At 36.3% G+C, this 72089-nt stretch overlaps 3 protein-coding genes and 1 pseudogene across 8 annotated transcripts; 2 read left to right on the top strand and 2 right to left on the bottom strand.

Annotated features, from left to right (window-relative positions):
* The first annotated feature begins 14830 nt into the window (after window positions 1–14830).
* On the top strand, window positions 14831–22433 carry LOC113099555 (pituitary homeobox 2-like). Of its 2 annotated transcripts, XM_026264419.1 has the most exons (4): window positions 14831–15055; window positions 17083–17150; window positions 20751–20950; window positions 21660–22433. In XM_026264419.1, the coding sequence occupies exons 2-4, from the start codon at window positions 17105–17107 to the stop codon at window positions 22221–22223; spliced, it is 810 nt and encodes a 269-aa protein (XP_026120204.1). In that variant the 5' UTR covers window positions 14831–15055; window positions 17083–17104; the 3' UTR covers window positions 22224–22433. The 2 variants fall into 2 exon arrangements, with proteins under 2 accessions (XP_026120204.1, XP_026120203.1); XM_026264418.1 differs by lacking the exons at window positions 14831–15055; window positions 17083–17150 and adding an exon at window positions 19780–20108.
* Window positions 22434–23673: 1240 nt separating this feature from the next.
* LOC113099548 (elongation of very long chain fatty acids protein 6-like) lies at window positions 23674–45588 on the top strand. 5 transcript variants are annotated; one of them, XM_026264409.1, is made up of 5 exons: window positions 23674–24335; window positions 41688–41819; window positions 42212–42291; window positions 42731–42882; window positions 44694–45588. In XM_026264409.1, exons 2-5 carry the CDS (start codon window positions 41793–41795, stop codon window positions 45125–45127), a joined length of 693 nt encoding a protein of 230 aa, XP_026120194.1. In that variant the 5' UTR covers window positions 23674–24335; window positions 41688–41792; the 3' UTR covers window positions 45128–45588. The 5 variants fall into 5 exon arrangements, with proteins under 5 accessions (XP_026120194.1, XP_026120196.1, XP_026120195.1 ...); XM_026264410.1 differs by lacking the exon at window positions 23674–24335 and adding an exon at window positions 33146–33300 and having other exon boundaries at window positions 42215–42291; XM_026264408.1 differs by lacking the exon at window positions 23674–24335 and adding an exon at window positions 33146–33300.
* A 7787-nt stretch (window positions 45589–53375) lies between these two features.
* On the bottom strand, window positions 53376–62324 carry LOC113099537 (pro-epidermal growth factor-like; annotated as a pseudogene).
* Window positions 62325–64387: 2063 nt separating this feature from the next.
* LOC113099547 (leucine-rich repeat, immunoglobulin-like domain and transmembrane domain-containing protein 3) lies at window positions 64388–70946 on the bottom strand. The gene is made up of 4 exons (XM_026264406.1): window positions 70802–70946; window positions 68322–68788; window positions 65956–66261; window positions 64388–65685 (listed from the first exon to the last, which is right to left on the bottom strand). Exons 1-4 carry the CDS (start codon window positions 70915–70917, stop codon window positions 64643–64645), a joined length of 1932 nt encoding a protein of 643 aa, XP_026120191.1. The 5' UTR covers window positions 70918–70946; the 3' UTR covers window positions 64388–64642.
* Between the last annotated feature and the right edge of the window lie 1143 nt (window positions 70947–72089).

Genomic DNA, 72089 nt, shown 5'->3' with positions numbered 1-72089 from the left:
ACGCACTATTTACGCGTGGCTGGGAGCAGGTGTAGATTTCTTTCGTACCAACTAACATTTGGAAAATACGAACGTTTTAATGAATCTGAAAATTTATGCCAAAACCACTTTACACGCGATTTACACAAAAATTCGTTCTGCTCGTGTTTCATGAATGAGACCCAATGTGTCTATGTATACACATATTTATGTGTGTAAAACACCCATTTTTTATATTATTAATGTTTATAAAACTTTAATTCAGTAACACTTAAACATCTTACAGTGTTACAAAGCACGTGAATATTTTTGTCCTGCTCACTCTTCCCATTTGTTGAAAAGTCTCTTTGACATTGATTCGTTTTTATGGGACACTGTGACACTGAAACCCTAAACGGGTCATCGGCAGACCCCTGTAGTGAGGTGAGTCATCCCTCTATCGCTGGTGATTGGAGGGAATGGGAACACATGACAGGCGAGCTTGGGCCGCACTTGACTCTCTTTATGTTTGGTGATGTGACGGTCCGCTTTTGGAACAATAGCAGGATTACAACGGGTGACTATTAAAAGACCGAAGCATCCATACCAAACAATATAGGGGTTGACTCAATCACACTGGAATGACCATGATCTCCACCATCTGCCAAGAATGCCTCTAGGGCTCTCTTCTCACTAAATGAACAAATAAGTATTGGCAAAAGTATTTAAGTAAAATCAAGGTCCAGAGTCAAAATTTGTGTGTGTGTGTGTCTGTATTTGTAGACTATTGATTTAATTCTCTGGTTGATTTCTTGATTGTCTTTGATGTTTTCCTTTTTTAACATTTGCATCTATAAGTATGCATGTGCGAGCTGGAGTCGAGGCGGAAACCTGAGATGCATATAAATGAATCGCAAAAAAACACTGGCAAATATTCAAACGAAAAGCTGCCTTATTTATTACGACAGTGAGATTGACCCATTAGGAGAGTCATAACTTCAGCATGTCATGGCACTGGCATGTTTTTAATGGCGCAGGGACTACCTCTCTCCAAGTGTCATGACAAGTATTGATGGCTGAATGAAACCTCGTCCAGACAACAAGCAAATAGGAGCCACTTGTGCTGCATTGTTTCAAAGTTATCCATGACAATTATTTTTAGCGGCTTATACAAACTATTCCGTGGGTCCTCAAATGGTCATTCTTGCAAGCTCCCATTTCATCGGGCCAGATTAGGAAACCAAACCATTTGTTTCCACTCATCTCTGTAGTTTTGCTTCCTCTTCTCTTTCCCCTTTTTCCCCTCTCTACAAATGAACTGAAATCCTAAAATAAATAAATATATAAATAAAGGCTCTGATATTGCATCATCTCATAAAAATATGCTAAAAGATATTATGAAAATCAAATTAAAAAAATCCTCTGGATCCTACTCTCTGTAATGCTATTGATGTTTTGACTATATAAACTTAATCTTCCACACACAAAATATTAAACCGCTTGTCATAATTTCTGACAGTAGTTGATGGAGTGGGGCATTCAATGAATCATACAAGACGGAATATTACTTCAAATCCATCCACTGATTCTGCTTATAGAAACAAGGTGTTGTGTGGGTGTTGAGTCTGACTCTGAAAACTACACAGCATTAGGAGGTATCACTTACAGTGGCTCAAAACGAAACATCTGGACACGCATGACTCCAAAGAACACAAACCCTGCTGAGACTGGAGGAATACTGGAGACCTGGCAACCCACACAATTAAACTCCACCTCTTATTACATGTACATAAACACACAAAATATAAAGCTTTCTGTAGTGCTGATTTTCTTTATCTTCCGAATTCGCTAGGATTACTACTCAGTAGGTGCGCGTTTTAGATTAATAACTAATAAACCTGAAATATTACATGATTTGAGATCGTATAAAATACATCTGTTTTGCATTTGATTCTGGAGATATGTCAAAAGGGTGCAGCTAATATAAAGCCCATGTTCAAGAGGCAGATATATTTTAGCTACCAAAGCACAAAGAAAAAAAAACCTTAAGAAATGGAAATAATATGAGAAACTTTAAGCTAATATCTGCCATTGGGACTGGCAGATATTTAGATAACTATATTGATTAACAATCATGTATTTTATATCATTGAAAAAGTGTTGCTAGTTGATAATGAATAAGGAACGGTAAATGTTTAGCCACCAGATTGCTAACAACCCTTTATTGAGAGGCAGAATTACTAGTTCTCATAAACACCCTCTTATTCTGGCTGTTAGCCCTCTGCTCTTGTTCTGCACACCACCTTCCTCAGAAAGAATCTTCCTCTCCAACACTCATAAAACTTACTTGGGACAGAGCGTGTGACCACAAAGCAATGTTGTGACTGTCGAGCCAAATTGTCATTTGCATTAAGACAGACAAAGAGTGTGTGGTTACTGTGTAGATATGAGGGTTTAGGAAGGGAGTGTTAGACCAGAAACAGCATTTGCACAACAAGCTGTAGTTCCTTGAAAGCAAAGTGTTAATGCATGGGGTCAGTGTCACTATGTTTGACACTGATGAGGACAAAGGGAAAGCTTATGTAATGCAAAGTTTACACATAGGGGTTTTCCCCTCAGCCTGACCTGATTCCGCTGAAAATAGACCAAGTACGAGAGACTTACAAAAGAACAGCTAAGACCAATAGAGAGAGGAATCACTCAGGAGGGGGAAAACAGCAGGATTCTTGAAACAGTTTCTACAACTCTGACACGTCAGGTTGTTGATTGACCACAGAACTCTGCCCTCGAACCGCCATTGGCTATTACTGTCGCATGGATTTAAAAAAAAAAAAATTTAGACTTTCGACTGCAGTCGTTTACTGCAACATCAGCATTTTCCCCAAAATGACATCTGAGGGCAGTCCTTATACATACCGAACTTCCAAAGCTGCACTGGAAACTACTTTGTGGGAGCAATGCTAGATTTTACTGCTATAAAACTGAAAGTGACTCACTCAGCAGTCAATGAAAGCCCATGTGAGGCATTTTTACCCATAGGGTCTATGAAAAAAACAAGGCATAAATAGAAACCGTGGAACTTAGAAATCTGATCACTTCATCACAACTTGCTTTCAGTAAAATAATATTATAAATTCACACATTACTTATCACAGAGAATGATGAAAATATGTACATCTCTCAGTCAAAGAAAGCTCATTTGTAGCTGTCAAACATAATCTCACTGCAGTGCTTACAGTGACACTGACGACACATTTAACTTCTAAATCAGGTGTCATTTAAAAATCTCAAACAAGAACAACTATAACTATGTACAAGCAGGTCTTCATAAGAAAACTAAAATTTTTCCTGGCGAGACACGAAGGCTTATTTCAAATGACTACAACTTCTGGTCTGCAGAGCACAGGCTGTGGGCTAAGATTACAGACATCTCAAGTTTAAAAATGCCACCGCACTTTCTCGCTCAGCCGACAAACTGCATCCCACTGCACTTTTGCAGATGCTTCACGAATTAATTGCGTATGAGCATTTCTGATTGAGCCATTTCTGGCAAATTCTTTGTCCGCTAACAGATTGAGAAACAATTTGTAGAAAGCTGGCATCTTCCAGAAGCAAATTTATGAGTTAAATTTTCTGCTCTTTTTATGTTTTACAAGCTCAATTTTTACCAGTTTATTTTGGCAACACTTAGCGAGGAACATGACTGAACATGATGTCGCTTGTAAATGACGAAATGGTCTTTTTAACCTACATTTAGCAATATCAAGGAGAGCAGTATTTCATACTGATAAAGGTTCTTTGCACCGATGCGATTGGAAGACCACATTAAAATACTCTGACAGTTTTCTGCGAACAACAAACATCGAGTAACAAACAACTCGATCGGTTACATTTTAATGAATCAAGAATATAGAGCGCAACTAGTGTATCCCAATCCCCAAACGAGTAACTTTTATGAATAGCTTATTTTAATGAAACACATACAACATAAAACTAACTAGCTAAGCCATCGGTGTAACAAGAAACAAGAAGCATCAAATTATTTGTTTTTTTTTAATGCGCTGCTGGCTTAACAAACAAAAGCAAAAACATCAAACAGCCACTCCGGTTTCTTATTAAAACTGTTGGTGTCTGGGATATAAAGGTTGAGCAGCAGCATCTGAGGTTGTGATCTCAGATATGGAAAATAATATAAAGCAGACACTAAAATATTCCCTTGGCTAAGATGTTCAGCCACAGCATCACTCATCACTTTTCCCTTTCTGCACAATCAACACTTTTTATAACTTCCCTAAAACTGTCAGACTACCTGAGAGCAGCGAGGAGCACTCAAGAGTGGAGATGAGGAGGGGAAGGAGAGAATGATCATCAGCTACTGCAGCTTAAAAAGAGAGAGAAGAGGGAGGAGAGGAGTCGAGAGTCTGTCGGTGCCTCTCTGACCTTCACAGTTTGATTTGGCAGAGATGGCAGATAATAGGTCAACATCAAGCATGAAGAAGAGGGTCAGAGCGAGGCAGGAAGAATCAAGCAAAATGGAGATGAGATAAAGTCTGAAGATGGAACGAAATGAGGCATTCAGATAAAGAGAGGGGGTACGGTGTCCCTCTAGTGTCTTCTGGCACCCAGCCCTGCTTGTGTCTTCTCCACAGTATAGGATCTCTCCTTCACACCATAGACAGCTGGAGGTGTCAACACTTAACAGGGCCTAAAGCTCTTCTACCCACAAGCCCAGCCTCTGTTTATGCTTACAAAGCAGCCGCCTGTCACAATACACACACACCCCTCTGATGCAAAGCCTTGTGTATCTTGGTGTAACTCTGTGGGTCTGTAGGCCCCTCCCTGGCATGAAGTATCATTTACTTCCCAAGCAATTTCAAGACTGTAGCTTTCAGCGTCTTTGTCAGAAAAGCACAGAGATCCCTGTAATATGATTGGATAAACGCATGAGTTGATAAATTTCATGGAGATTGCTCAACAGATATTCTTTTGTTGCAGAAGACTACAGTGGTCCTAAACGTCTGACTGTAGCATCTGTAGAGGTTTGTTTTTTTTATGTGCAAGCCATACATTTCAAAGCTACAGAGAGTAAGGCTATCACCATGAGGAGGCATGAAACAGTTTGGTGATGCCAAAGACAATAACATTAACATGTTTCAGTCCAAGCAATCGCTTTCCTGTCTTGATACTAGTTAGGGGTCAAAGTTTCTACTACAAATCACAGTGTGGGAACACACTTAATATACTTTCTTAATAGGTTCCAGAGAAGCACATGTCTGGCAATTAAATGTGTTTCCTTGTCAGGATGCGTCCCATGTACCTTTTAGTGCAGACCAGTGAGGAGAATAAACAGGAGAATAACTAAAACAACAGATAAGAGGGGGTTATAACCATTCGCATTTTAATTTAATAAAAAAAAATGAATGTTTGAACTTAAAAAAAAAAAAAAAAAAATCTGTGTTGTCTTGCCACAGAGTAAAAGAAGATATTGAGAAGAAAAAAAGTGGAGGACGGCACATTCCTGTGGAATGAGTTGGTCTGGCTGGCAGAGATGTCCCAGAAAAGCTGAGAGTGATGAATACCATAGGCCTGGGAAGTGGAAAAAGACAGAAGGAATCCTTATGACACGTCACCAAAACCATTATACCAGTGTAAAAAAAATAAAATACACACACACACACAAAAAATTACATAAAATATAATAAAAACAAATAACTATGAACTCACACTACAGATGCTCTAAACTGGCTGAATGTTGGACCAACTGCATCCCAGATGAGCAAATCTCCAAAACCACAAGGGTTAGTTTCCAAATTACTATTAGATCTAAATCGCATAGAAGCCTCTAAAGCTAGAAGTCAAAAAACAAACTGCACTGTTGTCTCTTCAGGTGGATACATAAGTTCAAAATTACAAAAATGGTTTCCAAAAAGTTTACATTTTTGTCATTATTTTCTCTCCCTTATGTCATTCCAAACCTGTATATCTTATTTTTTCTGATATATATATATATATATATATATATATATATATATATATATATATATATATATATATATATATATATATATATATATAAATATGTTACAAAATATGTTTTTCCATTCAATGGAAGTAACAGTGTCCAAATCTGTGTGGTAATCAATATTCTTCAAAATGTCATACAGGTTTGGAATGACATGAGAGTGAGACATTTGCGTGAATTATCCCTTTAAGTAGCAGATTTGAAACCGTATTTGCCAGTCCAGCCTTCCCAAAAGCATGGCAATTCCCAGACAATGGCAAAGCTTAGTTACATTAGTGAAAGTAGCATTGGAAAAACATATAACTCAAAGATACCGCTATGATAAGATTTCATCTTCACCATCATCTCTGCAAATGTTGGGTGAGAAACAGAAATATGAAAGGGATGTTATTATTATTTTGTTTTCCTATTGTAATTTTTTTTTTTTAAATCAAGGTACATAAGCAGATATCTTTTCAAAACCTTATAATTCTACTTGAGCGAGCCTGACAAGATTTGAATCTTCTTGTGATACACTTCCATTTCCAACATTCTATAATAATAAATGAACCTGAAATTTCTGACGGAATTCTCATTTGCTGTACGGACCATTTTTCACCACTAAGGATTACTGTTCATTTCATGCCGTCGCCATTTCAAAAGTATCTGCTTGTCGACAAGCACACAGATCTCTTACAATCACCAACCACGGCACAAATTAAACCAAACACACAAGCCTTCAACACTTTTTTTAGATTCAGGGTCAGATTTTCTTAGATATGATTTTTGATGAAAGTTTCCAAAGTGTTGGAAGTAAAGCCACTTTCTATGGATCACTCCCGCTCAGATGCTCAGATTCATTTTCATTAGGTATTCCCACCCTTCTGAAAGACTGGGGTCACAGACTCTTTGCCAACTCCTCCTTGAGATACATATTTTGGTACTGCAGACATGATAAAGCACCAACAATTTCCAATCAAGATTTTCAGTCTAACTAATAGTCCAAGACAAGAGCTTATAGGAAAATAACCACACGTCAGTTTACATTCCTTCAAGCAAGCACTCGTCTTTTTACTCTCTAGCACACTGTTACATAATTTGCTACAATCGAGAAAAAACAGCTTTCATCATGCCATTCTAGTCCTCAAGGTGCCATAGGCTGGACGGCAGGGTGTTGGGAGCAGCAGGGGTGACAATGATTGATGACTACAGCTGGCTGACCGTTCATCTCAGATTCCAGTTGTTGTGGTTCAGGCTCTTTGCACCTTGTAAAGTGCTTTGAGAGGAGTGTGTTGAACGAGAGAGCAAGTAAAATGGAAGAAGGTATTGGGTCCAACAGGTGCCAGTCTAGCCCCCCAAGTCATCAGCATGTTGCCATGGAGCCATTACTGCCCGGCCTGTTCAATGGGTCAGTTGGGAGACCCACTGTAGGCAAATATAAACTGAGAAACTTCAGGAAGAAAAAAAAAAAACACCATGGGTCTCAAAGCAGACAATCATGAAATGTAAGGTTTGTTTTACACTTTTTCACATAATCACAGTATTAGCCATCAACCAACTTCACTTGCTTGGCTGGAGGACAATGATCTCTTTCAGTGATCTCTACATGTTATAATGAGGGACAGTGAACATTGGATCGATTAGCCTCATCTCTCGCTGGGATTGTGCTGAGGTAGCTGGTTCAGGGCTCCAATGTGACCCTGCTGGTATCAAAACTAGCCTCCATCCTTCAGTTTGACTGCATTTGGTACATACCAGGGGTTACTTGCCATGCGGGAGAGCGAGGTGCCATCTCAAGACCTCTTGAAAACGTTTTAATTTTTAAGCAAAATTTATGAGGGCAGCTTCCATCAAAGTAAATTATGACAATGCTTAAGCTCGGCCCATTAGGAATTTATGCAGAACTATGTAGCACTCAACAAATCACAGACAGTCAGAATGGAATTTATGATATGATGCCCGTCGCCCTTCATGCATTACAGCAATAAACTTTCAATGCAATTAAATTACACTGCTGTGACTTCAGCCTTTTTTTATACAAGTATGGTCATCTATATATCCCTTATCCTTAAACAACACAATCTAGATTTAAAGTTTGTATGAATTTAAGAGCAATTCATAATCATAAGAGAGCAAAGTATAATCGTGGCACCCTGCTTATGTGCCAAGAGAATCTTCTGTATTATCACTACTATCAAACCATAAACTACAACTTTTGCCTCAATAAACTCCTAATTTACTGCTTATTAAAAGTATTATAGCAAGGTAGTTGTTAAGTTTAGGTATTGGATAGGATTAGGGATGTAGAATATGGTCATGTAGAATAAATGCTTTATAAGAACTAATAAACAGCCAATATGTTAATAGTATGCTAATAAGCAAAAAAGTAATAGTGAGAATTGGTCCCTATACTAAAGTGTTACCAAAACTTCCATGCTGGTCGCAGTGCAGTTATCTATATGCTGATAAAGACGAAGAGATCATAAGGTAAAGTTGCAGAGATTTTTCTGTTTTGCTCATCTGTTGTACCTAGTATTGGTAATAACACTAGCAAAATAGTTATGGTTAAAATATGCAAACACATAACCACTGTTATTGAAACATACTTCCACCATTAAGCAAAGTCAAAATCAATTCAACTATCAGCACATAAGTGAGTCAGATACTTCAAATGCATTGCGGTGATGCTTGTGAGTGAAACATCATACCAACAATGAACAGGCTCAGAGGAGCAGGGAATGCCAGATTAAAGTCTGAATGATGCTTAACCCTGGCCTCTGCTGAAATGAACAGGACTTTACCTCTCTCTCTCTCACACACACACACACACACACACACACACACACTCACTCACACACGCATACACAAACAAAAAGGCTTTGATCCACATGAAGTGGCTTTGATGGCTGAGGAACAGGAGCCTTGTGGAATCATCACAACCTTATCTAATCTTAGCGACCAGTGCTTATTTTTACTAAGCATCTAAGAGTTACAGTGTCTTTAACTGAGATGCTTCATACATATGTGTCCTTGTCCAAAGATAATAAATTTGGGTTTGGTTAGTAACATGTATATTATTAAAAGAATATGCGATGTGTTCTACACTGTGCATATGTTTATGTGCTGTTTAAGCTATTTGTGTATTATTGTATGTGTGTCACAAATATTCTCATTTTCCTATCACAAATGAGATAAAGCTAAAGACTTCAGATATACCACAAATAAAATGTTTTAAATACATTTTGATACATTGTCATCACTTTGCAGCATCATTACTCCAGTCTCCAGTGTTTCATGATCCTTTAGGAAACCATTCTAATATGCTGATATTGTGCTGAAGAACATATATATATATATATATATATATATATATCGTTCCATTATTACATGATGACACACACATCAACACAGGCTATTATACCTCGTGTCTTATGACAGTATATGAAACAGAATCATCAAACTTCATTAGGGAAAGAACTGTATATTTTGTTACATCAAAAAGTAAGATTAAAATAAACTATTGAACGATATCTAATGAACGTCACACCAGCCACTTTACTCATTTATTAAAACTGTTATGATTCTGACATAAAAATATGTAAAAAGATGAATAAAAAATAAAAAGGGGGCAGTCATGGCCTAATTGTTAGAGAGTCAGAATTGTAACCCAAAGGCTGTGGGTTCAAGTCTCAGGTCCAGTTGTCGGTATGGGGACTGAATAACCACACTCTTCGAATTTCTTTTTACAAAAACTGTCACTGCACCTTTACAAAAGATACACATTTGTACCGTTTGGGTACTAATATGTACATTTACCTTTTTTCGGGGAATGCAGCAATCTCTTCCAACTTCACACAGCTGAGATGAGACCCTTGAGCAAGAACCCCAAACTGCTCCCCCAGGCGCCACAGCACATGGCTCCTCACTGCTCTAGGTGTGTACGGTGTGTGTTCACTGCTGTGTATGAGCACTTGGATGGGTTAAATGCAGAGCACAAATTCCTAATATGGGTCACCATACTAGACCAAACTTCACTTTCACTTCAATTTTTCAAAACATCTTAGGGAAATTATATAAATTGCAAATGCATCATCATTTCACAGTAAACATTGATCCATCTGAGTGTGTGTGCGTGTGCGTGTGTGTGTGTGCGCGTGTGTGTGTGTGTGTGTTCTTCACATCAGGGCAGGGCATGTCTCCCTGTCTCCAGTAATGGGTAGCAATGAGAAGCTTGAGTAAACACAATCAATAAGAAAGAGTACAGCACACACAGGCAAGATACACACCCAGACAAACATAAACACACATATGAACACACACCCCACTCCTGGCACCCACTGCACCATCCACAGCCACTTCCACTGTCCTATTGCAGTTATCCATCTGGAAAAACTATTGTAGTAGTAAATTATGGTAGTCTCTATCGTCGATTTAGAGGTATACTTAAAATAAAAACTGCACCGCCTGTGAGCAACTGTCCCCATCTCACACTTTCTGATGATTTCAGATTACAATCTCTTCATCAATTATTGATGAAGTTAAAGTAGTTGCATGCTGAATGTGTTGCATAGGAGATTTGGGGCTAATCCAGAAAACAGGAACAGGCACGTAATGAAGAAAAAGGCACAGATGTCAACAGTTTCACATGGGGACTGGATTAAACAGCCCCCCACAAAGAGACGGTCTACCCTTCATACACAAACACTCACACTATGTCTCACCCGAGGATTAACGCACAACCAAATAGTAAACTTGAGCTGATTTGTGTGTCCCAAAGTACCTCTGGAGGCACAAGGATGAACATAACAAAATATTCTCAGCGTCAAGGTAAAGGTACAAAAGATGTTTGCTTTGTCAATATTGATAATATGACCTTTCCTTTTCACTTTATGTCTCTCTCAGTCTGTCTCTCTCAGCCACAGTGGACTAATTAAACACTAAGCTGACTCTAGTGGAGGTTTGTGGTGCACCTGAGCAGTTGTTGTCAATGGTTCAGTAACCATCTGATCTCTTTTTCTGATGACCGGGTGCTGGCGTCCATCAATTTTGTCTCATTACCTCCATTCCATTATTGGACAATTTTCCCTCTGGCAACCCAGGGGCATCACCGCAGCTAACCACTCTCACTCCAGCTGTTTATTGGTCCCCCTGCATCGTAATTAAGACTGTGCTCACATTTATATTTTCATTTCATATTTCAAAAAAAGGTTCATAAGCAACTTGTTATATATATAGTCGTATAAAATTTTGAAATTTAGATTTTCTTTATATAATTTCAGATCCAACACACAAACACACACACACACACACACACACACACACACACACATATATATAGATGTGGATGTGTAGATAGATTGCTTACATAGTTTATAGTTTAAACTCAAGTAATGCTGCCTTATTCACTGCACTGAACTAAAAGATATTAAATCATTTAACATTCAAAACTGGATTACATCAGTGAACTTTTTTTGCCACCATGGTAAATGTGATGTTAATAGCATATCTGCCCAAGACAAACATTTGGGTGTTTTATTTATTTATATTTTTTGTATATATATGAAGGTTGGAGCAAGCATCATATGTGTTCCAGAGTATTCTCACAGCCTGGATGCTAGTTTTGAAACCTTTGTTATCTATTGCAAGAATTGTCTGTAAAACAGTCATAAAGCTAATGAAGGGCTCTTGAGCATATTAGCTAATCTTACAAATCAACCAAACAAATGGAAAAAAAAAAAAATCCCCTATAGAGATTATTTATTTCCCTCATCAGGCACTTTTCCTATCGCTACCCTCCAGAGATATTTTCCTAACAAAAAGTAGTCATGGTAAAGAAATTAAACACAATAAATTCTAATTTATTGGTAATACTACTAGGCTAACATATAAGGAGTTCATAAATAGATTTGTTTCATGGTTTGTGGCTTTCTGTGCACTACTTTGATAAGCAACTGTGTAAGTATCATAAAAACACTGTGTGAAGACAACAGTGTGTGACAGCCACTCTTTACAGCAATTGAATAATCTATGAAGCAGCATTGTGATTATAATCTGAGTTATATCAATAATCTGTCAAACTATATCTGGTTGAGCAAACAGAGCTTCTTGTGTGCTGAATGTCATCATAATGAAACATACAATTATTTCTTGTGCCCAAACTAAGTTATATTTAATTGATTCCTTTTGTGAAACTCAGTTCACCCTTAATGAATCCAAACTGAACAAAAGCAAAAATTATGTCATCGTGAAGCAATTACCCAGTGTCATGGGGATCTAAACTGTGATAAAAAAAAAAAAAAAAAAAAAAAAATATATATATATATATATATATATATATATATATATATATATATATATATATATATATATATATATATATATATATATATATATATATTTGTATTGTTCTCTTCAATTCATTGCACTTCTACCAGGAAATGTGCTGAAATGTGACAATACATTTTCATTTTAGCAATTGTTTGTAATTGTTTTACAGTATGTGTATGAGAAATAATCTGTCAGCCATTTTGCATAATAAACAATAACTGACACAAATTACTGTGATCTCTCATATGACAAACCATGTAAACCGATCCTAAAAACAAAAGTTGAAAACAGTTTTCTGTTTACATTTCACCTTTACATACACCTTGATATCAATATATATTTTTATGCATTTCATCATATTTATTTATCATTGAAAATGAGCATGTACACAGCACATCACTTCTTATTATGGAGAGGTTTATGTGGTTGTACAATCTTTGAACAGAGTTTTGTTGGGGCCATTTCAGTCCACACATCAAAGTCCTATACGATATTATTTTTCAAGTGTCCTTCTACGACGCCAAAGACGACTTCAGCGAATCGATAGAGAGGCAGAAATGAAAAGAAGCCTCCGGTCGGCCCCCGAGGCATGAAGATCTTCGAGCGACCCCTTTTTCTGAACTTCAGGCATTCCTTTGCAGGCTTTTTCAGCGTGAGAAAGCAAAGACTCCAGCTGCAGCCAGATGAAGGTAAGAACGATGCAAGGACAGAACCGCTGTTCGGATGAGACGGATGAGATTAACATTGGAAAAAAGAAAAAAGAAAAGCAAAAGAAGCTGCTTCTTCAATGTTTTTTTTTTTTTTTTTTTTTTTTTTTTTAATGCACCCTAGGTTTAGATAAGAATCGTACCTTTTAGTTTGGCTATTGGCTATATAGTTCTTCGTCGATTGAAAAATTATTGATCTAGACATTTTTCTATAATTTTATGGATTAGTAAAATCAGTGTTTTTCTGATGTCTTTAAAATTATAACATAGATGGTTTTATAAAGAAGATAATAAATACTAAAAATATTCAGATTTATGTAAACGAAGACTGTGATTGATAAATTAATCTGTAGGCTTTTAAACAATTAAAGAAAAAGAAAAAAGATTGGGAAAAGAAACGCTGTATTTTGAAGCGCAAATTTCAATACACTTCGCACACGGAGGATGGAGGATGGAGGATGAGGTATGTAGCTACTGGATACATCTATTTTATTTGCAACAACAAAGAGATGCTCAATGAGTTCGTTTTAGTTTGATTTGTATCGGGTAATTGCAGTAGATAATAACACCAGTCAGCGTGCAGAATTACAGATAAACATGCTTGTCATTTTAGGCTCCCAGGCCTATTAAAGCTGTGACTGAGAGAGTGGGGTATTCCAGCACAGACTTGGGAATTCCCCCATGGCCGAGCGCATTAATTACTTGCTTAACGGATGTATGACCCACAATGTAAAAAACGGATTAGGCGCGTGTCCGGTCTGCTTCGCTCGCGTGAGATGCGGATGGAAATCAGTCCGATGCACGCGGATCTTTAAAGATTATTTGCATCCAAGCCAGCTGTTCACTTCGTTAAGCACACACACTTTTCAGCAGAAGTTAGCCTAGTATTTGAAACTACAGCAATGTTTTTAGTAAAAATAAATAAATAAATAAATAAATAAAAATTACTGTTATACAAATAAAATAAAAATTAAATTAATAAATCAAAATAATTTGTTGGTTTCAGCCAATAAGTTTTATCACATTTGTAAATATACCTTCCCAGTTTTGGATAAGACTATTTGTGTTATCGAAATATATCATGGACTACATACGATAATTCAAAATACCTCAATAATGGGCCTATAAACATTTCTGCTCCATTTTGGTGGTCATAGTTTTAAATAGAATTCAATATGAACAACACAATTATATATATATATATATATATATATATATATATATATATATATATATATATATATATATATATATATATATATATATATATCCAATACAATAATGGAATAGCAATTATATTATAATAATTTAATAAATAAATAAATACATAAATAAAGCTTTAAACTGTTTAACCTACATGTTCATGTAAACTTTCATTTTCTGATTTCTTATATTAGCCGGTATCTCTGTTTCTTAACATACGAATAAATTAATGTATACAACGTTTTTACACAATTGTCCGTTTGCCGTTAAAGAAAAAAAAAACTTGATTTGATTAGTATTACTAATCCGCGTTCGTCGGGTTAAAATTGCTGGTTGAATTAACGTGTTTTAATGGCTAATTTGCTGTCTAATTTAGCCTACCGTTTCGCATCACAAAGTTCACCCCTCTACGTGTTGGTTGTGCATACAAACACACCCACCGTGGCACGCATGCACGCGCTTATACACACAAACTCTCATTCACGCCCACGCGATGTCAGTCAAAGCTCGTGAGAGGGGAAAAATGCACCACTCTGCGTCTTTCTGGGGAAAAAGTTCCAGTCGTGGAGGCTCTGCAGAAAATATGAGTTACTAAAGCAACTTATCAGTTACACTCTGGGTTGAAGGTAATATAGCTTATGTATGTTTTCGCGTTCTTTGAGAAAACCCAGATATATTCCTAATCGATCTCATTGGAAAAGAAGAGGTTACGCTCCTTTCGGACCTGGTAGCAACAGTTTATGTACCCGGACAACATCAAGGGCAAAGATAAACTTGTTCAGAGGTGTGGAATTTATATATTTTTTAAAGAAAATCAAGACTGGCACGGCTGCAAAGCGCCGCTTTTATCCAACCAGTGGTAAGTGCATTTGACACCCTATCTTGAATGTGAGATAATGCAAGTGAAGGAATTCGTTCCACCTCAGGGTTGCCAGCCACGGGTGAACTTCAGCTTTAGCGTAGTTTGATGGAGAGACATGATAAGTGATGCTTTGGCAGGTCTCGCCTTGACTTTGCAGTTTATAATATATCGGTAACATTGTGAGACAAACGGGACAAGGACAATTTTATAGTTATAGCGTGTAATTTACATGAACACGTGTATTACTGGTTAGCACAAGCACAAATATATCATGCCAACGAAATCTGCTTTCAAAAATGGCAAACCACCAAATACAAAGTTTCAAATAATTTAAAATACTTTATACTTAATACTTTAAATCCTTTTTAAATTCTCGTTGCAACATTCCTAAAATTGGTATTTTTGAATTATCTGCGATTAAATTAACAATTTCAATTAAAAGACACATTTAAAAGAATAATATATGACCTAAGGATACTTTTAAGCAAATACCAGTTATCGAAATACATTACCATTTCGCTAATACAGTGGTATCAAATTCTTAATTTATACACCAGTAAACAAGGATTAATTAAGCTTAGTTAAAAATAAATAATAATAACAATAATAGCTAATAATTCACACAAGCAAAGCTAAATTAAACCACTTTATTAATACATCTTTACAGGCGCGCAAGACTCTGAGACTATCATGGTGCTATCTCTGTTAAGTGAAAACAATAGGCTATTACATTAAAAAAAAAACGATTCTCCCAAAATAATTATTGAATCAAAATTAGCAAAGAATACTTTTTTTTATTATTATCAGTAGTAACCTTATGCTCTGCTGTTGTTATTGTTTACACTACATTTTATTTAGGCCTACAGTAATAAATATATATATATATATAATTACATATTACACACACACACAACAGAAATTTGCATCGATGTAGGCTCCCCCAAGGTAAAACCTTATGTATACTTAGTTCATGTCGTTTTCCCGTTTGAAAATCACCTTGTTAGAACCATTTTTTAACATGACATTTGTATTCAATTTGCGTAAAACAACAACAAAAAACTACAAATCTACAAATAAAAAAATAAATGCAGTTCAGTCAATCCGTTCATAAAGTTAACGAAATAAGTATCCTAGTCTAAATAAAAACGAAACGCATGCCATGAAGACACACAGAATAACTGTCCATTTCACAGCCTACTTTTTATGATACATAATTAGACAATTATTTAGAATAATTTTGTAACTTTATACTAGCATCTCAAAATAATAATAGGATTATTTACTTTGGCCCTCACACGAATGGCATATTACGCGGCGCACATTTACAAAGAAACGCACACAAATTTAATTTCCATGCCTTGGACTAAAGGCACAGATGCGAGGCAGGTGATATAAGGGGAGGGCTGAAGCAAAACGTTGCATTCGGCGAGAGAGGAACAAATATGGAGATGGAAAACGGTTAACAGCAGGATTGCATGCAAATTTCCGACTGAAATTATCATAAGCAAACAGCTGAATCCTGGGCTAATAAAGGCCCATCTGTGTTACTTCATATCGGGTTAGTATAGAGCTGCGATAATGAATTTTGTAATATCCAACCGACAGACATCTCAATCAGATACTAATCCCCTGATTTTACCGCGGAATCACTCAACTTCCAGTTCTCAAACTGCTCTCTTTCTTTCACTGACACACACGCGATGCATGGTTTCTCCTCTTCGTGCATTGTTTTCATGTGTGTTTGGAGACACGAGTCTTCATTAGGAGGGGCAAGAGCTAAGGGATTTCAAAACAAATTATGGGGAATGTTCACGTCCCATTACAGACAGGAACTATCCAATATATGAATGGATTTGAAATATAGCCTATCATCATTGAGTGGCCCAGCCGGCCATGTGAAAAAAAAACAACAACTAAATATTCTCAAACAGAAGTTGGCCAACACATATGACGATTCCTGACATAACATGAAAATTTTAATTAAATATAAAATAAACATTTCTGATTTTTTTTTTTTTCCACAGGTGCTCAGCGTTAATCTAACAGATGGACTCCCACTGCCGCAAACTTGCATCAACGTGTGCACAATTAGGTAAGATGATCTTGGTGAATGACAATCTCCAGAGAAGATCTGGATTCATTAATATTCTTGGCTTGTTTAATCAAACACCTCAACATTGTCTGGCCTATATAAAATAGTAATCTCAGCTAGAAAAACTGGTCTGTGTAAAAGTAAGGCGAGTGTAAACTACCTTTTGGTGTTTGACATTTGACTGGCTATAAGGAAAGCGGAACCATTAGATGTTTATAGTCATAGATGGACATCTGGTGGTAGGACGCGATCATACATGGATAAGTGAGAACGTCTTTGGTAAGTTCTAGCGGCTTATTTAGATGACTTAAGAGTGTTAAAGCCAAAGTCTGTGTGATTTGAAAGGTTTATAATCTCTAAAATATCTTGAATTTGTTAGAACAAAATACTGATCCGATTCTTCAAAATGCAATATAGCCTATTTGTGTTTAGGTGATCACGTGCGTCCTCAATGAAAAAAAAAAAAAAAAAAAAAAACAGTGGACATTAAGATAATAAACATGAGATAGTCCTATTGCCTAATTTGAATTACAATTTAGAATGATAGATTGTAGAAGGCATATTACGCGCAAATATATCCATTTTCTATTTCTATAATTTAGTGCACAAGGACGATTAAAACAGAAACGTAAAACGACTAAATTAAGACAGTAAGGGAAAAACTGTACAGGCTACTGGAAGGATGGTACTTAATGCGTAGCCGCTCTCCAGGTCATCTGGCATCTTCATTAAGCTAATTAAAGCAAACTAAGAACAAATCACAACACTTTAATCCGTTTGTCATTATAACACATTTGCCATCGTCACTTGGACTAGAACCAATACAGCTATAGCGGATAAGAGATAAAACAAAAAAGTAAGCATAAAATGCAAACAGCAGTGTAAGGGGAAAAGACACTGGAGCGACTTGATTACCGACAACCTCTCCTCCGCAGTAATAGATGCAGAACTTGTTGGATAGACTCGGGGGAAAAGTAAATGTGTAATGAAAGCCTCCTCGTGAGGAGGAATATACTAATGGAAGAATCTAATGTCATCTTAATCCTATGGAAAAGGCTTTGTCGTCTCCCTTATATTGACTGAATTGGTAATTAATGGCTCTGTGGTGCACCATGGCCAATAATCCACAGCAGACTGGGAGAGCGTTCTGAAGCATTTTGGGGATCCAGAATAAATACAGAGCAATAATTTAGTCCACATCTATCAGTGCCTTTAACAAGAATAGAGTTATGCAAATTTTGTCTATGGAATTCTGATGCACACAATTAATATTTCTGTGCGTATAAACATTCTGAGGTCCAGAATGATCAAGAAATTAATGTTGTTTGTATATTTTATATGAATTCATATATATTACAAATTCAAGATGAATAAAATAAAACTGAATGGCAAGTGTGAGAAAACAAACCGAAACATGATCTTTAATAATGTGCAGTGTCTCGAGGTCACATCCTCATACAAAAAGACCTGTACATACAAGATTTGCCGGTTCCAAGACCATATATTATGCCATAAATTAATATCCAGTACCAAGAGCGTGAGCTGAATCAAAGTCAGAGAAGGAGATGGTCGGACATTTTCATAACCCATAAATAAATGGGTTTCTTTTTTAATAAAACAATGTGGTTATTACGCATGTAATTTATTGCAGTATTTTGAAGGAATTTGAGACAACAAGGCTTAAAGTCATTAAAGATGACCGTTTAAAATTCTTAAACAAATGAGCGTCTGATAGGCCTAATCAGATCAAATAGCTACTCTGAAAAGCAAAGTGAGAGCTTCTCCCGCGAAATAATCACGGGCCCAAAGCGCACAAATGTAACTCACCAAAGTGCTTTCAGTCCCGAAATCAAATTGGACAACAAATGTAAGCAGGAATAAAGTCAGGAAGAAATAATTTTCTGATTTTTTTTTTCTATTTATTCTTTAAACTTGGTTATATAATATAAAATAATACCATTACCTATATAACAGTCTAGAACTGAGCTTAACGAATTTGTAACGCGGTCTGTAGCTGTCAACTAATTGTAGCGAAGAATCATCGTGACAAAAGCGGAACTTTCATTCAGAAATGAGCATGGTGCGCCATAACACGTTTGTGGGCCTATTTGGTTCTGCCAATTGCTGAGATTATTGATTATTTATGCTTTGACAGAAATCTGTGTTGGAGTTAAAATGTTAATTAAAAAGCTGTCTTGATAATACGTGCTGAGAAAAAGTTGAACCATTGCCAGGTGTGCTATGAGAAATTTATTTAACACATTTTGCTTTAACACAAGTCGTTTTATGGTCGGTTGGTCATAAAATCTGTCATGTATAGGCTCTAATGTTCCGTCAGATTGTGGGCGGAGTCTGTGTGACGTCAGGACGCATAGAGAAGCTCGGTTGGACGGATAGAAAGACAGCTGAAATGAAGAGCGAGCGCTGTGATGTGCAGGAGAGTGTGTGTGCGTGTGTGTGTATGCAAGTGGATGGATATGATATCACATACCTGTCCCTGTCACTCTGGCTCTCCTTGTAGCTCTCGACTGAAACGGAGATATATTTTACCCATTTGAAACGAAAAAAAAAAAAAAAAAAACTTTAACTCTCTTCAGCACTGGGTTTATTTCTATTAGCTACGTTTGAGGAGTATCGACTGGTTTAAGTGAGAAAGGAGCACTGACAACGCTTGCCAATACTTCACTACTGGACACATTATTTCTTTCTTTATCTTGAATATTTGTGACCTTCGCTGAGGAAGTTATATCTGCTTGCGAAGCCTCCGCGAAACGCTTGTGTTATTCATGACCTCTATGAAGGATCCGTTGAGTTTGGACCACCATCACCACGTTGCCGGGAGTAAACACACACCGCTTACGATGACCTCTAGTCTGCAACCGCTCCAGCGGTCTGTGGACTCGAAACACAGGCTGGAGGTACACACGGTTTCTGACACCTCCAGTCCAGAGTCCGTAGGTAAGCCCTGATCCTCTGAAGAGATATTTAACTGGAGTGTTTTCGGGTTTGTTGTCAGTTACCAAACCGTTTAAAACTTCTCCCTCAATTTGAAAACAGAATAGGTGCAGTGTGAGGCATGCAAATATATCGAGACATGAAACTGGCAGTTAGCGGATTCATAGGACTGTTGAAGTAGGCTACATAAGTCATGCCCTTTGACAGGGCTTTATTTACTTAAAATGTGTGTGAAAATGTGGGCTTCTCACAAATGTTTACTATATGTGGCATTGCGCTTTGTATGGAATATAATGCAAACACTCCCTAACCCCAATGTTCCTTTTTTTATTCGTATGATGAAAAAGACATGTTTGCGTTCATTGTGGTTAAAATATTTTCTAAACATTGATTTTTAGAATTTTTTTACTTGGATTTTTAGTTCAGGAATATCATTAATTAAATTAAATCAAATCGTTTAGTTGTTACCAGGGAACCTACGTGTTATTATGATGTCAAATATTTTAAATTCAATAAAACAGAATTAGATTTATGTCCCTCACAAATGACACTTCTCTAATGTGTCAAAACTGAACCTCAAGCTTAAAAATTGTTCCTCTAGGATTAAATATTTAATTTAAAATACTGTATTACTTTTTATTGCAGAGAAAGAGAAGGGGCAGAGTAAAAACGAAGATTCGACTGATGACCCATCGAAAAAGAAGAGACAGAGGCGGCAACGAACGCATTTTACTAGCCAACAGCTCCAGGAACTGGAGGCCACTTTTCAGCGGAATCGCTATCCGGACATGTCCACCAGAGAGGAGATCGCTGTCTGGACTAATTTAACAGAGGCCCGAGTCAGAGTAAGTTTTAGAAATCAAATAACATTGAAATATTATGTGATAATTATTTATTTAATTATCCACTATTCAAAGTTCAAATTAAACATTTTAAATAGGCTACTAAATAAAAAAAGCTTACAGTAGGCCTACTTAAAAAAAAAAAAAAAAAAAAACTATTATGCAGCCACTATGTGCTATTAAGCCTACTAGCTAAATTGTAATGATGTTAATTTAGGTTACATGCTAAATATGACTTTATTTAATCATTTATATATAAACCTGCCACTGTTTGGATAAAGACTAATTATGGGTGAGACAAATTGTTTGCAGTCACCATACGTGACGTCCTAATGATGACAGACCTTAATGGAGTCACACGGTCTCGTTTAAAGAGGTGTAAAGCTTGTCTTTTGTGATTGTCATTATTGTGTTGTATGCTTAAGGTTAGTGTGGGAGAATACACATTCGAAGCGTCGGGCCACTGACCGCTTAAGACTGGATGTGTATTGGGATTCCCGGGATCAGACAAGATTCCGGGTGACTGATAGTTAGGGAACTTAACTACGTTTAACACCACCACCACCCATATCATGTAGCTATCTTCCCAAAACAAACCGAGCAGTGGCTTATTCTGAAAACTTAGAATCGACGTTTTCATTGTACGCATTGGTTAAGGGAATAATTATGGAGTCTGATTATGAAACTAAACGACTTTCTACATTTGTTGCAGGTGTGGTTCAAGAATCGACGGGCAAAATGGAGAAAAAGGGAGAGGAACCAACAGGCCGAGCTGTGTAAAAACGGTTTCGGCCCTCAGTTCAACGGACTAATGCAGCCCTACGATGACATGTATCCCAGCTACACGTACAACAACTGGGCTGCAAAGGGGCTCACGTCGGCCTCTCTGTCAACCAAAAGCTTCCCCTTTTTCAATTCCATGAACGTCAATCCGCTGTCGTCTCAGGCCATGTTCTCCCCTCCTAACTCCATCTCTTCAATGAGCATGTCCTCCAGTATGGTTCCTTCTGCGGTCACCGGCGTACCCGGATCAAGTTTAAACAGCCTCAATAACTTGAATAACCTCAGCAACCCCTCTCTAAATTCGGGGGTTCCCACGCCGACGTGCCCTTACGCTCCACCGACACCTCCGTATGTTTACCGGGACACCTGTAACTCCAGTCTTGCCAGTCTGAGACTGAAAGCTAAGCAGCACTCGAGTTTTGGATACGCCAGCGTGCAGAATCCAGCCTCCAATCTTAGCGCTTGTCAGTACGCAGTGGACAGACCGGTGTAAGAGACGATTGTAGAATTTACAATCCCGAATCCCAGGAACGAGAGACTACACTTTTTGTTTCAAAGGCACTAGAAGAATAAACCACTGAAACGCGTCCAATCCTGTGATGGAATGCCAGGCGGGAAATGGAAGGCGAACGTGCCATTTCTAATAGCCTAAGATTAATTCTCTACACTAGCAATTGCACACAAGCCAGTGAAGAGTTTTTGACACCAGAATATTTAAAAAAATAAAAGTAAAAAGCTCATTTATTTTGACGTTTCAACTTTTGGACAATAATTGACTGAACGGTTGTATATAGGATATACATATATCTTAATACCATCTCCAATTTGTATAATTGATCTAAAGATCTAACTCTTAAGCATTTATAAGAATTCCGTTTAACACCGCATGTGGAAAACGTACAGGAATCATGTCTTGCTTGCGTTCAAGGGAATGTACATACTAAACGCACCAAGTCGTGTGTGATATTATAAATTTATTATTAAATGTCTTTGTGAATATAGATCTAGATTAGCAACCCTGGGTAATAATACAAAACTGTTTCTGCGAAATGAACTTGGTTTTTGCTCTGTGTATAATATTTGGTACGGATTTTTTGTTTCGCTTTTCAACATCCCAAAAAGAAACTATTGTGTTTTATTTAATGGAAGTAAATATATTGTTCTAAAACATTTCAAAACGTTTCCTTCACAATTTTTTGCATTCTCGTGCGTTTAGCACACATTTGTTTTCTTTGTGGCACTTCTAAGGTTTATAACGATAGAAGGAAGGAAAACGTATCTAATACACATCAACGTGACATGAGAAGTCCGGTGAAGAGGGCGAGATGGTTTGAGCAGATTAGGAATCGAATATACAAGACTGGCTGCAGGCTGGGCCTCCAGTGATCACCGATGCTTGAAATAACATTGCAATAAGTTCGGGCCAGGCTGGACAACACATCACTGAGCCATCTCCCAGCTGAACCCTTTATAATAATAATAATAATAATAATAATAATAATAATAATAATAATAATAATAATAAATAAATAAATAAATAAATAAATAAATAAATAAATATGATTTGATACATGATGGACCAGTATAAAGCTAATCGGATCAGTTGGTTAAGTTGTAAACAAGACTCATATCTCATATGAACAGCCTGAGTTACGTATAATAATAGCATAGGCTATATAAAGTTCCATGCACTGAGCAAAACGTAAAAATGCACATATAATTAATCGCGACACTAAGTGTCAGTTGACTGTAAACAAATAAAAGTTCGCCACATCAAATTACTGTATAGACAATGCTTTACAATAAATAACGAAAGATGATTATGTTTCGCGCCCCTAAAAAAAAAAAAAAAAAAAAAATATTATATAGGGCTACTCTTGTATAGGCCTGGTGACTCGAGTTGACGTTATTTAATTCCAATTTAATAAGCATATCGACTATTTTCTTTCTCACTGTTACTATTGTTAGGCCTTGTCTGTTGTCCATCATTAACTGCACTGATGCATGTAGGCCTAGCCGATAAAAGATCTCTCACAGACGATCTCATTTATAGAAGAGCAATCAAACCAAAGAGAGGTATGCGACAGACAGGCGTGTGTGAGTGTGTTTATATCCATTAAAGTCATGTTACAGCGCGCACAGATCAGAATGAGAGAACATTTACTTTGGGTACAACACAAGCGAGCTATTTAACATGAATGGTCTCGTGTAATGATGATTAATGAGGCAGAATGAACAAGGGTGAAATTGTAAGACTGAATGGCACTATTAAAGTTACTGAAAATTAGCACTGCTGTTGAATGAAAAGTAAATGCTAATGCTAATTTAAAGCATCTTACAACAAACACTTGTCTAAAATCTAAATCACCCATTTTCAGGTGTACACATTCCTGATTCTCTCAGCGCAGAGCTCTCAATCTAACCAGGCCTAAGTTATTCATTCCCAGCAACATGACGGTCTAGGGTCCCAATACACACCTCAATAAACACTGTGAGTGGGGGGCCCACGGGAGCAATACAGAGCAGATCCAAAGAGGAACCCTTCAGTCGACATAAACACAGCCGAGAAAGCTGTTCCGTCTATTCTCTAGAAGACTGCATAAAGGTAAGGAGTTTTAATGCGCATTATCAGCAGAAAACTAAAAGCATGCCCTTGCATGATGCACAGTGTAGGCCTACAGTTGTTGTCTTGCCGTGTTCTTAGTTAACTTATGAACCGACACAAAATACGTTGCTTAAGGAATTTTAGTCGTTTATTTTCGAGAAAATGTAGCCTATTTAATACGTTCATTCAGATAGCCTACTCCCTGAAGCGGAATATTTATTTGATTGCAGCTTGAATTGTTTGTTCAGTGTCAACGTTAATTTGTAAATTTATACCATAATTATGCATGTTGAAGCTAAGAAATAGCCAAGCTTGCGTTTACATTTGAAAGAGGCTAATTCCTATATATATATATTTTTTTTTTTCAAAATTGCCGTAGGCCTAACTCTTAATGCGGATGTCTTTCTGAATGTATTTAAAAATATTTATATATTATAGCTAATATTGTTATCACTTCTGATTTTCGTAATAATTGGCTTTTTTATTATTTATTCAAACTGTGCAATGGTCTCTTATAAAAAAAAAAAATGTGTTCCAGCCTTAGCACAAAAAAAGTTAAATAGGCTACAATCTATAATTCAGTGTAATTCAATTCATATCGCATATTGAGTTTGCAGTAGACAGGCTATTTAACATTTTGAAGCATTTCATTTTGATTAATGACTAACAGCTGCGCCAAATAACACCAAATCTAATTTTAAATGCCTTCAGAAATTTCGTTAAACCCCTTATACTTTCTGAAATCCAACAATGTGTGATAACTGGACTAGTCAAATGCTCACAAATTAACTCTCTGTAGATTGAATATGTGTTAGTCTACAGTTCTGAGTGTGAATGGGTGGAACAACTGAAATGTTTACCAAATTTTTGCAACAATTATTTACCTTTCGATGATTAAATATTTTTAGAATATCCTAAGATAAAGAGAGGTACGTAAAATCTGTTTAGAAAAAAATAAATAATCGATGGTAGCCTATATTAGGTTGTAGTGGGTAGGCTAAACATGTTTTCATTTGCTCCTGTTTTTCCAATATCCTACAAGTTCTACTGACCAGACATTACTAGTCAAAAAGCCAGTTTCATTGTGTCCGCTGTCGTCGTAAACTGCATGAGTATGCCTAGTATGATATTGATGAACTGGACTACGATGTTGTTACCACCCATCGTGGCAAAAGCACAGATTGTCCAATCAGATTGAAGCCATTTAAGCGCAAGGTCGGGGTGAGATGACCTCGCACATTCTCGCGTTTACTTAGTTCTCCGAGACAAACAACACCGACTAACACGTTCAGAATTAAAACGTGTTAGTCGGTATTCATATTTCCACATTAAATAATAAAATATTTACTTCAAATGTATTTTTTTTACATTATCACTAATGGTAATTTCCCATTACAAATTAGCATAACATAAATCTCAAATGTTTGTCCACGGAAGGGATAGAACGATATTAAACAGGCCAGTTAATCAGCTGACGTTTGGCTATTTTGAGATGATTATTGGCACTGTACAAAAACAGATGTCCACATGGCTAATCAATGCAAAGGTTATGTGTCAGTTCCAAAATTCACTAACAGCCATACACTTTCAATTTCCTTTTTTTTTCTTTCTTTTCTTGTTCAAGTAAATCCAGTACAAAAATGCATAAAACATTAGCGTTACCTTGGCATTACAGACGTACAACAGCGTTATTTCGACTATTAGCTGCCATGCTTTCTCGTGGAAACTCACTAGTCAAGAACAAAGCTACGATGTCTCTTGCGTGAGAATAAAGTTATTTAAGAGTAGGATGCCTCATTCATTATGTTCTAAAATGCACCTCTCCATTGTCTATTAAATGAGAAAATGAGTACAGGCCAGCTGATACTGACCCAAAATGACTCCATACATCCTATACTGACTGAGCTGGAGGTTTTTTAAAGGGGTGAGCTTGAATTGCTGAGAGAATATGTATGTGTGGAGTTGTGTATGGAAAACTTCACCTGTCACTGCCTTTAGTTAAAGGAATAGTTGACCCAAAAATGTAAATTCTGTCTTTTGCTCACCCTAATGCCATTCCAATCATGTTTGAATTTCTTTCTTCTGTGGTTCACAAAAGAAGACATTTTAAACAATGTTTCAGTTGTTTTTGTCTGCACAATGAAAGAGGTCTAAAACAGGAGGGAGAGAGAGAGCTTTCAAAATACCTTCTTTTGTTTTTAAAATAAATGCTCTCCAACAGGTTTGGAACAATGTTTTTTTTATTTTTTGGCGAACTACTCTTTTAAGATCAGACCATTGTTTGAAAAAAAGTCACAATTATGCTTTCTATAGAGCAACTATGTGTCTGTACCTGCATCTAGATGTGCTCTTCTCTCATATGTTCTCTGTGTGCATATCTCTGTTCTTTTTGTGTTTGGAAAAAGTTCTGGCATATTGCTAACATGCATGTCTATACCCTTTCAACTGATGTACTTGTGTTTCGTTGGTCAAAGTGTGTGTCTACCTTTCTAAGGATGTGCCAGAGCTTGTGTGTATCCGTGTATAGATCCTATCCTTTGACATGCTTGAGTGTTCTTTCGTCTGACACGGCCCTGCCTTTGATGAGCTGAGTGTAATGTCGGGACGGCTTCGCTGGCTGTAGGCGTGTGTGTGTGAGCGTGTGAATGATCAGACATGGAGAACACTTCGATGACTTAGACACTTCCTGCTTTCTCAACTTATAATAAAAAGAAACATCTTAAATGTTTTGACCCTAAAATCAATTAGAGATTCCACACAGTGAGTACCATGAAATCACAGATGCACGGATGTGTGTGGAATTAACAAAGATAGTTTTAGTGAAGAGGCCCAACCGCAACATTTCTCTATTGTTTTGCAGTGGGAAGCATGTAACGGAGAACTGATGTAATGCAATGCTTAAATAAAGCCTATAAGCTGTCCAGACTGCGAGAAGCTTTTAATTTTGGATGCAGAGAGATACAGAATATTTCCCCAAAATAACAACTTTGATTGTGTTCCAATAATATTGGGAGGATGTAATGCATGTTGATATGCAGCATGCACAAGTACTTGCAAATACGTAGTATATTATTACTGGCAATTTATCTGAAATAAATAAATAAATAATAATCTAAATATTTCTTAAGCATTAGACAATGAAACAAACAGTAATTCTGTCAAGAAATAGCCACTGATAAAACAACATGCAATAGATGTCTAAGTTTGTGGTGAATAAAGACATGCAAAAAGAAATATATATATATATATATATATATATATATATATATATATATATATATATATATATATAGGCCAATGCTTTTTTTTTTTTTTTTTTTTTGAACTGAATACCTGTTGGCCATTTTTTTTCATAAACAATTAAAAAGGAACTAGTCATGCTATAGGAAGCACACACCCTAAAACAGAGCTCCACACAGGCCCAGGATGTATACTCTTCTCTGTTGTTCTGTCAATTATTCGCTTGCTTTTGAAAAGCAGCTGCATACACACACAAAGTTGACAAGACAATGTATAAGAGTTGCAACTGGTGTTAAACCGTGTGTGTGCCTGCAGTGCCTGAAGAATTAAGTGAAAGGTAGAAGAGAATGAATGACAGCATTGTGAAGCTCAGTGTTAACAGTAACAAAAAAACTCCAGCTCTCTCAACCTCATCACCTTTCACAGATATGACATCATCATTCGCTTAAGCTTTAACACATCAAATGTGAATAGGTCAAGAGCATAAAGCCTCAAGCAAGACAACCATATCAACACTGTTACTACACAACTTACTGACTAGTTGCTAAAATATACTGTATGTCAGCTGCATGAGAAAATTTTCAATAAGTCAGTTATTATAAACAAATCATGCTCTGCAGAGCTTTAAGCGGCAAGCTCAGATGCACAATGTTCTGCGACCCTGGAAGATGTATTTAAATGCATACACCGCAGCCTTCATCTGACGTATTAATCTTTCATAAGGGGAGACAGGTTTGAACCCGCAGGCTGCCTAATAAACCAGTGAAAGCAATCTGCTGTGATTCTTTTTCAAACATCCTCCTCATTACGTGCCGCAGTTTGCGCTCCAAAATCCTGCTAATCTCAGTGGAAAGATGACGTGAGCTGAACGGCATTAATGGATCTGTAGCTGCAGTAATGGCAGAGGGTTTAGGAGTGAAACAGACTATTTTGTGTCCATCCATCAGCTCTGTCTTGATTTTGTCTCTGTGATGGCTTGATTAGCTGCAGTATAGAGCATTTTATCTGACTTTCCAACTTAATGCAGCAAGTGCAGTGTTTTATTATGTTTCCTGCTGTGGATTTAGAAGGGACATCTACATATAAAGAAACAATAAAGGCTATCGATGCCAGCCTGATGCCAGCTATCAATGCCAGCCTGATGCAATAAGAAGATATGAATGTAGTTGTGTAACTATGGCTTAGGTTGTTGCCCCCATTATTAGGAGACGGGAGAATAATTGCTGTAATTTGTTTATAAAATGTACTGTATTTTCTAAAACATCATCTAATGCCCTGTGATATAATACATTCAAAACTACACCACACCTAACTAAAACCTTAATGCCTGAAGCACAATTTCAAATGTTTGTAATACAAGTGCTATACACGTCCAACAGGGGGCAGTACAACTATTAAAATTAAAAGTACAGACCCATAATTGAGAGTATTCGACCGTTTAATGTCCCACACCTCTATCCTTATTTAAGAAACAGGGATATTTTTAACAAAGTTAATTTTACATTAACATTATAATAGTCTTCTGCACCCTAACCTCTCTCAGCTCCTCAGGATGAGTGAACAATTTGTTCAAGCAGTCACAACAGCTCTCTATAAGACAGATGGTGATAATTTGCTAAAGAGTTGTTTTTAAGATCAATGGGCCAATACTGTAGATGTAGATCTCACATCTCAAAAATGTAACTTTTTTTTTTTTTTTGCATATTAACTGATGCAGGTGAAAATTAATATTACTATTATCAATTTATTTATTGGTTTCAGTTTGACAAAAATTTTTGTTCAAAAACATTAATGTAGCCTACTGAAATTTCACCACAGAACGGTTGTTTCAGTACGTGACCACAAGATGGTGCAACAATAAAGAGGAGCAAGACAAAAAGTGTTGTAGAGACAAATTGTATGCAACAAAAAGACAATAAAATTAACAGTTTTGCCTACTACAGTAATGTCATAAATATTGAATTATGGAGTGATTAAAATATAAATTATATAATAAAATTTAAAATATGAATTATATAATATAATTTAAAATATAAATTATATAATATAATTTAAAATATGAATTATATAATATAATTTAAAATATGAATTATATAATATAATTTAAAAATATAAATTATATAACATTAATTTCAAAATAATAATAATTTACTAAGTTGATGTGATGCTCTATCATGCTATTATTATATGAATTGTGAATAATAAATTGTGGGAATTGTGAACCACAGAATGTGTACATTTCATCCCATTATGATGTTTTACTTTTATCCCCAGTCTGCACATTGCATCTCTGAAATAATTACTCCATAATTCAATATTTCTGACATTACTGTAGTAAATGCATTTGTTAAATGAAAGGTAAGCATTAATCTTTACAGAATAACTTAGATGATCAACACACAGCATTGGCTCAATATCAGACAAGCTCTTTTTTTAACTACAGGATCTGACATGTTTAATCCGAGGATGATAAATGAGGATTGGACATGTTTGTGAAAAGCGTTTTTTAAGGGGAAAAAAAACCCCACAGTCATTATGCTATTAAATTTGGCTCCACAGACAGTATGAGAAAATGATCGGAGCGATCTTTATAATCAAACATATCAGCCTTAACAGTATACTTTACTGATAGAAATCATTTTCTGTTTACATAATATCAATCATCGTGAAAGATCAAATGCAATAATGCCACTTTCACCAGACCAGTGTTATGTGATCAATTTGTAATTCAGTTTTGCTCTAATTAGACATCATCCATAATTATACCTTCATCCTCCATGAGAGCAAAAACACAAATGACTAAAGTAAAGGTATAATAGCAGCACAATTTGACAGGTAAATTGATATCACAATAAAAAAAACTGATCAAAAACATATGTACAGGCTAAAGTAAACTGATATCCTCTGTTATAACATTTATTGTAAGATTAAATGTAATTTAGTTGATAATCTTACTGGTGACACCCCCCTGGATGGTATAGGCCAAGCCCATGTGCATATCCAAGAATTCATTTTGTTCATCTCTGTGGTTTTGATTCTATGCCACAGTAGAGAAATCATCACTCCTCCACGTGTTGGCCCAAATCTTTTCCCCTTAGTCTACTACTATTGTGCCTCAGCCCATCACAGTCCCAGCAACAACAACTGAAGGATAATTATGCATTTTGGCAAAGAAATAAGAGCAAGTCTTAGGCCACTAGTATTTTATTGAGCAAGGCACTGAATCTCCAATTGCTCCCTGGGTGCTGGAAAAAACAGCTGCCCACTGCTCCGGGTGTAAGTTCATGGTGTGTTCACTGCTCACTGCTTAGAGTGTGAACTTAGATGGGTTAAATGCAGAGCACCAATTCAGAGTATGGGTTACCATATTTTTGCCATTAATTGTAATAATCCAGTGAGATTTTTGTTTGCACAAGGAGTCTGCCAAGAGACAGTACTCTCACCATCACCCAGTCTGTCTGGAATAACATGAAGAAACAGAACAAACTGAGACACACTAGATCCAGAACTGTGGTAATGTCTCCAAGACACTTCAAGAAACCTACCTGCAAAGCTACCTGAAAAAAAAGCTTTTAACTGATTGTCTGTTCACACCAAATGTTGATTTAATTTGGTTAAGCTAATATATGTTAATTAATAAAATATATTTATTATTTTTGATTGCATCCTCACTTTACAGCATTTTTCCACAAGTGCCTAAAACTTTGCACAGGATAGCTTTGCATGTTTCTTGAAGTGTCTTGGAGACATTGCCACAGTTCTTCTGGATTTAGTCTGTCTCAGTTTGTTCTGTTTCTTCATGTTATTCCAGACAGACTGGATGATGGTGAGAGTACTGTATCTTGTCAGACTCCTTGTGCAAACAAAAATCTCACTAGATTATTACAATTAATGGCAAAAATAATGTTTGTAAATGTAAACTGATATTTAAAGTTTTTAAACTGAGATTTGAACTGAGATGAAACAGGAACTATGGGAATTATGTATATCGTATATTTTGAATTCTTTTAAGTATGCATTTGCATAAAAAGGTACAACGCATCCAAAGTCAAAAATACAAAAAAAAAGCACATCCTAAAAAACCTGAAGGCTCAGACAAAAAAATAAAAAAATAAAATAAAAAAATAATAATAATAAATTCAAGCATAAAAAAAATGTCCTTACACTGACCCTGATGAAGACCTGATAGTTGAAACATAATACCAGTACCAATAAATTCTTTGGGGAAAGTTTTACCAGTGTGTGGACTATTTGTTTGGCTTGTTTACAAAATATTCAGCCATTATCTAGATCAACCTGTGGACCACGGTGGTATTGCAGGTGGGCCGCCAATAGTGTTCATATATGTAACAATGTCTAAGTAATAACATAATTTCATGTATATAATTAAATAACAAAAAATAAATATTAAATTGTAACTATGGTTCCACTATTCAAGCTCGCTGATTGGTTTAAGAATAAACCGCCAATTTATCTCAGATATTTTTGCAGCATATGCTACAGAACAACAGCAGTTGTGCCAAGGTGGGCCAGCCAGAGTTATTTTCTGTTCATTGCCAGATCATTCATTAAAGACAGTTAACAATCTAACTTCTGAGTAGGCTACTAAGTTATTAACCCAACAATAGCGGGGCCAGTTAATTTTTTTTTGCAGTGCGCAAACATATGTGTTTGGTTTTGTGGGCCGCGAGATGAAAAAGGTTGGAAACCACTGATCTAGATTAAAGCTTCACACTCTCATCAGGGTCCATGCATAAATTTTGCCACCATGTTAATACTGTCTTAAGAATTTGACCAACTAGCAGTTTCCAAGGAGTAATCAGTCTTACTTGTCCTATAAAAATAAGACCAATCTACCTTTTCATAACTGAATTTAAACAGTAATGTTAATGAAACATTCAACTCATTCATGAAAAAAAATGAAGAATTCAAGAATGTTGTTTTAATACGTAGGCCAAATTCAGATTAACTATTTCCTATAAGCCTTTAGAATAGATCAAATGGATCTAGACCTTTATTTGTATTGTATAGGCTTAAAAAAAAAAAAAAAAAAAAAACTCTAATTTTCATAATTATAATTATATATATATATATATATATATATATATATATATATATATATATATATATATATATATATATATATATATATATATATATATATATAGCCTATTAAATATGTTTAATAGTGCTACATTAGTTATTCATAAATAAAATGTTAGAGAATCCACGTGAGAGTCTGTTAGAAACACCTGCAGATGATGGATTGGTTTTGACATGAGAAATATGTTAGGCTTGTGTTAGCTAGCTGATTTATTTCCTCAAACACGAATGTATGCCAAAGGTCACCGCTGTCTGGGATGACGACAGCTCGGAAGGATGCATCGGTTCTGCGGCATTAGGACCGCGCGCTCCTCTTCCTCATAAGAGAGGAGGGCGTATGCCGACTCGGGCTGAGAGTCAGGCTGGCATTCGAGAACAGCTTAACGAGTGTGCTGGGGTAGCAAGAGCGATGCGAGGGCAAGGCTGGAGTTGAGCCTGCGACTCTGCAAGACATTGATAGGAAATCCGTGAAACTGAACTCATTTAGTCGATAAAGAAAGGGTAACGTTCTACAGTGAGCGTTTAAAGGACGGGAGACCATGTCGGTGTTGGCTTTGCAAGAATACGAATTCGAGAGGCAATTCAATGAAGATGAAGCCATTCGATGGATGCAGGAGAACTGGTAACGTTACAGTAGCTCAGATGCATGATAGATAAGCTGGACCATAATAAATCACAGCTGTGATGCCAACAAAGCCATTCATCAGAACATTGTTTTGCACCGGGTGACTAGCATTTTAAATAGGCTATTTGAACCATGCATTAAGCCGAATGCTTAAAAACCGTAAGGGGACTCTTCAAAGTCGAGTGGCAGGTACCATCCAGACCATGATGCACTGTGTGATTTCCCTCCTCGAGACTCAATATTTCAGCATTATGTACTATTTAATATCACAAATGATCTACGTATAATGAGCGACGCTATATTTGAAGCATCGCCGCACTCTAATCAGATTCAAAGCCTATTTAAGGTGATGATGGTCTGCTTGTGTCATTCGTGACATTTGGATCTTTCGTCCTCTAAGATGCCGCACTGGTTCATATCTTACACAAACCGTTATTTTTTATTTTTATTAAACTGTGGGTTTGTTTTAAAACCGATGTTTTTTCCAGTCTTAAATAGCTTGGCTAAAGTAGCGACGTCCGATTCGGAAAACAATCGTTCTTTTATAGTCGGATCTTTCCAATAAATCGGTTGAACGGGTCCACAAAACTGGTTTAAAAAGGTTTGCACACGAATCGGTCCGAGCAGTTCTGGAGTGAACAAATAACCGATTAATGCTGCTCCGGGGTCCGAACAAGTTTGATTCCTTATGAGATACGAACTGATCTGGGTGAATTTGACTAACACGGGACTAACGTACACGGTACAAACACAGTCTATGGGTACAACAAGCAGAAATGTTAGGCTACATATACAACGTGTTGCTGACTTGATTTTTTGACAGTTACACACACAAAATATAATTAATAAACGCTCAGATAAATAAACAATTAAAAACGTAATTGTTTATTTATATTGTTTATTTAAACTTAAACAAACAGGAATATATATATATATATATATATATATATATATATATATATATATATATATATATATATATATATATATATATATAAAACGGATGCGATTTTACTGAAACGTAGAGTACACCGGTTTATCAGGCATCTCGTGGTCAGGCTTTTTTAAACGAATTGTTCAAATGAACCGATTCGCGAAAATGAGTCGGACATCCCAATCACTACCTCAAATCCCAGCCTAGCCCACAATCTCTGTAGCAAAATGTGAACGCCATAATTCAGGTAATTAAATGGAATCACACGCATGCATGCGAGGACATGACCTTAGTCGATTTGCGGCATAGGAGGACTTTGTGTATTGTCTTCTTTATACAATCTATAAGAATAAATAGGTGCCTGTGGATGATTCTGTAGTTGATGTCAGAAATCATGGCTAGTTAGGGTGCATTTGCCACTATTCTCTGTTTGGAAACTCTGGTGTTTGTTTAAAATATCTGGCACATGGTAACGTCAACACGATTACTCGCTATGGATCAATTTCACGCTTTTACGATTATGTAGCGCGTTTGGGTCGGTGAGGCTGGGTTGGAATTCATAACAAACCAATGGGATGCGGTTGTTGATGTCTGCTGACACGCATCTGACCAATCACGTATCCGCGTCCTCTGTGCTGACTTCTCGGGGATGCTTGCATCAGATTTACCATCTCTCTTGTGTCTTCCTGTGTGGAGAAACACTGTCTTGAAAGTGAAAGTACCGTGTGTTTTGAGTTTGAGTTTAAAAACGCAAAGAAATGACTTTGTCATGTGCTGTTTGAGTGGTTTTAACGCTGAAATGCAGATTTAAAGACAGTTTACCTAAACGCTGCAATTCTTCATTAGTCATAATTTACACTCTAAACACTTTTTCATTCTCTTTCCAATGCTTATTAGATTTCAGGGAACCTAACAAACTCAGTTTCTATTCACTTTAATTGTATGGAAACATATGCATAAAATAGCTTACTGTCATTTTAGAGTAGTTCATTGATTTTTATTTTTTACTTTATTTTTTCATTGTTGAGACATATCACTGTAAGTGTAACCTGCACAGCACCTACTCGCTGGCTACAGTCACATAGGAAAAAATAAAGGCATTTAGTTAACTTCAAATGTCACAAGTCCTGTGGTTTCACAATACATTGTTGTAGTGACATTTTATGGGTATGATAATGGCCCTCCCTGTTTGTCCATTTTATTTTAATTATTATTATTTACTGTTCCACCTTTCATCTAAGAAATATAAGATTTCTAACAACCCACATCTTTGCCAATGTTCATTCAGCTGAGTGAGGGGATGAACAAACGGTTTAAATACCAATTAGCTGTTCCGTTACTCAGCATTTTTTAAGACTATAGATCAGCCTTGTAATTCACATTTTGAATTCAAGGCTAATGCATAGACACGGAGACTAAACATTTGCTTGAAAAGCATTTTTCAGAACCCCACCCCTGTTCTGATTTAAAAAGCAACTGCTAGGCGCACGTCTCAGCTTTAATAATCCAACGCTCTTCTGCTCTGTGATGAATGACTGCAGCACCACAGGATCCTTGCATTCGTGATCATTCCTGATGATCAGGGAAACGGAAGCCATTTTTCAACATGCAGTCTCGTATGTACTTGTGTTCTGGTGGACTTGTGAAACTAACTTATCAGTTCCAATTCATAGTTTACATCTAACCAAGTTCAGTTCAAATCCCTGGATTGGTTCTTGCTCCTCCCCTATTATCGTGGATACATCAAGAGGTGACTTGTGTGAACTTCAGGCAGTTAGGTATCCCACAATGCATTTCACAACCAACAAGCATTAATGGCAGAGGATAAAAACCTGCATACTTTATTTGAGTATTTCTCATTATAATATTGTTGTCATGAAATGTATTTTTAAGCTTTTCAGGTTAGAATGTAGTTGTTTAAAACTCAAATCTGCAGTTTATTTATAACAATAACATCTATTTGAAAATTCACTTCATGTCCTCACATTGGTCGAACTTGCAAAGTCCGAACTTTGCATACTTGATATTCAGAAACAGCCAGAATATAAGCTTTGATGAACAATTCCTGAGTTATTCCTGAATAAACGCAGGTGTTTCAAAATACAAGTATATTGAGTATATGAATAGATTGCTGCAATACAGATTTATAAAGCACCCTGTGTTTTCATAGGTAACAAGCATTTAAAATGTGACAGACATAGAAGTCCTTAACAGAGAACTTCCTTCAAAGGAATTGGCCTTGTGAAAATGTGTAGAAATATTTTTCATTGTTTCAAATTCAATACTTCTGGCATTTCAATAGGTGTGCCGCTGCTCATACATTCAGCGTTTGTAGCAATAAACGTGTATGTGAGTTTCCAGGTCATGTACCTGTTATGTAAAACATGACTTTACTAAAATGAGGGTAATTAATATTTGACAGTGCTGAGTCATACCTGCTAGACGGAGGCCATATTGGCATCTGTTCTTGCCATTTTAAATAAATAAGTAAATACATTCTTATTTTTTTTTATTTTTTATTATTATTATAAGTTATTATGATTAGTTTTAAACTGCTAAATAAAATACAGAACTGAAAAGTACATACGTTGTTGTTATCTTTTTTTGGTTACTGTTATGTGTTTTTTGATTGGCAGAACATCTCAGCGAAGATCAACAAGAAAGAGCTGCCATAGCTTATGCGTTATGCCATGTTTTGTGTTGGTCTGGCTTGACCAGAGAGAATTAACCTCAGGTTGTGAAGATAGCCACAGGTCATCTCTAATCTGGGTGTATTTTTATTCTCTATCCTCACTATGCTGCACTGCCCAAAAGTTTCTTTAATAAGCTCTCATTGTAAGAGTCTGTCTCTCAAAATAAAGACACAAGCAGACGGAAAAATAGTGTGGATAAATAAAAGTGGACTGATTCTTGCACAGACTGCCAGGCCTACATAATAGAGATGCATAGAGAGGCACCACAAACCATTGTCCCTGCAATAAGTGTCATTTAATATGATCTTATTTATGCAGACAGTCACTTTTTAGTACACCATTCCACTGACCTTGAGAGATTACTGTATGTTTAGAAATAAGATTTGCTTTTCCTGCAACCTTCAACTCACACTTCAAAAAGGTCTTTGACAAAACGTAAAGCCTTTGCTACTCAACCACAACAATGACAAAAAAAATGCATTTCAAAATATGATCTCTGAAAGAGCAGTCACCTTGTTTCTATTTTCAATGCAAGTAACCCTGAAGAAGAGATTGCATTTGATGTTTGGAGAGAAAACAAATACCACTGGCTAAAGCCCTTACAAACATGTCACAAATTATAACATCAACCACTGGTTTGTTTAGTCTTAGCCACGCTATCGTACTTAGCCAGAAACAGTTTAGCTTGAGAAAAAAAAAAATAATAATTTAAACAAACGTATATTTTTTTTATCGTAAATTAGTAATTCAGACCAAATAATTGCTTAAAATGTACTCCAAGCAAACCAAGATGTAGATACGTTTTTCAAACAGGTTTGGAGAAATTTAGCATTGCATCACTTGCTGGCCAGTGGATCTTCTGCAGTGAATGGGTGCCATCAGAATGAGAGTCCAAACAGTTGATAAAAATGTTGCAATAATCCACAAGTAATCAACATGACTCCATTCCATTAATTAACATCTTGTGAAATGAAATGCTGCACGTAAGAAACAAATCTATTTTAACTTTAAACTGTCCCTTCTTGCTGAAAGACCAGTCAATAAAAACCTCCAAATAATGCTTCCTCCAGTGAAAAGTACATCTCTTGTCGTCTTCTCTCATCAAAATCCACTGACATATTTGTTAAGACCTATTTTTGACAGTTTTCACTTGAAAACAGTGATTGATCTTAGACTATTTCTCTCTTGATTAAACCATGGATAGAGAACTTGTATTTTAGCCAGAAGCACTGGTTAAAATGTTTTAATGATGAATGTATTACAAACATGCAGCTTCTCGCTTCACAAGCCATTAACTGATGGACTAGAGTCATGTGGATTGCTTGTGGATAACTGATGTTTTTAGCAGCCGTTTGTACTTGACGGCACCCATTTACAGCAGAGGATCTACTGGTGAGCAAGTGATCTAATGTTAAATTGCTCCAAATCTGTTCCAATTCATATTGGATGGCCCAATGGTAAATACATTTTTCATTTATGGGTGAACTACTCCTGTAACATGAAAAAAAAAAAAATCCTTATACCAAGATTTTGCTCTGACAGAATATCTTTTCTGTGCTTGTACATGAATTCTACCATCCTGCACTTTTCAAAAATTGTGCTGCGTTAGGTTAAAAATCACTGAATCTAGCAGAACAGATTCTGCTGTCGTCATTAGCCTAAAACAGCTATTAGGCTGCAAATTCTGTTTATTTAGCGGCTCTAAATGACTTTGGAAGCACTTCTATCTTAAACAGCTTGGGCCAGATGTGAGCCCTTGCAGGTAACTTCACCATCAGTCTTTGTCCACTACACGTCTGATGCTCTCAGCTGGAAAAATGAGAGCATAGACAAAAACACAGATGAAGAAGTCAAGGACTTGATGGTCTTGCAAAACATAGACCTACTTACTGGAAGATGATGACGCAGGACGTGGAATGTTAGTTTTATATCAAATATTTGTTGTTTAAGATATTTCTGTCCTACTGTCTTTTTGTAGATCATTTTTATTGCATCATACAAAAGCTGCGCTAGCTCTGCTTTACTGACATGGTAACAAAGCCTGATGGGAATATTCTCTTGCATCGCCATTGGATGGTCAGTAGAAAGGCAGTGCTTTACTGCATTTGTGTGCCGTATGCCAAGCACTCACTCTTCTAGCAGGATATTTGAAGTCCTCCCCAAAACATGTCTCCTGATTTAAAAATAAATAAATTGACAACAAAAATTAAAATCCCAACATCTAGCTGCATCTAACGTTTGGTTCTGGCATGATACATAATGACATACAAAGACAGAAGCTAGATTACAATAGCAGCATCTTGCTGCCAGCAGTTTTCTCAAGTAGAAGCTTCCTGCTCGCTGGCACTGTGAACTCTGTTCGTGTGAGCAATTAAACCCAGTACATTTAACTGATTAGAAACAAGAGTTCGGTCATCCAATAACACTGATAAATTGGTCCAATAAAATATGTGTATACTGCTGCAGCCTCCCTTTGTACACAAAGAACAATGCAATGACAGTTTCAAGGTTGGAGGGGGGGCTGTATGCATAGAATGAACCCACTGTTCTGAGCAGAGTGAGGTCAGTTTCTCTCACATCCAGTGGGCAGAACCTATATAGGTTATACATACAGGCGTACAGTTAAATATAAAAAAAAGAAGATTAGCACTACTACTATACAATTAATTTTGATTTAATTATGTATCACCTGAATTCTGAATTGTCTGAGGCTTTACCAATATGCAAATGGAGTAATTAAAACAGAAGAACCTCCTTGTTCACCGATTGGACTAGTTCTTGGAAAGAGAACAAAGTTACACACATCTTCCTGGAGATGATACCGGCAGGGAGAGACATGCCCCAGTTGTGGCTTGTAATGCCAGCTGGATGCTGGACTGGCAAAGCTCCCATCTGACTGACTTCTGCCATTAACCAAAAAAAATAAAGATGCTGTCGTTATTAATTAAAGTTTTAATTTTAATAAAAATGAGAAACACTGTTCATTTTATTTAAAGGCCTGCTTTTTGGCCAAACTCTGACAGCATTTATTGGGTATTATTACACATAGACTCTTTGATAATATTTACTTGATTATGGTGTGAATATCAAGTACCTAAAACAGTTGTTTTGTTTGTGATTTTGCTTTTGTTTTTTAATTTATTACTACATGCCATTGTTTTGGTTTAGTTTGTGAGCATGGTCTCAAAAATCTCTCTCATGTTGGTAATGGCTACTGAAATTTTTATATTGTTATGTTTTAACGGTTTATGTTAGGTTTTAAATATTAGTACCCTTGAGCATAATTTTGTCATAATGTGTTTAACAGACATACTTTATACAGAGATTTCCTAATGGGGTGTCAGAACGTTGGAACCAGAATGTTTTCTTTCCAATGAAAAGCTCATTTCATTTTGTGATGAATATATGATTTAAGAAATAATTGCATATTTGTGTAATGTTTGACGCATTTGGACAAAGTTGCTAAGCCAAATTTATTACATTCTGAGGTGTATACATCTGAAAACCTTAACGCATTATACAGGTATTTGTTTTTATAGTGTACACACACTACAAACCAGTACGCAATTTTTTAAGACTGGAATTGCGAGCTGGAATAAGCTCTGGCTTTGCTGCTGCTTTTGTAACAGCTACATAACTGCAGTATAATATAGTCAGAATAGTCAAGGGACCAGTTTGCAGGCAGTTGTTTCACCATATGCAAAGTCTGCAAATTTGACTATGTAATATGGAGGATGTGTGTTTCCATATAAAACATGGCATAATTAATCAAAAAAGAAAATGCACTCCTAATTTTTCCTGATGCATTTCTGTTTAAAATAAACAATGTTAATTTTTCTAATCTTTTTTTTTTTTTTGTATATCTATTCATTAAAGAATCAGGGTTTCAATCAGGACCACTTCCGTCAAGTATATTTATGGCAATTATAATTGCATACAGTTAGTGTTGGCGGTATGGTTATGTTCTGGGCATATATAATTACAATTCACAATTACATGAGTTGTAAAGAAAATGTGATAGAGACTGCTTCCAATGAAGACACTGTAAAGAAAGAACAAGTTAGATCGGATTACAGGTTCAGTTGGTGGAATTGGGGTTGGAGGAGGGAGTTAATTGCAAGCAGCAATGCGATGGAAATAGACCGCAGGTGATAGGTGTCGAGACTGGATTGGTACACGTCAGGAACAGCTGACTGTGAGCTGATGCAAGCGTGACTAACGTGGCCTGACTGAACTAACGCGATGCTCGATTTCCACAAAAACATTAATATTAATGTTGAAAAAAGTTGCTTAATAAGAAATGTTTCTAGAGCAGCAGATCAGCATATTACAGAAAAGCTAAAATATTTTTAAATAGTAAAATATTTCACAGTATTACTGTTTTTTTTTTTTTTTTTTTACTGTATTTATGATCAAATCCACCCTCAGTAAGCATAAAAGACATTAAGAAATAACAAAATGTGTTCTTGCATATGAATATATAGTTTAGATAAAAGCATTATGAAAACTTACAGCATATAGGTTTCATAGTTGGTCCTGATATTTTATAAATAAAATATTCAAAATACTAATGTAATCTGACCTGGAATAGTTTTCATTACATCAAGAGATCGGCTTCAAATTTAAACCTCAATAAAAAAATAAAAAAGTAAATCCATCAAAGTGACTCAAAATATGTTGAGCAGACGGTCAAGTTGAAGGTTGAAGTGAAGTTTTCTTTTGACTTTTCAATTTTTTTGCCATTTCATTCTTTACAGGAAGAAGTCCTTCCTCTTCTCTGCGCTCTACGCTGCCTGCATACTTGGTGGGCGGCATGTAATGAAACAAAGGGAGAAGTTTGAATTGAGGAAACCTTTAGTACTATGGTCTTTAACACTTGCAGCCTTCAGGTAAATATGTCTATAGATAAATGGGTCATAGGTCTTGCATGCAAATATTTAAGTGCGTATCTTAGTGCTAAAACATATTTGCTTACTTAACATATTGCAATGCTATGAGTGATGGAAATATAAACGTAACGTAAATAAATAATATGCAAAGTCATAACCCACATAGGCCATCATTAATAGAGACATTTCTAAAGCTTTCACGGACCATTCAATCAGATGTCATAATGCAATGGCAGTGCAAGATAAAAGCGGTTTGCTAACAGATTATAGTTTAAAATAGTTTGAGACACTTCATATTTCTTAGATGTGCACTTTGTGTTTAAAGTGATGCCTTTTTGCACATAACACACTGTAATGAATGCTGTGCGTTTATAAATTGTTTCATGTTTTAGCAGATTAATGGTGTTCATTATAGCCAGAAAAACAAGCCACTTCCTCGTTCCAAGTTACTACATAAAGACCTGCATATATGGTACACAAGAGGCCTGCATATATAATATTGTATTGAGCTTGCACCTTAACATGTCATCTAACTTTTAAAAAGATACATCCCACTCTTCTATGTGTGGAGATCAGCACTAAATCACACTTCCAGGTTTATCACATGATCCAACCTTTGGCAGTCATTATACGAAACCTAAAACTGGAATCTGAGTGCTGCCCAGCCACACAATGTAAAGTCTCAAATAAGCACACCCAATAAAAATAAAGTCAAGTCACCTTTACTTGTATAGAGCTTTATACAATACTGGTTGTGTGAAAGCAGCTTCACAGCTGAATAAAATAAAGCATATTTTTCTTTATTATTAATGCTATGTGCACTAACAGATAAATAAAGTATATATTATTTAAAAAGTCAACTGTATCTGATTTAAAATGTCTCTTTTGTTTTGTTGCACCTCCTTCTTCAGTATATTTGGTGCCATCAGAACTGGAGGCTACATGATGAACATCTTGATGACCAAAGGCCTAAAGCAGTCAGTGTGCGATCAGAGTTTCTACAACGGACCAGTCAGCAAGTTCTGGGCCTATGCTTTTGTCCTTAGCAAGGCACCTGAACTAGGTGAGATTTATGATGTCTATTTTTTAAGTCGTAGGTCTCTATTCTCACACTGTTAAACCGAAAACATCAGTTTATGTAAATATATGACAGCCACAAAGTATAAACAGTTGTAATCACATTACCAGAGGTCCCAAATCCTCAATTCTTTTTAAAACAACTGTAATCCTTTAACATGGAAAAAAAAATAGTTCAATGCTTTCAGGTAAATACGTTCTGCCTCTTCTGTGTAGCTTGCTCCAGTGACAAAGCACTACTGAGGGGCCCAGCATTCATCTGCATGGAAATAATTGGTTGTGAAAGCGTAACAGAATCTGTTAGCGTGAACCTTGCAGCATAACCCCAAGTCTAGAATCTAGGCTAGTGGTTGTATTTTCCGCCTGCATTGGCCTATTGTGTTTGCTATGTCCTGGTGGGTAGTGGGCTACCAGGCCCATTGTAGAAACAAAAAGAGAGCACTGAGACAACATGAGGACCATTAACATCCCTCCTAGGGACAGGCCAAGCACAATAGCCGCATTTCCACTGTCAGGCCAGTGCGAGCCAGGGCTTAAAGCGGGCCGGGCAGGGTAATAACCTCGTTTAGCCTATAAAACCTTTGTTATAGCCTATATTCAAATTCAAAAGCATCAATGTTTTAACTACAGAATAAGTGATACATTGATCATATTGATTTAATTTATCAGGACTCAAAATTAATCACACATAAATACACTTATTTCTATTTTATTTATTTATTTTTAACGCTTATGAAAATAGCCAGCTTATTTAGTCGAGTCTGTTTCTGTTTATTTGTAGCCACAGTATAGCCTGTACGTCACAGAATGATAATATCTCTATTTTTATAAAAGCTCCCGAACAAAAAACATTATTATATTTTTTTTTTTATGATAGGCAACGTGAGCTAAACTCTCGAGACGAGGCTTGTGACAGATAATATAAGTTACTAAATAAATACATGATTTTTCGATGTGGATTATAATCACTAAACAAGGGAGAAATATTTATAAGCGATGTAAAAGACTATGCACACTAAAAATTAACGTTACCGTAGTAAACATGGTAAATATGACCGCTTGGATAAATCAGACGTCAGCTTCTTATTTATCCAAGCGGTCATATTTACCATGTTTACTACAGTAATGTTAATTTTTTGTGTGCATAGTCTTTTACATCGCTTATAAATATTTCTGCCTTGTTTAGTGATTATAATCCACATCGGATCAAGTTATTTCAAACACTAGCTGCTTAACTAAGAGTGAGTTTTGAGCTCAACTTATTTTAAAAAGTCTTTAATACCGGTGTTAAAGCTGTTATCTTTCTGAAATGATCCTGGAAATACTGTACAATTCAACCAATCCGATGATGATTCCGAAACTCCTGAAACGTTTCCACTTTTGTGTGCTATATGCATCAGACTTTCAGCCAATGATCCGTGGGCTTGACGTCTGAGGCTGAGACTAGGCTAGTGGAGCTTACAGTTGTTAACTTACAACTTTAATGACTGAATTTGTAGCTTTAAAGTTTTGAATGTGTACACTGTTTGACCTTGTTACATTTAGCCAAATAAAACTAGTTTTGTCTGCTGAATGCATTGGTAAACCTTGCCCTGATTAGATATTCAAATATTCAAGGTCTATAAAATGCAAGTTTAGCTTCAAACATTAACCTTTACTCACTGAATCAATACAGATACAAACAATAACAGAGTCCAGCGTTTTCCACCAAACAATTGTAAAATCCTTTACTCCTTCTATTCTCTTTTTTTCTTTTGAATCTCTCTCATAATCAGTCTCTTGCACTTATACTTTCAGGAGACACACTATTCATCGTGTTACGTAAACAAAAGCTGATTTTCCTGCACTGGTACCATCACATCACAGTTTTGCTCTATTCCTGGTACTCCTACAAGGACATGGTGGCTGGCGGGGGCTGGTTCATGACCATGAACTATCTGGTGCACGCCGTCATGTATTCTTACTACGCTCTTCGGGCCGCCGGCTTCAAAATCTCTCGCAAGTTCGCCATGTTCATCACCTTGACGCAGATCACCCAGATGGTGATGGGCTGCATGGTTAACTACCTGGTGTATTCGTGGATGCAGCAAGGCCAAGAGTGCCCGTCCCACGTGCAGAACATTGTCTGGTCTTCCCTCATGTACCTCAGCTACTTTGTGCTCTTCTGCCAGTTCTTCTTCGAAGCCTACATCACCAAAACCAAATCCAACGCAGCCAAGAAAAGCCAATAAGTCAAGAAAATGGTTTCTAAAAATGAAATAAGGAGAGCCGAGGAAAACTAAGTGGACCAATGACTGGTAGTGGACGGATGAGTCTTTAAAGTTAGGGCTTATGAACTTGCAGAAGAAAGAAGCAAAGACCACGAGGGACTACTATCAAAGCTTGTGCATACTGTACTATTAATATAAAGATAAATCCCCCCGACACTAGGGAAGATCTTTTGAGCTGAACTGAGAAATCATTATGATTATATCGGTAAAAAAAAAAAGTGTCTTTATGTCATGTTTGTGTGCCCAATACAATTCACTGTATTTTAAAGAAAAAAAAAATATGTATAGATAAAAAAAGGGATACAAAATAAATTAAAACATAATTAAGGAGAATTTTGAGAAAAAGGGAAATTATATGAACAGAATTAATATGTGTGTGGTTATGTCTAAACATTAAATGTTACTGTTGTATTTTTATTTTGATTGATAAGCTTGTGTATGGCAGTTTTGTACGAACGCCATGTTAATGGAAGACTGGTAAATGTTGAGCTAAAAATGCCACAGTGTTTTCTTTGTTATGTGTCGCAGCACCAAAATTCTCTCAGGTCTTAGAGTTTTCCATTAGATGTTCATATCATTTTAGAAAAAGAAAAAAGAAATAAAAAACAAAAAGGGAAAAATTGTCAAGGTAGTCAAATAGGCCTAAAATCTTAAGGCCATTGGATTACTCGTACACAAACAACCACACGAGTGTGTGTGTGTGTGTGTGTATATATACACACACACACACACAATGAACAGGGAAGTGGAAGAAAGACCAGTGAAGGCCATTTGTGAGGACATTGGGGCCAAATGATTATCAGAACACGTGAGGCTCTTGTGAAGTATGAATCCTCAGACCTCTCTGAATCTGCATTTGCTCTGACCTCTGAAAGGCCTCGTCTTCTCATGGCTTAAGGTCATCATTATAACCATCTATCCCAAAGGCAGACGAGAGTCTAATCAAACTATCCTGTCTAAAGGACCATGAAGTCAAGCATACTTAAAAAAATAAATTGTCGATATCACTGTAACAAATCTGAATAATCTCTGTCACTGAATGGTGTCCATTGTGCTTTTGTGCATTTGCACTGTATACATGTAAAGCATCTATAGACGATTTTAACAAAGAGCCAAGAGCGCTGAAATAATCACGTGTCTGTGTTTTTTCATTTACCCTGATAGGACTGTGTTAGAGATTCTTTCTGGCACATATTTTGCTCTCGACTCTGCAGGAGGGATATCTGAACTGTCACTCTTGCTGTGAACAGGCTTAGCAACATGCCAGATGGGAGCACTACTGCCTCAGCGACAGTGACATAAGACATAAGTTCCGACTGCCCTGGATTCTAAAGCCATACTAAGCAGCATGTCATGCATGTCTACTGGGGGGTTAATGTGCGAGAAAGAGCGACACAAATTATGGCAGCAGATAGTCTGTTGAAAGCACTATGAAATTGCACTGATCAGAGGTCACTGGCCAGTTGAAATTTGGCACATACATACATCACATAATGCCATATTTGACTGGAAATCTTTGGACAACGTAACTACAGAAGATAAAGTGCAATGCAATACTGCCAGTTATCACTGGATAATCTGGATCAAAGTGTGTAGGCATAAGATCTGAAGTCAGTTTGCTGTGTTTCCCACTACATAAGCTCTAAAAGCTTGTAATTCCAAACAGCCCACAAAACCTCATTCGCATTACATTATACACAGCCATTATACTGAGATGTTCTTACACTGTTATGTGTAACTCCAGATGTCCATGAAATCCCTACCAGCAGGGCAGGGGTAACCGTTCTAATGACTTCACAACAGAAATTTATGGGAGCACTTTTTAGACATATTAACACAATATGCATTGAATAAAAGTATGTTAATGATTATTTTCTTTAAAATAAATTGCTTTATGGCATTATAACTCTGATGCATCATTCAGGTGACTCACGAGAGGGCCTCTGCACACCTATAGGAAGGCCCTAATAAGTCTTAAAATTATAAAATGCATTTTAAAGAAGCACAAAGATGTACAAAATTAAACAATGTTACGTATGTTTAACAGAGGTTCATATCAGTTTATAAGCTTAAAAACAGGAGGGTCTTCAAATATGGTTGCAGACAAATGTGGAGGGGGGGGGGGGGGGGGGTGGGCGGGGAGGCTGGAGTCAGGAGTCAGAAAGGTTGAGATTTTGCCATTTTAAATGAGCAAAATGCCAAAAAGCCTAACAAACATAGCAATCAATAAATGAGGGTATTCTGATCAACTAAGTGTGCTTGAAACAGTGTTCATCAGTGTAGAGGTAGACATCATTTTAACATACTGAATACTGATTTCGTAAATCACTGATCTTTCTACATGTTCAAGTATGTTCCAAGAGAGTGATCAAAATATCAGGTTCCTTTACAGTTTTACTTTCTTGTCAATCCTTGCATACTTATTGCTTCTGAAACTATGAAAACTAGTGAAAAAGTCAAAATCTGGCTGATGTGATGAAAGTTCAACGCATCCCTGGATACATAGGAATAACAAAAAGTATTCAGCAACAAAAAATTTAATCTAGATATGAAAAATGTTTTCACAGGAAAAAAAACTTATATATTTACATATGCAATACTTAACCTCATCTATACAAAATGTTATATGCATAAACTTGATTTGACTCACTCACTGCCCTATGGAGAATGGAGAATGCCACAAAAAGCCTTAGGTCCGATGTGCCATGCTCGGTTATCATTTTGAAAGGTCAAAGACTCCACAGACTGTGTAGCAAGTCAGTCAGCAATTTCACATTTTAACAATCAATTGCATTTGGGAGTCTAATAAAACAAAAATAAAACAAACAAACAAAAAAAAAATCACAGCTGATATGTCAAATGGTAAAGGAAATTGTAGGTCATGTTAAACACACTGCATTATGGGATACGTGAAGTGTTTACCAATAAAAGAGTATTTCCAAGAAATGCAGTAATTCTAATAGATATGTACAAAATACAAGAATGTTCCTCTTACTTTACTTGTAGCTACAGCATAAATGCACAATACAAAATATTACAACTATTAATAACTACGCCTCAAAAAAGCACTTTTTCAAAATACTGCTACATCCATAATGCACTACTTATAACTTATATACCTTTTAACACAAACATCAACGTCATCATCATCATCATCACTATCATATTTGTTGCACAAGAAACAAACAAAACATGTACCAGACGGTAGCTCCAGACTTTCTCAATTTCAGTTGCACGTGTCAGTATCAAAAGGTCAATTTTTTTCATCTGCAGTGTGAGTCACTTCATTGAAAAACTGGGAGGAAATGACAAACAAGTGTTTCACAGTCACCTGTTCCACGTGTTCCTTGACGCTCAAAAGGACTGTCAGCACCTGCAAACGCATGACTCACGTCACTTCTTGACCAATGCTGTTTGACATCGCCCCCTACTGGACATGTGATACTCACGCAAGCTTTCTCTAATGAGGTTCCATTATTACAGAAACAAATGTATTGCACTCTTTTGGTGGATTTAATGATTGTGGATGCAACATACAAATGCAGCAAGTGAATCTGTAAGTATACGTTAATGGTGCAAATAGACTGCAGTCTATAAGAAAAGGTAAGCTTTTATTTATTTATATATATATATATATATATATATATATATATATATATATATATATATATATATATATATATGATAACATTATATTAATCATAGATTTTTGCTGATTAGTCTTAGATTATTTATATATTTCCAGTGTAGACGTATTTATCTCCAATCCCATGGGCAGAGTGCCCTCACTTATGCTACAGTAATGCAATAAGGGTATTGCATTGATATTTGACATCAAATATAAGTTAAGACTTGATTAAGATGTTGTAACATTTTAAAATCAGTTTGGAAGGCAATTCCTTCCAGTGGTAATTTGAGTGAAAATACGTTATTAAATAAGTTAATCCCACACTGAAACTGGTTTACTGTATGTGGAGAAGCTATATGTAGGTCAACATGTTTGACATTCACATCAAATCAATGTCATTTCAGGATTTTGACGTCAGTTTAATTTGCACATTTGACCTGTTTTTGACGTCTTTTCGACGTCAATTGCCCACAGGTTGCAAGTCTGAACTTGATTATACATAAATGTAAATTCCCGTACACACTAACAAAGGATTTCGTCACGGAATAAATTAATCATATCTGAACTCGAACTTTCACATTTCAACAAATGCATCAGTAAACGAAAACTTTTGCGTAATAATCAAAAAAACAACAAGGCAAGTTTTTAAGTTGATATAGTGCACTTGTGATAATAACCTTATTTTTTCAAAAATACACCTATATATACTGCATTAGCCATAGGCCCTAAATCTGCTCAAACACAACATGGCAGCTCAAAACACAATTCTCTCCGGTCTGTCTTTCAGCTCTATTAGAGGACTGACAAGGATCCTCGTCGATATAACTGAGCCTTAAACTCGTTTGCCTGTGCTCAGATTCATGCATTATCCCTTGCACTAAATCTACTCAAAGCCTAGCAAAGCAGCACAGCTCTGGGCAGGTCACAGGCCACAAGGGCGCTACACTGACCTGGAGGATCAACGTTAAAGCCTTTGAGTGGGCCTCTAATGCTTTATTTAGTCTCCTCATCTGTGCACCTTTTGGAATCTCCACAGGCCAACTGCTCGCCTGTCTGATGGGAGGGAAAAGAATGGGGAAAATGTAATGCTGAAAGCAAAACACTGATCCATTATCGCAGGCCAGCCGCAAACGCCTTTGTTCACACCCTTTTCCTCTTTCCCTCGCTCTCTCTCACCATCTCTCTCTTCCACTCTCAGGTGGATTAGCTCTCTCATCCTTTGATCCCCCCCATTTTAATTCCCTACAGCTGAGAGAGGGAGTGTGGCCAGATTGTTTCAGATCCTAATTCACATTTTGTCAGTTTGAAAAAGTAGAAAAGCATGGCTCTTTCCAGGACATACTGAAATTGTAATTTTGGGAGGGATGGTTCACTCAAAAATGTGTGTGTGTGTATGTATGTATATATATATATATATATATATATATATATATATATATATATATATATATATATATATATATATATATATATATATATATATGTTTATGTGTGTCAAATTTCATCTCTATTACAAGCTCCAGTCCCACAGTATGGAGTGAAACCTGGATATATAAGTTGACCCTCTCTGGAAATCAATAGATATGTGAGCCAGGGACCACAAAAACAGAGATTGAAAGAGAGAGTGTGTTTGTGCTAAGCGTGTGGGTTGTTGTGGCTAGCTGACAGATAGTTGACCTTTGTCAAGACGTCAGATGTTGCTGATATTTCTGCTATAGAACAGACATTATATCATGACCATGTTTCATTCCTATATTTGTATTTCCTGCATGAAGACGAGCATTTAACCATTACACAAATAAAGCAGCCATTTTATTTTGGGATGTTTACTTGTGCATATCTTACAGTTTGGTTATAAATATGTATATCCAACATTACATTACAAGAATAATAAGCTAAAAGAAAAAAATGGAGTGAGACAGAAGGCATCAGGTCAGATGTTATTCTGTCTGGTCTCATGTATTACATCATCCTTCAGTGTCCTTTTTCCAGTCTTTTGATTCAAATCAGAAGCAGGTTAAAACCTTATAATCCCATCATATACATTTTCTGTTAGTTAGGAAGATATAGATTGACAGATTAATATACAGCTTGCTGCTTTTAGTTTGCCATAACTTCTTGGAATATCTGTGAGACATTTGACTGAGGAGAGGCAGAGAAGAATCTGAGACACTAAACTTCCCTGTTCTTGAATAAAGCATGATTCAGTCAATAATCTGAGACCTTACTTCATTTAAATATTGTGTTTTAATATCTGTTTATATCTTTTTGATGCCAGATGTTTTCTTGTCATCTTATTTAATAATGTTTTGATACCTGAGGTTTTTATAATTGGTTCATTGTAGGATGTGTTTTATACAGTAATCTCTTTGTGAAACCAATGCTGATGTTAGCAGGTCCAGATATGCCACTGAAATGTTATTCTTTACCACCTGAAGCAAAATAGGCCAAGTACATGTTATTTTACAAAGCAGGATGTGTCTCTCATTTTACTCTTCATCACCTCAGAACAACATTGCTCCATTTATTAAAACAATGATCCAACTCAATATGCTCTGCATCTCAACGTAAACATAAGTATCTTTACTATTTACAGAGCTATGGATTCAATGTCTAATGGCTCAAACGTGACAAAAAAACAGCAACCTTCAAAGCAGAAAAACAAGACTCTCTTAGATGACCTACATTAAATGATCTCATTCTATAGCTATTATGTATTGCATAAAACCATTTGAGGCATGTGCAATCATTTTACAAATCTTACTTCAACAAATAGTGACCAAGTAGCGACCTACTTTTTTAAAGAAATCTGTTGACAAAAAAACTGTTGCAACTTGATTGTGAACATCGTCAATGTACTTGGTAATTTGTACTGGAACACTGAACGGCAATGACTTTAACATTGAACTTATTCACATAATCAGTTCACGAGTGAATCACTGTGTTGCCTGAAAGGTCTTCTAAGGAGAAGAGATGATCAGTTGCTGTAACCAGCAATGTGTGCATATTGCATGATTTACTGTAACAGTGCAGTTGGTAACATCCAGAGTCTGTAGCTTTCCAGCCTCTTCTAGAGCAAAACTGTCAAACACACACATACACAAATATATATATATATATATATATAATACTGTCCCCAATCATGCTTATGGAACCCACATTATCATATTTGTCACCAGGACTGTTCATAATATACATTAAAATCAATGCATGCAAATAAACCTATTACTGTAAGCAAGTTTTAATGTCAGTTTTACTGTAATGCAAAGCTTGACATATGTATCGTTTCATTTTTTTATTTTTATTATTTTATGTAGACTATGCTTGTGACACTGTCTTCTTTAGTTATGAAGTCTGTAGATTCAATCTGGCTCGGATGAAATATATAGTAATTTTCATATTTCCGTTCATGGATTGGCACCCTGCTAACAATCTCTAGATCCTGTTGAGTGAGAATGAAATATGGGAGACCTGCAGAGCGTGAAGGTATGACAAGTAGTATTATTACAAACATGTGTATTGGATATGGGAGTCTCAACCCTACACCTGGGGCAATCATGGGCTTTGGGATAAACCAAACCAGTTTGTGTGTATGTGTGTGAGAGTTAAAGTGTGTTAAGTTGATAGGGACAGAAAAATGAAACGAGTGACCGACTGAAAAACACAAACAATTTTAGACAGAAACATTGTCACCCATATAGCTTTTAAATAAGGTTATAGATAACTGGGTCCATTTTTTTTTTTGTTTTTTTTTTGGGTGTAGGAATGACCTATTTTGAAATGTAATTGCTGTAATACAAGCTAAACCAAGCATGTAATTGATAGCGTGTGACAGAGGAACCCAAGATAAGTATGCTGCTTTAGGAACATAACAACACACCATACCACAGCTCAATGTCACTAAACCCACCAAACACAGGCATAGAGAATTAACTTAACCAGGATGAGGAAAATATCACCCAGCTGTTTTGACATGTGCATGTGTGTTCTGTCAGTGAACAGAAAATGGAATATTAGAATAAAAAGGTTTATTGAATATGCTTAAGTGTCCTTTTGTCAAGGGCAAACGTTCAGTAAAAAGCTAAATGTTTTTTTTAGTACAATAGTGCCATCTATTGCTAATATGATTAAAGCCTCGTTTTATAAAAATCAGCTTATGTTTGAAGCTGGAAGGAAACTGTGGAATATGCGAGAACAGGGATTATGAGAATCATAAAAATCAGGTTGAAGCTTGTACAAAAAGCTATATAAGCAAACACTTGATTGCAGGCATAAGACTCCATCTCAGGGAAATAGAAGCGCACTCCTTCTTACAGACAGGATGAGGCAGCTCTACACAGCATTATTGTGTTACCATGGCGATGTGACATCAAGTGGACTTCCCTTACTCAGTCAAGAGGAGGCGCTCTTAAACTCCTCTGCTAGAAGGAATAAGCAGGTCCTATTAAGCAACTGGTCATGGTCTCAAGCCATAAAGGCACATTATACATAACAAGCACATAGACAACTGCACGCTACATGATTTTGAGAAGGTACTGTTTCAGTTAAAACATTAAAATAGTGAATCTTACCATGACAGCTTTATCCTGGGCTTGTGAACCCAGGTCGACATCTGCACTGGTAATTCCCTACTGCATTCAAACAGTCAGCGTTTACATCGCAGTCGTGCAAATCTAATTGACACTTATCTATATCTGTAAAATATACACGCGCGCGCACACACACACACACACACACACACAAAGAACTCTGTTTTGTGGAAAATATATGATGTATGCTTTTTGTTGTTTCCAAAAGTAGTACTTGATCAGTAAAACTTAATATTGTGAAACTATTGCAATTTCAATCCCTGCTTTATATTTTAACAGACATAATATTAACATTTTAATTGTTAGCTATTATTTATTTACCCTGTTATGGCAAAGCTATTAGTTTTGTCTGTAACATGATCCTATAGAAATCTTTCTTATACTGATCTGATTCTCGAGAAACATTTATTATTATTATCGATGTTGAAAGCAGTTTTCCTGCTTAAGATTTTTGTGGGAACCATTATAAAGTTTTTCAGGATGTTTTGTTGAAAACATTTTAATTCATTTGGAATAAATACTGTCACTTTTGATCAATTTAATGCATCCTTGCTGAATAAAAGTATTTAAAAAACATCTTATTAAAACATTGCAGTATTGCATATCATTTAAATTGATAATCCTAAAACTGATATTCAGACTAATGTGAACACTGCTTTTATATAGCAGTTCAGTAAACAAGTTAATATTAAGTAATAAAGTAAGCCAATTACATTGTGTCATTTTTCAGCATCAAACAAAATAGCTGCAAACAAATCAAATGCAGAATGAAGCATTACAAGTCACCTTAGTGGCGTTACTGAATGAATCAATGAATTTGAAACAATTATATATATATGTGTGTGTGTGTGTGTGTGTGTGTGTGTGTGTGTGCGTGTGCGTGTGTGTGTTGTCATACCCCAGTCTTGCATTGGCAGAAATATCCACCTGCTGTGTTCACACACTCAGTTTCAGATATTCTACAATCTGCCAGGCCTGCTTGCATTCATCAACGTCTTTGCAAACACACATACACACACACACATGTTGTCAATACTGTATGTGATCATGTAAACAAACCCAAATTTACATAAAGACATAAAGATCAGTACATCCAATGACAGGTGCATACTGCACCCACACACACATCAATATCCATACACTCAAATTCAGTTTCACATATATATCACAAACTGCTTCAGTCCTTACTAAATCAAAATCATCTGACTTGTAGCACAAACATACACAGACTTACACACACTTACCCACACACAGCTCCCCGTCACCAGAAAAACCTCTCACACACTGTCACACGGCTCGGCCTTCCTTCATACACTGATTGTTCACATCACATCTGACAGAGTAGCAGTCATTCTAGTCTAAATGAGATCACATCATTCTCAAGTTAGCTCTGGAATACTTGATTCTGGCCGGTCAATTAAAATATTACGTGTTAAGAACAACTGGATGCAAATATTGTCTATGATGAATGTGATTCTTGCTGATATTTTTTTTTTTACCTGAAAGCATCCTCTCTGTGGAACGCATGGCCAGTGGTGTGATCCTGTCATTCAGTGTTTTATTTCTCAAACGATCACTTGATTCACCATCATCTGTTTCTGAGTGGAGAAATACAGCTATTTTTAACATATGCAAAGAGTCAGATTGCTTTAATGGTTTAATGTGACTTTCGAAGACAAGCATTCTTTCCATTTTTTTTTATTTTATTCTCACTATACTGACCAGTGAATGATGCCAGACAGTCTTTTCCATCAGCTGAAAGAACGTCCTTTGAGGGACATGAGCAATGAGCCAATCCCAGTGTGCTGTCACACACTTGGGCACATCCTCCGTTTTCATGAAGACAAAAATCTGCTCCTAGGAGACAGAATAATAAAGTCATCTAAGGATATAGGAATTAATTTGAGGAAGTGTGTTTGTATTTGTCTGTATCCTACCCTCTATTGTTCCAGCACAGCTTGCGATGGACCCAGTCCACAGCCAGACCCTCGGGTGAGTCGAGTCCCGTGGAGAACAGCATCTCTCCGAAACCTCCATCCAGTGATGCCCTCTCAATTCACTTCAGGCCTTTATCTGCAAAATACACCTGAACAAACATATGACATTTCATGGAAAAATAAAACAATTAAGCACATTTCGGAGAAACATGTTAAATAAATAAATACATTTAAATGTAAAGACTGAAATGTAAAGAATACAGTAAATAGAAATGTGTCCTCTTGCATTTAAATTATGTGGCCACTAGATGGCAATAAATGCATCTTTAAACAAAATCAACAAGAGCCTCTGAACTTCACTCCTGTTTCCTAATATTATCTGGGATTTACATCTTATGTCCACTAGAGGGCAGTTATAAACGCATCATAACTGTGGCCTCCTCAGCCTGAGCAATCTTCCAGCATGAGTCTCATCTTTTATCTGTTTCTTCACTGGATCATAGTCTACAGATATGATACTGCCCCTTGGTTCCTCCAGAAGTATTTTGCTTTTTTTTGCCATCTGCGTTAATCTGTCTTATATCTACTGTATTGGCAAACAACAAGTACATTGGGGGTCCTGCTTGAAGCAAAGAGATTCCAGAAGATTCCAGACACATGAGGTCATTGGAAGCAAATGCACTTAAATACTGATTAACTACATGCTTAACCCAATAATTCTGGGTCTGAGACGAGATTTGGGAGACAGAATGTAGAATATAAAAAAAAGTTTGTAGGCCTTGCCAGTGTCTTCCATCAGGATGGAGCTGGTATCCTGGCTGGCACTCACACACCCACCTGCCTGGATATAAAGTCACACACATCTGACTGCAGCCCACTCAATCTGCAGACAAACAGTCTAAAACATAGAGACAATGGTGAAAAAAAAAAACAGATACAGGCATAAATGCATAAGGCTTTTCATGTATTTTGGTTCACAAAAACACACACCTGTGCACAAGCGGCCATCAGGATTTTGTACAGATCCCTCTGGACACACACACACACACACACACACACACATTTCCTTCAGCAGTGTGTACACATGCATGATCACAAACTGGTCTCCACACATGGTTTAGGCTTTGTAGACAAAAGTAAGCAGGTCATTTAATATGCTGCTATTTACAGCAGTGTATTACAACAACAAAATTAATTCATTCATCTATGGGTTTGAATAAATTAAGGTTTAAAATGACCAATTCACAACATTTTAATCCCATTGGCACTTCAAATATTGTCCTCAAACCGAGCATTAAATCGTGGTCATTTGGGGAAATGGAATGACGTGTCGTTGGCCGAACAGTCTGCTCCAGGATGACAAGACAGCGCAAACAAGTCTAAAGTCTAAAGCTAATGGCCTCAATCTTTCATTTGCAAAACCCCTGTCCTCAGATGATCAGTTCTCACCTCTGTGTTTCCATGAACAGTTCTTTGAACCAACAGACCTTGTGGCACTGTGCCTATCAGACAGTCCTTATTCTGACATCTAATAATCCCAAAACCAATCATCCTATACTTGCACACACCAGTCCTGAAATTAATTAACAATGTCTGGGCGATGTTGTTTTATTCATTCAAACAATGTTTGTATATAAAAACAATGCCGCCAGTTACATTAAATAATTACTAGGCAATATAGGCAGTTGCCAAGGGTGCCAGAGGGCACCAATGAGCGCATATCTGGCAGTACATTTTAGCTGGTGTCCTGTAGAGTTTAGCTCCAACCCTAATTAAACACACTTGAACCAGCTAATTAATGTCTTTTTTGGGAAACTAGAAACTTCCAGTTGGAGCTAAACTCTGCAGGACACTGGCCCTCCATGACCGAGTTTGGAGACCCCTGATGTAAGGGTGTCATAGCCACTCTGAAATATGATTGCTGCCCCACTGGTTCCCCAACATCACCAGGTTAGGGTTCTGTAAATCTGACAATTACTATTCGCCGTTGGATCAGAGTACTGTCAAATACTGTCTTACTGTTGCATGTAATGTTTGCATTTGGAGCGTTCAACAACACCAAAGAGCTTGGTCAATGCTTTGGTAAGGCAAAATTGGCCAAAAGGCCAATTTAAAGAAAAAAAAAAAAAACAGGTAGCCTATAGTAAAAAGTGCACAAATCTGTATTTTGTTAGGGGAGTTTTTGTGGCAGTCAAGAAATCATAACGTGAAAGAGGCAGATAGTATAATATTGCTCTGTGTGCATTGTAGAGGGCAAAATATGACTGCACTGTATTTCATGATCAAGTGAGTGTGCAGTTATATTTTCACTTTATAAAACTTTTACTTGCATCACCAAAGGCGTTTTTGCACCAATACATTGTTAAAGGATCAGTGACTTTTGTTATTCTCCCATATAAAACCTCAACGGACAGTTTTTAAAATGGTATAAAAATGCGCTAATACTCAGCATTAACAGGCCTGCATCCTTTATTAAACCACTTTATTAACAAATTAAAACATTAACACGTCTTTATGGATGGTGTCGAAATGCTGAAATTGATTCATTCTTTTAATTACTGCTTATGCTAGCAGTATCATACACACAGGCTGAATCTGAAAAACATATAAACATGCTTTCTATGCTTTTGTTTAACAAAAGTTTATTGCATTATTTAAGTATCATGTATGTCAACACATGATGGTGTTTCGTGTTTGCATGAATGACTCTGTGCCCCTTCTATATATTAATATATACTTCTGCTTGTGGCGAAGCTACTTGTGCTGATCTTTGACTCTTCATGTGGCTTTCTCTTTTACAACCTGCATTATTATGTTGGATGTCAGTATGTTAAAGGTACAAAACATATTTTAATAGTGTGTGTTGTTGAATTTACTGGTTTAACTTCAAATTTTCTAGTTGGTAAATTACAGCTTTATACTGTAAAATTTAGTTTTTGGCCGTAAATGTGTTTACAGTTTTTCGGTCAATTTATTCGGTCAACCGCAGCTGCCAAAACTTCAGGTTTCAGACACCAATAAAAATGGCTGTCCCCTTAAATAGTGCCTTATTTAAGGGTATGGGGGCATTGAGACACAGGGACAGAGGACAACAAAAAACATTTTGTACTTTTATTCTAATTATTCACAATAAATACAAATATATTCCATAAATTATGTTCTTGAATTTTCATTTCCCGATCACTAATCAGTGTCAGAAAACATGACAACAAGCTTGATTGCAGGTGCACATGAGCATCCGCAGGTGTGAGAACTGTATTGAGAGTTAATCTCGCTGCTCATGCTCTTGACCTGCTTAGCCAGGCAAAGCTGCTGACTAAATATGTTCCTTATTACTGATGTCACCTCATTATCTTATCGCACTGTGCTGGCGGGCTTTACCTTGATGCACTATTAGAGCACGAGCAGTTAAATCTAGAGATGCTCTCTGTCTCTTTCCAGTCCTTTTTCTTTTAAAATTCTTTCTTGCGCTCTGTCCCTGACCCATCACTTCCAGCCCATTGATATGTATGCTATTACCACTTTGACATCAGCAGGGGGGTGGGGCATCATTTTGGAGTTGACATTTTCCCCTTGGCCCCCTGTGTACTTGTTTATCTCTTGTTATTCTTTTTGACTTAGAATCCGTTAGTTACACATAATCAAGGAAAATCGCCATTCTCAGAGACTGTGATCTAGGAGTAGGACATATTAACAGATTTGTTAAATTTTTTTTAAGTGTAATATATACCGTATTTTCTGGACTATAAGTCACACTTTTTTTCATAGTTTGGCTGGTCCTGCGACTTATAGTCAGGTGCAACTTTTTTATCAACATTAATTTGACATGAACCAAGAGACATGAACCAAGAGAAAACATTACCTTCTCCAGCCACGAGATGGCGCTCTATGCTGCTCAGTGCTCCTGTAGTCTACACTGAGCAGCATAGAGCGCCCTCTCGCGGCTGTAGACGGTAATGTTTTCTCTCGATCTTGGTTCTAAATAAATGCGACTTATAGTCCAGTGCGACTTATATATGTTTTTTTTTTTCTCATCATGACGTATTTTTGGACTGATGAGACTTATACTCAGGTGTGACTTATAGTCCGAAAAATATTTTATATTAAACTTTCAACAGTTATTGTAAAACATTAATTACATTTTTATGTGAAACATTAAGTGAGTGACGTAACATTCAGCCAAGTATGGTGCTCTGCATTTAACCCATCCGAAGTGCACAGACACAGAGCAGTGAACACACACACACACTGTGAGCACACACCCGGAGCAGTGGGCAGCCATTTATGCTGCGGCGCCCAGGGAGCAGTTGCGGGTTCGATGCCTTGCTCAAGGGCACCGAAGTCATGGTATTGAAGGTGGAGAGAGAACTGTACATGCACTCCCCCCACCCACAATTTCTGCCGGCCCGGGACTCGAACTCACAACCTTTCGATTGGGAGTCCGACTCTCTAACCATTAGGCCACAACTTTAATTACAGTTTTTAATATATGAATATAAACTAGATGATGGAACAATATATGGATATTTAAATAAACATACTCTTATTACTCTATTACCACTTCTGTTTTTACATTAAGATTTAGATTGCCATAATTTAACAGTCATTTAAGTTATTTATTACATGGATGACTGAAATTCTGACTGGTCAATCAACACATTCTGATTTTAAAAATCTGGCATAACGACAACAAAAAATTCCAGATGTGCTAATTTCTTGTACCTCACTAACATCACTTTCAATCTGTCTGCACCTTTCAGCACTACTGCCTTCTTCACCTGTCATGCCTGAACGCTGGATGCTGGGAGTCAAGCCATCTGACAGCCAGAAAATATATCTAGAAAAATGTTGTGATAACATTCTTATAAATCAATCATTCACATTTTACATATGTGTAACCTTCAACTTAGCATAATCTCCAAAAGTGTAAAGGATTCAATAAATTAATTCTGATTATATGAATTTGTGAAACAATGTCATCAATACAAATTAATTAGATTTTACTACTGGAATATATACTGAGAAGTCACCAAAATATTACTACAATGTCAGTTCTAGGCTGAATCATTTATTTAATTTTAAGTTTTCACTGTTATTTATGTATTTAGCCAAAACAGTAGAATGTCAATATAAACCATTTCCATTTACTCAATATAGCATTTTTAAATTTTAATGCGAAAAATTATTCATTCTGATTCTGAATCAATATAAGTGATAATTGGAATACAACTGAAAATATTTTCTTTTCAGTTCCCCCAATGAATACCTTTTGATATATTTGTATTGAAACCAAAAGGTTTGCTTGATAATCTCTTCACAGACCAGTCCTTTAACAGAAAGGTGAGGCGGGTTTGCTGTTTGCGACCCTCTGTTAGATCTGCACCTATGTGTTAGCCACGTTCCAAAGAATGTGACCGTCTGAATGCGCCAATATTTATACTGTAGCTAGCAAGTAAACTAGGATTTGAGCAACACGGTCCTGAGAAGAACTGTGTAAATGACAAAGCTTTTAGTCATCCTCATTGTTCACAGCTGAGAGAACCGAGTAAAAAATGCTAAATACGTGTTGTGGGTAACGGCTATGACCTTTGCTCCACAAACACGCTAACAACTTCTTATTTATTGCCATTTAAGTTTTTGCCTTTTTATGTACAGTAAGTATATGTAGGCTACTACTTATTTTTTATTTTTTTTTTAATTACAAATGTTATTGTCCATTGATTATTTTGGTTTTGTTTTGTTTTTTAGAGATCAACCAGAAATATTTAAATTATGCCAGTTTTGATAAAGTCTTGCTTTTTTCCTTTTTCCTGAACGACTGCATAGTTTTTCTCATTTTTACTTCTCGATTGGATCAACTACAACACTTCTTGGCTGAGACAGATCTCTTAGGACAATCTTTTCGTTTCGTCCATCTGTGCCCATTCTCTGTATCGTCCCTTTTTCCGCAAAGCTCCAGAGAACTACGTTTTCAATCCAGTCCACAGCTAGACCCCGTAATTCCTTTCAGTGATGAGAGAAGCTTCTGAAAGAATGAAACAAAACTGCTTTAAGATGCTTGGAACAGCCTTCAAACAATCACTGATGGCATTTAAAATTAAAATAAAGTATAAAAATAACATTGATGAGGCCTCAGCAGTAGTTCCATCAAGTCCCGCGCTGTTGATTTGTCCTGCATGTGTGTCGGCCTAGATATGATCCTTCTCTGGTCCCCACCATGAAGGTTCAGTCTCTGAATGGTATTTCCAAAGGCCAAGTAACAGATAAGGTTCAGGATCATTCAAGAGACAAATATATATATATATATATAAGATATTGAAAAAATAAGGTGCAAGACAATAAGCTCAGAGTTGTGAGGAAGAAATCCTTACGTTGATAACACTGTATGTTAGGGTTCACTGTATTCACTAGTTTAAATACAATACCTTTAACTTTCTTTGGTCATAAAATGTATAATTATTTTCTCTTTGTTCCTTTCCCATATTAGCACGTATAATGTCATTAAGAAAGTAAGCTTTAATAGGGAGACGAGGGATTCACACATCAATCTAACAGATGCCTGTAGAAATAAAGCAAATGTATCCTAGGAACACACACCATAGTGGAGGATTGAATGGATTACAAAAACACACAGCCATGTTGCTGATGGTTAGCATTTAAAAATATATAGTCACTAATGTGCAGGATTATTTTTATCCATCAAAATGTTTGCTATGTTTTTTTTCTTTTCTTTTTTTTAATAAAGGGAGTTTTCCTTCACAATGAGAATGTACTCTGATCTAAAAGGTATTCAACAAAATATTTAGACTTAAAAATAAATATTATGATTCTTGAAGGGAGGGTCAAGTTCCTTTCTCACTGCAGCTCAGAGCAAAGGGTCCAAAAAGACATAATTTAGTGTTTCGACAAATTTGTTGTTTCCAATTAAGGTTTTATTTCATAGACGTATAATGGCCATCTTATTAATTATTAAATGAATAGCTCACCCATTCATTGCAAGTCATTATTGACTCATGTTGCTCATTCCTGTGTGACATTCTTTCCTTTCGTGGAACACAAAGTTACTTTAATGTTTATGAAGCTTTGTTTTTTTTGTTTTTGTTTTTTTACAACAAAAGTGGATGGAGACCATGATCAATAACCTCAAATATTACCAAAAGTATAATTAAGATACCATTAAAACTTTAGTTTTATTTCAAGTTACCTGGATCCATTTGATAGCATTATATGAGGAAGAGACCAGACTTTAAACCATCTGGTTCAAATCCTTCTCTCTGCATGGCTCTCAAACCTCATTTGAGCTTGTATGAATTCAAACATGCTGTCTCAAGAAATATTGCACAAATAAAAACACAAAAACTGAATGTGAATTAATAATCATATGCTTCTGAAAACTTGGAATTGAGTGACACAAAAATCATTTGAATAATTTTTTTTTTTTAATTGTAAAGTTCTTTATTCTCATTGTTGGAGCTTGAGAGCCTTTGGTCACCATCCACTTTCATTATATAAAGGCGACCCATGCTTCTAAAAATGTTGACAGATTTTTTTTTTTTTTTGGCAGGAGCTATTCCTTTGTGAAAAAAAGTGTGCTTAATTGTACTGAATGAGCACAGTGTACTTAATTTCTTAAAAGTTTATTTAAAAAAATGTACTTACAGATACAATTATTTTAATAAAATAAAAGGCTATTTATCAATATTATGCTTATAAATTATATATATATATATATATATATATATATATATATATATATATATATATATATATATATATATATTCATATTTATATATTACATAAAGTATATTATATAAATAATATATTAATAAGTAAAAAAAAAAAGTGTACATCTTTTTGACAAACATCCCTTTAACACATGACCTGTTCAAAGTAGGTTCAAGTAGGCTTTGATACTAGCAACAAAAAAAAACAAAAAAAACATGTCTCTTTAAAATGCCCAGGGTCGTCCACCCCAGCATAATGCTTCCACAGCAGGGCCTGAATCACAAGGGTTGGCGATGGGGGTGGGACTGAAAGTGCTTCACCCAATTCCTATTTATTCAGCTCACACAGTCTTATTATATGAATGGCTGTCATATTGTCACATCAATTAAACATTGCACTGGGAAAAATGTGGCAGGTACAGGGACAACAGCTTCCCTTAGGAAGGAGGGAAATTCAGCCCATGTGTCTGCTCTGATACAAACTCACAGGACCCACGACATCACACTGGCTGAATTCACTAACTTATTCAACTGACATTTAAACTTCATAAACTTGTACTGAATAAAAGATAACAAATGATGCTAAAATGCTTTTCTGATCACTAAACTAGAGATTGGCCTATGTGATTATGAATTTACGCTGTCACTCGTAGCATTTGGGACTGGTAATATTTTTTTACAAGAAGTTTCTGATGCCAAACAAGGCTGCATTTATTGATCAAAGGTACAGTAAAACCAGTAATATTATGAAGTATTATTACAATCTAAAAAAATAGATAGATAGATAGATAGATAGATAGATAGATAGATAGATAGATAGATAGATAGATAGATAGATAGATAGATAGATAGATAGATAGATAGATAGATCTAATCGCCTAATGCTTTTGTGGAAAATGTGATCAGTTTTTTTAGTAAACACACCTTTACACAAACATTGCATATAAATATGCAATCAAAGAAAAGATAGAGAGGTAGAAAGATAGAGAAGACATAAAAATGAGAAGAGGACAGAGACAACAAATGCACTTGTTGCTCACATACATCAGTTCAGAAACATTATGTATGATCTTGTAATAAAGTATCTGTTTCAGCTTGATTTGATCCTTATCTGACATACTTAACTAAATACTTTTTTATTTAAAACCAATAAAGAAAGAGAAGCTGGTGCCTATTGTAAATTTGCTGTGTTAACCTTTCATTGCCATTCATCTGTTGCAGAACATATCACCAAAAATCAATGGTTACTTTTGAGAAAAAAGAGAGAAGGAAATACTTGATTTAGGCAATAAAAGGTTTAATTAAATTAATATCATGTAACTCTAGTTCATCATATGTTGGCATACACAAAAATACACAATATTTATGTTCACTATGTTTCATAAAAAATAAATACAGAGTTGTGTTTGATTAGGGGAAGAATATGGCTTTTGAAAAATGGGAAATGAGACCATTTGTGGGTAAAGATGAGTCTTGTAAGGCAACGAGTTTGACAGCATATCAAGAGCTAATCTCATTAAAACTGTTGTTGCCACAGCTTGTCTAATACCAAGTGTGTGGCCAGGATAACACACAAAGCCGACAGGCTATATATACATTAGCACAGATACTCGGATCTAGAGCTGTCACTCTTGTACGTCATTTGAGAGTCAATGCTTGACCGTGAGCACAGGAGCATCCTCTCTGACTCCTGAGTCTGCCTTCTCGCCCAAAGATCATTGGCTTGCCCGTTCAGAGTCCTTTGTTTCATGGTGAGCGTCTCAAACTTTACATACGTCTCTTTTGAAAGGTCATCATCTGGTCCATTGTTTCTACTACTGTTTCCTTTACAGCAGAGACATAAGATCTTGTAGAGCAACACCACAATGAGAGGCACTGCAAATGCACATGCGATCCCACTGGCAATCATCAGGACTTTGTTCTGCCCATCTTCTTCACCATTATCTAGAGTGGTGAAATCCACACATTGCTCTTTCCCAGACACCGAACCCTTAGCAACCAAACACACCGTGTAGACCTGGTTAGGCATCAGATATTCCAAGAGCAGCTTCCCTTGACCGACTTCTGCTTCGACCGTCTCCTTATCGTCTTTCGCATCATATGGAAAGTAGAACATTGTTAAAGGTGTGTTGCTTGGCAAACCTTCAGCCCTCCACAGTAAGACCGCCGTGTTGCTAGTCACCTCCACTACCTCAATGTCTTTGAGATCAGCTTTCTTTTTGGACTTTTCGCTCATCATTGAGCCCTTGCCACCCTTGCTTTGCTGGATCTTAGCTGGCTTGTCTCCAGCAGGTGGGGACCTCTGAATTCCTCCACCTGGTCCCGGACTCTTCCTGGTTGTCAGAGGTGGCATTGTGGTCATGGCAGCTCTGGTTGTGAGCGCAGGGGTTAAGGTAGTATACAAAGGCATCCTAGTCCCTGCAAAAGAAGTTACGGGTTGATCGTCAGGCCGCTTGGTCATGTTTAGCGGAGGGGAAGGTGTTGAGGCCTGCACCCCATCCACAGACAAGGTGATGTACTCCTCAGCATTTCCAGCGACATTCTTGGCCTTGCAGCGGTAATTGCCTGCATCTTTAAATGTGATGATGTGCAAACTGAGGATGGACCAACGGACCCCCTCGCCTGGAGATTCCTGCACAACTACAGAGACAAGAAATAAAATGGTAAGCAATGACTTCAAAATGTACAAGTATTTGTAACAATAAGGTTAGAGGATACTTTAGATCAGGCGTTCAAAACTCTTAACTTTTGCCGTATACTTTCCTGTGGTTTACCTCTTTCTTGAAAATTTAATCCTTCAAATACTCAATTACACCTGGTGTCATTACAGTCAAGACTGTCACTCAGAAACGCGGTACAGTTCAATTATAACTTCACACATTAACATACATTGTAACACTCATACTGTACCTGTGTTGTCGACTGCTGTTCCATCAGCTCTGGTCCAGAGAAGGGTGGGAGTAGGCAAACCAGTGGCGTCACACCGCAGAAGCACATTGCTGCCCAGTGATGAAGTGATCTTAGTTGCTGAAACCCTAACTGATGGCTTGAGGCACTGATCCAGTTCAGCCCGCTGGAACAGAACGCCAGCTAAGTTCTCTGGTCCACTGCATGTCAGAACCTGATCCATCAACACCACAGGTATGCTGGCCATCTTAGACAACTCAATGAGCTTGGAAATCCGACAGTCACAGTACCAGGGGTTGTCCTGTAGACCTGCAAGGTTTACAGAATATGTTTAGAAAACCAATATTTTTCAAAACTTACTTTCAAACAAGGCTGTCCGGTGAACATTCAAATTTTATACTGAATTTTAATTCTAGGTATTTATATTCAAAATTTGAATTGCAATTGTGTATCCAACCCAGGTACAACATAGAAGTATATTCACAATAGTGTACCTCAAACACAGATAATAACATTAAAACAAAGCTGGATTGGCATCATCTCAACCTTCTGAAATGAAGACCACGGGTTTACTTTTTCATATAATAAAACAGCAGTTTACTCCCATTAAATCAGAGAGTTGTAAATCTTGAAGCTAGGATTTCTTGTCTAGCATGCATGCATCAGGTTTTGGATTTTAACACCACAGCATGCCCATAATTCTGTCTATGGAGCAGGATGAAGATCGGTTGACTGTAAACAGGGAATTAGACAGTCCGCTGATGCAATTCAACAGCTGGCTGGCGGCAACTGTTAATATTCTGATGATACAGGGTAAATCCCGGTCATACTGTGCTTTTGTGCACATCTTTACACTTGTATGGTACCTGGTGAAAGTACAGAATATGCAGCTGCATTTAAGCAATATCACACAAGCAAAAGTGCTGTTGTAGTGAGACTCTGATTATGTCACTTCCTGAATGTTGCAGTGTTTTTAAACGAATTGGTTGAATAAATGATTCAAATGTCTTACTCCTAAACACAGCCTGCAGAAATAACCACTGAAAATCCCCTTGTCTTATAATTTTCCATGTTTCATGTACACTGCAAATGTTCATGCAAACTGTGATCAATGTTGTTTTGGCCTAAATTATTAATTAACATTAAACCTAATGGAAACAACCACGCATTATATCATGCCACCTCCACCAGCTGCAAAAGTATGCTATACTTTTAGTAAATGCCATGCCAGTGTACTGTTGAATTTTATATCCATTGGTGTCAAACACACATGAATCTATCAAATAAACTTTCTTTTCAGATGGGATCTGTTGTTTAGACGTCACTGAGCAAAATATGATATGAATCATTCTCTTGCCAGAAGAGCACTTCAAAGAAACTAAAATCTCAGAGCCTCACACACAGTTTAAAGTCCTATTAGAAGATTAGCTTGTACTTAACTTAGGAGAGCCCATGAAGACACAGACAGATTTAGATATTTAAAGATCACACTTACTATAAAAAGACATGGTGAAGAGAGGGATATTGATGAATCTTTTTACTTTGTATTTCATATGTCTCCTCAAATCCTTTGCATTATATATATATATATATATATATATATATATATATATATATATATATATATATATATATATATATATATATACACATATACATACAAGCTAATATATAAGTTAATTTTATTTTACATACAGTTAACTTAGCAATGTTGAAATTTAGTACATTTGAAATATTTAACTTTAAATGTAACATTAAATAACACACTACATTCAATTAGAATTAAATGTGCTTTAGTACGTCAACACAATACATTTAAGCATTTAGCAGACACTTTTATCCAAAGCGACTTACAGTGCATTCGGGCTAACAGTTTTTACCTAACATGTGTTCCCTGGGAATCGAACCCACAACCATGCACTTGCCAACGCAATGCTCTACTACTTGAGCCACAGGAACATGATAGACACCAAAAAGTAAACATCCGATTCAGCACGACAAAATTATTATCATGTCCTTTAAAGGAAAACTTTCAAATTTAGCATTAATATTTTGTACTTTTTTGGACTCTTTAAGTACAGTTAAATAACATTTTTCTTTAATATTATGTTATGTGCAAATACAGTTAAAAATATACTTTTAAGGCATCAGGTACACTACAAGTGCACATTTAATACCACTTTTCCCTTTGGGAAAACTCATGAATGCTAATGTGAATCTTTAATGCTTGGTTTCTTTTGCTGACTCAGTTTATGTCAACAAAGTAAGGTCACTTAGAATGAAAAGCCCTTAAAAGAAAGATTTATACAATTCTGTCATAATACTTATTCAACATCATAATGCATATGTGCCATCAACATTTTACCCACCAAGAACAATCTTTTGTGAAGCATTGGCACTGGGCAGGATGCCTGAAAATGGAGGCCAGATGTCCACCAGGTCAGAGGGAAGGGTAGTTAGCTTGTTACTAGAAATGTCTAGGTAGGTGATGTTCACTAGGTAAGGTGCTGCCTCCACAGGAATACTAGTCAAGCGGTTGTTGTGCAGGTCCAGTGTCCTCAGACTGGGCATTTCTTTTAGAGACTCCCAGGGAAAGATAGCGATCATGTTCCCATCCAGCCGTAGCTCATGGAGCACTTTCAGATTGTAGAAACTGCCGGGATCCACAGAGGTGACTGAATTGTATGTTATCCACAGGTAGCGTAACTCTGACAGGTAATAGAAGGCCTCCGTAGGCACTCGACGCACAGCTGTCTTCTCCACCCGCAGCTTGACTGTGTCTAAAGGGACGTTGACTGGAATATCTGACATGTCAGGGTCATTGCATAGAACAGACCTGGGGCAGATTTTTATAGCAGAGGTTAATCACTTTGACCAGTATGAGCCTGTGTGTGGTGATGTTTACTGTGGATAGCCCTGTTAGCCCAAGTGAGAAATATTTTTTTTTTTACATGTATATACAGTACAGACCAAAAGTTTGGAAACATTACTATCTTTAATGTTTTTTAAAGAAGTTTATTTTGCTCATCAAGCCTGCATTTATTTGATCAAAAATACAGAGAAAAACAGTAATATTGTGAAATATTATTACAACTTAAAATAATAGTTTTCTATTTGAATATACTTAAAAAAAACATTTATTCCTGTGATGCAAAGCTGAATTTTAAGCATCATTCTCCAGCCTTCAGTGTCACATGTAACATCCAGTCTGTCACATGATCATTTAGAAATCATTCTAATATGATGATTTATTATGAGTGTTGGAAACAGTTCTGCTGCCTAATATATTTGATGAATAAAAGGTTAAAAAGAACTGCATTTATTCAAAATAATAAAACAAATTCTAATAATACATATTCTAATAATATATGGTCTTTACTATCAATTTTTATCAATTTAACACATCCTTGCTGAATAAAAGTATTGATTTTATTAAAAAAAGAAAGAAAAAAAAGACTGACCCCAAATTACTGACCAGTAGTGTATATTGTTATTACAAAATATTTAAATTTTAAAAACATAGCTTTTTTTTTTTTTAATTCATTAAAGTATCCTAAAAAAGTATCACATGTTCTGAAAAAATATTAAGCAGCAGAACTGTTTGCAACTTTGATAATGAATCATCATATTAGAGTGATTTCTAAAGGATCAAGTGATAATGATCCTAAAAAATCAGCTTTGCATCACAGAAATAAATGATAATTTAAAGTATAATACATTTTAAAAAATTATTTTAAATTGTAATAATATATCACAATATTATTATTTTTTCTCAATTTATTATTTTTGATCAAATAAATGCAGGCTTGATGAGCAGAAGAAACTTCTTTCAAAATCATTAAAAATAGTAATGTTTCCAAACTTTTGGTCTGTATTGTATATATATATATATTTCTAAGTTTATGTTAAGTAGGTCTGCACTTGTCTGATTCTGTTAAACCCTTTAAAAACAGTAGGCTACACCGGCAGGGTATGATTCAAAATCCTCTAACATGTGTGTTCAGACTCTAGGGCTAAGCACTTCAGATAAACACAGGCTTATAACCCACGTGATAGTTTAAAATCTATTTTTATTCAAGTGGATGGCATGTTTGAAATCCAGTTTATTTATAATAAGAATAATACGAACATATACATTTGCATGCTGGACTGTAATTGAATGACAAATTAAAAGATATTCAAAATATTTTACAATTCCCAAAACTTAAAATTTTAATAATATTATTGCAATGTATAATAAATTAAGCATCACTAAGCAACTTCTAATGGTAGACTATATTAGTAAAAATAAACAGATTTCCCTTCAGTGCCAATCTGTAAAAATAAGATGTATTGCCAAGATAATGTTTATATAGGATTGTGTTTGAATTTATATTGATTAAGTATCAAGGAACATACCATTACAAACATAATTAAGAAACGTGTCTATTCTTATGTTAAAACAAAAATCTTTCTTGATTCCTATTTTATGAGAAATCATATTTTAATTAGACGATTTTATTGTTGTTATATTGTTGAAAATATTTTTTTTTCAGTTCACTATTCTATGATTCTGCATATTTATTCAATTTACTTCTGTCAAATAAAATCTATAGACATGTATGCACAGCCTACAAGAACATTCTTCTGTTTAAAAAAAAGTTTATACTATGAAAGCCTAAATTACGATTTCTCCAAATGCTAAATTATTTTTTTTCAGTTCATTATATTTTTCCACGTCTGTAGTTTAAATCTAAAATACCCCCGTTTATATACACCAAAAATTTACATTTTACAAAACTCTATTATGTACGTATTATAATTGTTTTGTTAAATTATTATTATTGTTGTTGCGAAAAAGTTTCCTTACCTGCTGCCAGTGCCATCGCCGCGTCCGTGGTACACACAGGTGCACTGGGAAGGACAGAAGGGTTGTGCCACACTCCAGCAGCTCAGGAGAACCTGGGCCACCAGCAGACGATACATCCTTCAGTCAGATGAACCAGCGCGGACACACACACACTTCCACACATCAGATCCCCACTCTATCATCAGTGGACAAAAACTCCTTTATCAGTCCCCAAGGAAAACCAATAAAAGCATGAAAAGTGCCTCGCAGCATGCATCTTGTTAAGCATGCTAACAGGTGAGAGGGGCAGCCGAGAGGAGCGGGAGGTTTGGGAGGTGCGAGCGAGGATGGGTGGGAGGAACCCAGATTAGAAAGAGGATTTCTCAAGGCTGAGTAGGTCACTAAAGTTGAGCAGTGTGGGATGGGAAGTGTGTGCGAGTTTATTTGTGTGTATGAGTGCGTTAGTGTGTGAGACTGAGAAGGTGGATAAGCTCTGCAGGCACATGCTAATCGCCTAAAACTTCAAGAAGGTTCTCTCAGCATCATCACGTGACCGCTCGCAGACATCTTTCCATCCGTCACCTGGTGAATGAACTGATTCTGGCTGCGCCTAGGCTCTTTCCGTCACTTCCCTCGCCTCGCGCTGTAAAGTGTTCAGGGATATTTGGCACTTGTGTGTAAGCTGAAGTACAGGTCATGATTTACTGAGAACAGACCAAACTGTTCTGTCTGTGTCTGAGAGATATATAATCGCTTAAGAAAATAATGATACGAAAACATGGCCATCTAACAGTGTATGAATAAAAACTTCTAAAGGTAGGCTACATTGGGAAATAAACAGATTTCTCATCAGTACCAATTTGTAAAAACATGATTAATTACAACAGGTGTGTTTATGTAGGCCAGTGTACAGAGTACAGAGAAAGCATGCATAATAAAAAAACATCATTATGAAATGTGTCCATTCTTATGTTGTAACAACATCTACCGTATCTTGCACGCATTAACCTTGTTGGAATAATTTCTGCTCAGTTTTGTGAATTTTAATAGTTTCATTTTGGGTATTCTTTATCTGTAAGTGAATTATAAGTTTTGAAAAAGTGGAGTGAATTGCTGGCACTCCTGTGATTATTATTTTTTATTTTTATTATTTTTTTCAGCAATTCGGCTTTTATTATTATGTTATTATAGCTTTTGTTATAGCTTTTTATTAATTGGTGTTTCTTATTTTTAGTTTAAGTACAGGTTGAGATTTCTAAATATGTTTTTATTTTGTCTTACCACCGCATCACATACTTTACAACATTTA

This window comes from Carassius auratus, unplaced genomic scaffold, assembly GCF_003368295.1.
Source record: "Carassius auratus strain Wakin unplaced genomic scaffold, ASM336829v1 scaf_tig00216959, whole genome shotgun sequence".
Classification (NCBI taxonomy): Eukaryota; Metazoa; Chordata; class Actinopteri; order Cypriniformes; family Cyprinidae; genus Carassius; species Carassius auratus.
This window is presented reverse-complemented; position numbering and strand designations above follow the sequence as displayed.

What these genes read in the sequence shown, in the direction of transcription:
- LOC113099555 (XM_026264418.1), top strand. Translation starts at nt 19,937, where the DNA reads ATGACCTCTATGAAGGATCCGTTGAGTTTGGACCACCATCACCACGTT. An exon ending in CTCCAGTCCAGAGTCCGTAG is followed by an intron (nt 20,109 to 20,750) that starts GTAAGCCCTGAT and finishes TTTTTATTGCAG; the next exon opens with AGAAAGAGAAGGGGCAGAGT. An exon ending in TAACAGAGGCCCGAGTCAGA is followed by an intron (nt 20,951 to 21,659) that starts GTAAGTTTTAGA and finishes CATTTGTTGCAG; the next exon opens with GTGTGGTTCAAGAATCGACG.
- LOC113099548 (XM_026264407.1), top strand. Translation starts at nt 33,218, where the DNA reads ATGTCGGTGTTGGCTTTGCAAGAATACGAATTCGAGAGGCAATTCAAT. An exon ending in CGATGGATGCAGGAGAACTG is followed by an intron (nt 33,301 to 41,687) that starts GTAACGTTACAG and finishes CATTCTTTACAG; the next exon opens with GAAGAAGTCCTTCCTCTTCT. An exon ending in TAGCAAGGCACCTGAACTAG is followed by an intron (nt 42,883 to 44,693) that starts GTGAGATTTATG and finishes TTATACTTTCAG; the next exon opens with GAGACACACTATTCATCGTG.
- LOC113099547 (XM_026264406.1), bottom strand. Translation starts at nt 70,917, where the DNA reads ATGTATCGTCTGCTGGTGGCCCAGGTTCTCCTGAGCTGCTGGAGTGTG. An exon ending in TTCACAAAAGATTGTTCTTG is followed by an intron (nt 66,262 to 68,321) that starts GTGGGTAAAATG and finishes TAAACCTTGCAG; the next exon opens with GTCTACAGGACAACCCCTGG. An exon ending in AACAGCAGTCGACAACACAG is followed by an intron (nt 65,686 to 65,955) that starts GTACAGTATGAG and finishes TTGTCTCTGTAG; the next exon opens with TTGTGCAGGAATCTCCAGGC.